The sequence below is a fragment of the Sciurus carolinensis genome, unplaced genomic scaffold (genome assembly GCF_902686445.1).
Source record: "Sciurus carolinensis unplaced genomic scaffold, mSciCar1.2, whole genome shotgun sequence".
Classification (NCBI taxonomy): Eukaryota; Metazoa; Chordata; class Mammalia; order Rodentia; family Sciuridae; genus Sciurus; species Sciurus carolinensis.
In genome coordinates, this window is record NW_025920127.1 from 1,905,262 (window position 1) to 1,977,350 (window position 72,089).

At 40.7% G+C, this 72,089-nt stretch overlaps 3 pseudogenes and 2 gene segments (V, D, J or C); all 5 read left to right on the top strand.

Moving 5' to 3' along the window:
• The first annotated feature begins 6,393 nt into the window (after window positions 1-6,393).
• Window positions 6,394-7,234, top strand: LOC124973983 (immunoglobulin lambda variable 3-9-like; annotated as a pseudogene).
• A 5,888-nt stretch (window positions 7,235-13,122) lies between these two features.
• Window positions 13,123-13,924, top strand: LOC124973984 (probable RNA polymerase II nuclear localization protein SLC7A6OS; annotated as a pseudogene).
• Window positions 13,925-21,627: 7,703 nt separating this feature from the next.
• On the top strand, window positions 21,628-22,270 carry LOC124973993 (immunoglobulin lambda variable 3-21-like). The segment is given in 2 exon segments: window positions 21,628-21,673; window positions 22,020-22,270. Coding segments are annotated over 2 exon segments (297 nt in total).
• A 6,368-nt stretch (window positions 22,271-28,638) lies between these two features.
• On the top strand, window positions 28,639-29,135 carry LOC124973985 (probable RNA polymerase II nuclear localization protein SLC7A6OS; annotated as a pseudogene).
• A 7,705-nt stretch (window positions 29,136-36,840) lies between these two features.
• Window positions 36,841-37,670, top strand: LOC124973986 (immunoglobulin lambda variable 3-9-like). The segment is given in 2 exon segments: window positions 36,841-36,886; window positions 37,234-37,670. Coding segments are annotated over 2 exon segments (483 nt in total).
• The last annotated feature ends 34,419 nt before the right edge of the window (window positions 37,671-72,089 follow it).

Below are 72,089 nucleotides of genomic sequence, written 5' to 3' on the forward strand. Positions count from 1 at the left end.
TTCTCCATAGATACCCCACATGGGAAATGCCATTAATAATGTTCATTTCAGAATTCTATTTCAGAGAGTTGTACAGATGTTCAGATGTTTATATTGTGATCACACAATTTGCTTCACACGAAAACAGCTGTACATCTCAAATTAGTTTACTTTAAGAATAAAGTTTCTTCTTGCTGTAATTGAGAAGGCCTGTAAGGACGGCTTTCTTTAGTTGGGCATGGTGGCACACACCTGCCATTCCATTGGCTCAGAAACCTGAGACAAGAGGATCAGGAGCTGAACTCTAGCCTCAGCCACTTAGGAATGCCATAAATTACTTAATGAGATCCTGTCATAAAACAAAATATAAAAGTGTGGAGGATGTTGCTCAGTGGTTAAACGCCCCTTCGGTTCCATCACTAGTATGAAAAAACTTACATCCTTTCAGATAAATTATACAGCGAGGAATGATGGTGGGCACCTCTAGTCCTAATTCTTGGCAGGCTGAATGCAGAAGATTTCTTGAGCCCAGAAGTTCAAGGTCAGCATGGGAAAACAAGACCCATGTCAAGTACACACATACACATGTGCACACACAAACACAATATGACTCCCAGCATAAATCTCTGCAATGTATGTTTTAGCTAAATGAACACACGAAGGACATGTATTTCAATTCCACCTTATTGTAGCCTCTGGTCAAGTCATCTTTGCTGTATCTATCCAACATATAGTCAATAAAATAGAGGAAGCACTAAACACATACTTACAGAGATGTTGCACAAGTTCACATCATTGTCTGAATTTGTTTTAGGATACCAATGAATGTGGTGTTTTTCAAGAACAATCCAACCACAGTATAAGAGAACTAGGCTCAAGATTCCATGAGACTGACAAAGACAGGCAGACAGTTTGAGAATTACACAGAGTACATTTTCTTGGGAACTTACTGATGGTGAGTTCATAGGTAAGAGCAAGTACCAGTGGATCTCCTCCTGCTATCCATCAGTACGTGGCAGTTACACCTGGATAGAAAATACTTCATAGTCAGGAATTGTGTGTGAGGAGTCGTGTCTGGATCCACCTTTAACCACAGCAGTGGAGTCCACTTGATAACACCTCAGCTCTGGTGGTTGCAAATAGGACCACAATTCCTGTGTTACCACACACTTCCAGTGCCACTTACAGGCCAAGCACCTTGATTCTTTTCTCCATTCATCCGTTGAAGGGAATCTAGGTCAGTTTCACCATCTAGCTATGGTGAATTGAGCTGCTATAAACATTGACGTGGATGCATTAATGTAGTGTGCTAATTTTAAGTCCTTTGAGTATAAACCCAGGAGTGATTTAACTGGGTCAAATGTGGGTCTATTCCAAGTTTTATGGTGATTCTCCACACTGCTTTCCAGAGTGGCTGCACCAATTCTCAACTCCACCAGCAATGTATGAGTGTGCCTTTTTCTTTACATCCATGCCAACATCTATTATTGTTTGTGTTCTGATAATAGCCATTCTACTTGAAGTAAGATGAAATCTTAGAGTTTTTAATGTGCATTTCTCTAATTTGTAGAGATGTTGAACACTTTTTCATATATTTATTAATTTCCTGTATATCTTCTCTAAATTGTCCAGTTCTTAGTTTCATTTATTAATTGTTTTTTTTTTTTTTTTGTATTTTTGGTGTAGTTTTTTATGTTCTTTATAAATTTTGGAGATTGGTGACATTTTTAAAAAGAAAAAAAAATATCTTCTAAGTACGCCTTCCAGACTTGCATATAAACTGATGCCTAATTTGTGGAAGTGCTAGACCACACAGGAAAAAAAAAAACAAGCCCATATCATTTACTGCAAAAACTATAAGTGATAATTACATTTGCCTTTTATGTTAATTGGTCCTGAGCTATCAATAGATGACATTTGTGAACAAATCCATAGAGCCTAACTGATAATTCAAGGACAGATCTAGGTTAAATATCCATGAAATGACAGATGTAGTTGTTTCTAATCTGAAAATTTGGTCTTTGGGAATGGTACAGGGAGCTGGACACACTTCCAATAGTCTGCTATGTCCAAGTTAAGGGTAGCAATGCCCCTTTCAGGCAGCTGATTAGTCACAGGATGAAGCCTTGTGCTTCAGGACCCATAATTTTGCTTCAGGATTATTCCACCCCCTTTCCCAGCATAAAATAACACTTGGACATCTAGGGGAGGTATTTATTGGGAGTCTAAAACTTCTACTCTTCTCACCTTCTCCCAGGGTAAGCAGGCAATAGTCACTCCCTTTCTCAGCACAGTTTCTTTTCCTTCCTATGAAGTACACTGCCCATATTCTTTACCCCTATTTCAGAGAATCTGTAGCTTGTCAAGGAAAACATTGCTGTGTCACTCACCAGGCAGTAGAGGACACTCAACATCTGTCCCAGGACAGGAGGCACAGGCTGAAACTTAAGTTCCCACCCAGATGCATGGTAGGTACAGGATAGAGGAGAGGAACCAGCAACCACCCTCTGAATGTATCAAGTCTCAGGTAAGCAGGACAGTGACTGGAGGAACCCACTCTGCCTCATCTCCCTCTCCCTGTGCTTGAGGATCAAAATGCCATAGAACTGAGTTTATTACCTGGGAATTTGCTCATCAACTGCTCTGATTGTGCATTTGTGCTGCCATCAAAACCCTCCTTAAGAAATAATATTATGTTAAACAACAAAGATTCAGTCCTGGTCCTCTCACATTGCCACTTTCTTCTCCTCTCATCCCACATCCCACCCAAACTTTTCCCACACTTCCAGGACTCCATTGTCCACACATTTGTGCTGTGATTTGTTTCTCACCAGTCCTGATGGCAGCACCAGGGACACATCTGCAGGAAGATTACCAGCCCCATGTTATATCAAAGACTTCCTGTTGATTTCTATAATCACTGTATTAATTATCTGCCTATCAATGTCCCTGCATGGTACTTACTAACATTGTTTTAGCTAATTGATATATTTGTACTCATTATTTCCCAAGTGGTTCCCAGATTTTTTTTAATGCTAGAACACTTGCATGAAAACAGTTTCATGAGCACACGAAGGCTTATTTTGCTCTTCCAAGAAAACAAGTCTGAGCTATAACATTTCCTGTTTATCAGTACCCACCAATTCATTATGAGATCTGGGGTCATTTTCAGCTTCTGTTCCAAACTCCATCCCATCTTAACCCTACATTTTTTTTTCTGTTTTTCTTAAGTCCAAGGAGGACTTTTGCAGCTGTAGCCATGGCACCCATATTTAAGAGGAAAAACAATGCAAAATCAATGAATTTCTCTCCCTCACAAACATAGATTTGCACTGACAAGGAACTGTATTGAACTGAGTACTCCCTGCCATGGTTGTGCATTGCAGTGCATGGTCAATACTGGGTGCTTGGGATTTGGAAAAAGGTATTTGGATTTAGAATAAACAGGGGTACAACACACAGGCTCTGGTAGGTGGGACAGTTTATTAGACTGAAAACTAGGTGTTTTCACACCTAGACTCAATCAGAAGATGGAAACTCCTAGAATAAAGGGTGTATCATGTTCCTTCTGAATTCCCAGGATGAAACCTAATGGAAACTACATTGGGTCTGAATAAGCATTGGTGGAAAATGGTCTCCTGTCTGTTTCTGTGGTTCTGGAGCCATCACTCACTCAAGGTGACTCTGCACCTGCACCTGACCCTAGAAGGGGTCAATTCCTGAGTCTGGTGTCACCCAGCACCAGGCCCTGGAACCATTTCCATGATATTCACCACCCTTGAAAAATAGGAAGAGATAACTCAGGTGGTTTTTGAACCTCCTCTTCTGAATGCACCTGTCCATATTTTCCTGTGTAATCTGAGCCTATCTTTTCTGGTGAAGAGACTGATCACAATATTTCCTGGTCATGAGACTGATCACATTAACACGACAAAGATGAAATTCCTCCCCTGGCCAGAGTTCAAGAAATCCTGTGCCTGAGAGGTAGGTCCTGTCTGAATCTGCACCTGAAACAAGAATGCCCTGAACAGGCAACAGCCAGTGTCGACTGGCCACCAGGGGGCAGTGGAGAACCACCTAACACAACCACTTAGGCATGGGCTGGGCATGGACTTCAGGATTCTGAGTTGCTTCCCAGGGTGACTGCACCAATTTGAAACTCCACCAGCAAAGTAAAAGTGTGCCTTTTCCCCCACATCCATGCCAACATCTATTATAGTGTTCTTGATAATAGCCACTCTAATTGAAGTAAGATGAAATCTTAAGAGTTGTTTTAGTTTGCATTTCTCTAATTAACAGAGATGTTGAACACATTTTCATTTATTTATTAACGGCCTATATATCTTCTGTAAATTTTCTGTCCAGTTCCTTGTCTCATTTATTGATTGGGTTCTTTGTATGTCTGGGGTAAGTTTGGTAAGTTTTTTATAAATTTTGGAGATTAGTGTTCCATCTGAAGTGTGTGTTGAAAAGATTTTCTCCCACTCTGTAGACTCTCTTTTCACATTAGTGAGTGTATCGTTTGCTGAGAAAAAGCTTTTAGTTCGAATCCATTCCATTTATTGATTCTTGCTTTGATTTCTTGTGTTTTGGTAGACTTGTTAAGAATGTGTGACCCTAAGCCAACTTGGTGAGATTTGGGCCTACTTTGCTTCTGTTTGGTGCAGGGTTTCTGGGCCAATTCCTAATTCCTTGATCCATTTTGGTTGATTTTTGTGCAGAGTGCATTTGTGCATTACTGCATATGGATTTCCAGTTTTGTCAACACCATTTGTTGAACAGTCTCTCTTTTCTGACCCACCTTTTGACACTGTTATCCCACTACTCAAAGGATTTAAAACTGGCATACTACAGCAGTGCAGTCACATCAATATTTTTAGTGGCTCAATTCACAATAGTTAAATTATGGAACCAACCTAGATGCCCTTCAACAGATGAATGGATAAAGAAATGTGGTATATATACACAATGGGATATTATTCAGCCAAAAAAAAGAATAATATTAGGGCCTTTGTAGATAAATGGATGGAATTGGAAAATATCATGCAAATTCAAATAACTCAATCCCAAAAAACCTAAGGCTGAATGTCTTCCCTGATAACTGGATGATGATATATAATGGGGGTGGAGGATAGGGTGTGAGACAGGAATGGAGGACCTTTAGTTACATAGAGGGAAATGAGAGAGTGGAGGGGCAGGGGTATAAAAAATGGTAGAATGAGACAGACATCATTACACTATGTACATGTATGATTATATTAATAGTAGGAATCTACATCATGCACAGCTATAGAAATGAAAAGATGTACCCCATTTGTGTACAATAAATCAAAATACAGTTGGTAAAACTAAAAAAATCATAAAAAAGTAAGATTCAAACATGCAAACGTGTTCTGACCTCAACCTGAGATCTACAGGAAAAGGCGTCATTTTGCTACAAAACCATGTTTGAAACAAGTAAAAATTCAGGTCTCCATTTCTCTCACATCTTGCTCTTGAAAAATTTTTCTCTGTTAGGCATTTACACAGGAAATCTTCCTGCATTTCCTGAAACCTCCTTTTCCCACACCTACCTGATCTCATTGAGCCAATGTCTGAATCTGTTAAGTATTTCTCAAATACCAGATCTCAACCTGGCAGAGAGTTTTCACAAGCAGGAGGATTAGTGACCATTGAATGAGATATTGAGGAAACACTGAAGGATATTTCTCCAGTATTGTCATTAACATTAATGTACATATTCTTTCATGTCTGTGTCTCCCAGATCTGACCTTTGTAGAATGGCCCTGTTGATATGGCATAGGTCCAGGCATCCTCAGGCCACCGTTCCTTTTGAAACTCTCTAACCATCAGTAGAATTGCAGTGTAGGTGTTGAACCTGCCCAGAACTTGCTGGAGATACGAGACAGGCATCCAAGATCTGAATGAGGCATTCTCACCAGGGACAGAGAGATATAGCACCTCATTGGTCTTTAAGATACCAGGAATACTCAGAGGAATTTGGTTGACCCGCACAGCCTAGGAGATTTGTTTGGGACAGGATCCAATAGTTGGCAAAACCTCCTATATTCCACCATACAGTTGGTTAAGATTACAAACTCAGACTCATCTTTCTATAACAAGCACATTCCATATTCAAGGCTAGAAAACAGCTTGGGAGGGAGACATGGTCTAGCAGTCAGGACCAGCAAGTTAAGGAGCCTTCTGTGGGCTGAGGGTGTTTCTTCAGGACTGCTCCTCCCCTCTCAGTGTCCCTGGGGATGAGCACTCCTCTGAGCACCCCAGTGCTTCCTCCAGTAGTAACTCTGACCTGGGATGATTTGCATAATGGGCAGCTCTCCCCAACGAGAAAATAAGAGACTCCTGGGGGGAACACACACCAGCCTGGGACTCAAGAAGCAGCCAAAGGACACCATGACCTGGACGGCCCTTCTCCTCAGCCTCCTGGCTCATTGCACGGGTGCTGCCTGAATATACACCACAGTCCAAGGCTCCAGGTTAAAAACCTGTCCATAATTCTGAGCCCAGCAGGGCTTTATCAGTGGTGACAAGGATGCTCAGGAACCTACTGCACGTTGACTTTGCACTAAAATTCCAAAACTAGTCCATATTGTGTGAGCCTGAGCAGTGAAGGGGAGGGGTTTGGTCATGGATTCACATCTCCATGCCCCAGTCAGACTCAGAGTCACTGTGGTTGATTTTGATGCCAGGGCACGCCCTTGGGCCCACAGTTCCCTGAAGCTCTTCCAGGCCAGAGGTGGTTTCCCTCAGCATTATTCTCCCTCTCTTCTTTTATTTCCTTACAGAATCTGTAGCCTCATATGTGCTGACTCAGCCACCCTCAGTATCGGTGACCCCAGGACAGACAGCCAGAATCACCTGTGAAGGCAACAACATTGGAAGTAAAATTGCACACTGGTACCAGCAGAAGTCACAACAGGCCCCTGTGCTGGTCATCTACGGAGATAGCAACCGTCCCTCTGGGATCCCAGACTGATTCTCTGGCTCCAACTCTGGGAACACAGCCACCCTGAACGTCAGTGGGGCCCAGGCTGGAGATGAGGCTGACTATTACTGTCAGGTGTGGGATAGCAGTGCTGCTCACAGTGACACAGGCAGACAGGGAAGTGAGACAGAAACCTCCACCAGCCTGGTACCCATGGCCCCTCCCTGCCCTTGTCACCCTCACAGAAGAGAGCTTGACAAGTGGAATGGAGCAAGTCTCTACTCCCCATCACTGCCCGCTCTTTCCTGAGAGAAAATGGGAAGGAAGGTTCCTGTATCTCTCCAGGATCAGTGGATTCCTTTGGAATCTGAGCAAGTGATTTTATTGACTTGAACTGCCAACTCCCAAAGGTCATAGCAAGACTTCACTCATACAAAATTGAGTCTTAGTATTAAGGAGAATTTCACTGTGGCAGGATCTTATCTATGGTTAAGAAGGTAGAGGACAGGGATGGTTCTAGAGTTGGAGGATGTGTCCTGGGGAGGTCTAAGGTAGGTCCCTCAGGGAAGGATTTGATGAGTATTCATGTAACCAGCAGTTAGTAGGTAGGGGTGTCCACACTAGGAATGGGGTTCTTGTTGTGGAAGTTGATTAGCAAAATTTATTTGATAAGCTCACTGTTTACCCTGGTCATAAATATTTCTTCAGTTAACCCAGTTGTTTACCTAGAAAATCTGTTTTCAGGAATGTCCCGAAACAAAGATTACATTTACAACTCCTCCTCCTGAGCACAAGTGTCCTGGGTTTGAGAGTGAAGCTGACACTAGTAGATTCATCCTCAGCCCCAGGAAACACTCTCTGCATGATGACAGTGAACACTAGAGAGAGGAGCATGTGACATTCCCTGAGGAAAGCAGACACACAGTGTTGGAAGCCACTAATAAACTGTGGGCCTGTCAGCCATCTCTAAAAGGAAGTCTGTGCCTGGGAGAACTCTCTGTGTAATCTCAGGGATCTCTTTTTCCTCTATACAATGCATCCTTCCTCCAATCTTGCCTCCCTCCCACCCCCCATTATTTATCATCATCCGCTTATCAGAGAGATCATTCAGGTTTGGGTTTTGGGTATTGGACTATCTCCCTTAGCATGATGTTCTCCACCTGCATCCATTTACTTGTAAAGGTCATAATTTTATTCTTCTTTATGGCTGAGTAATATTCCATTGTGTATATATACCACATTTTCTTTATCCATTCATCTGTTGAAGGGCATCTATGTTGGATCCACAATCTAGCTTTTGTGATTTCAGCAACTGTGAACATTGATGTGGCTGCACCACTGTAGTATGCTGATTTTAAGTCCTTTGGGTATATAGGCCAAGCAGTGGGACAGCTGGGTCAAATGGTGGTTCCATTCCAAGTTTTTTAAGGAATCTCCACACTGTTTTCCAGAGTGGCTACACTAATTTGCAACCCCACTAGCAATGTATGAGTGTACTGTTTCCCTACCCTCACCAACACCTAATGTTGCTTGTATTCTTGATAATTGCCATTCTAATTGGGATGAGATGAAATCTTAGGGTAGTTTTTGATTTGCATTTCTCATATATCGTTGATTGCTTGTAGATCATCTGTGAAGTGTCTGCTCATTACCTAGCCCATTTGTTGATCAGGTTATTTGTAGTATTCGTGTAAAGTTTTTTGAGTTCTGTATAGATTCTGGAGATTAGTGCTCTTTTTGGGTTCTGTATAGATTCTGGAGATTAGTGCTCTATTGGAAGTATGTGTGGCAAAGATTTTCTCCCACTCTGTAGGCTCTCTCTTTACATTGCTGATAGTTTGCTGAGAAAAAAGCTTGTTAGTTTAAATCTATCCCAATTATTGATTCCTGCTTTTCTTTCCTGTGATTTGGGAGTCATTTAAGGAAGTCTGATCCTAAGCTGACATGTTCAACATTTGGACCTACTTTTTCTTCTTTAAGGTGCCAGGTCTCTGGTCTGATTCCAAGGTCCTTGATACATGTTGAGTTGAGTTTTGTGCAGGGTGAGAGATAGGGGTTTAGTTTCATTTTTCTCATATGGATTTCCAGTTTTCCCAGCACCATTTATTGAAGGGACTATCTTTTCTGCATTGTATATTTTTGGCACCTTTGCTAGTATGAGATAACTGTACTTATGTGGGTTTGTCTCTGTGTCCTCTATTCTGTACCATTGGTCTACCTGTCTATTTTGGTGTCAATATCATACTGTTTTTTTTTATTATTGCTCTATAGTATCGTTGAAGTTCTGGTATTGCAATGCACCCTGCTTCACTCTTGCCACTAAGGATTACTTTAGCTCTTCTGGGTCTCTTATTCTTCCTAGCGAATTTCATGATTGCTTGCTGTGTTTCTTTGAGGTACATCACTGGAATTTTAATTGGAATTGTCCTGAATTTGTATGGTATTTGTGGTATTATGGCCATTTTGACAATATTAATTCTGCCTAAAGAACATGGGAGATCTATCCATCTTCTAAGGTTTTCTTGAATTTCTTTCTTTAGTGTTCTGTAGTTTTCATTGTAGAGGTCTTTTACCTCTTTTGTTAGATTGATTCCCAAGTACTTTTTTTTAAGGTTATTGTGAATGGGGTAGTTTTCCAAAATTCTGTTTCAGAGAATTCACCACTTATCACAAATAAAAATGCATTAGCATTATGAGTGTTGATTTTATATCCTGTTAGTTTACTGAATTCATTCATGAGTTCCAGAAGTTTTCTGGTGGAATTTTTTTGGCCACCCTAAATATAGAATCATGTCATCAGCAAATAGGTGTAGTTTGAGTTCTTCTTTTCCTATTCATATTCCTTTAATTATTTTGGTTTGTCTAATTGCTCTGGCTAGAGTTTCAGGGATGCTGTTGAATAGAAGTGGTGAAAGAGGGCATCCCTGCCTTCTTCCAGTTTTAGGGGAATGTTTTCAGTTTTTCTCCATGTAGAATGATGTGGGCTATGGGCTTAGCATAGATGGCCTTTATGATGTTGAGGAATGTTCCCACTATCCCTATTTTTTCTAGTGTTTTGGGCATGAAGGGATGCTATATTTTATCAAATCCTTTTTCTGCATCTATTGAAATAATCATATTATTCTTAATTTTAAGTGTGTTAATGTGGTGAATTACATTTATAGATTTCCGGATGTTGAAACAACCTTACATACCTGGAATAAAACCCACTTGATGGTGGTGCACTATCTTTTTTATATGTTTTTAATGCAATTTGGTAAAATTTTGTTAAGAATTTTAACAACTGCATCTATGTACATTAAGGATATTGGTCTGAAATTTTCTTTCCTGGATGGGTCTCTGTCTGATTTTGGTATCAGGGTGACATTACCTTCATAGAATGAGTTTGGAAGGGCCCTGACCGCTTCTATTTCATGGAATAGTTTGTGGGGTATTGGAATGAGCTCTTCTTTGAAGGTCTTGTAGAACTCGGGTGAGAGTCCATCTCATTCCAGACTTTTCTTTGTTGGTAGTCTTTTGAGGACTTGTATTTCATTGCATAAAATTCATCTATTTAAGATGTGTATGTCCTCCTCTTTCAGTTTGGGTGGATCATATGTCTCTAGAAACCTGTTGATGTCTTAGAGATTTTCTATTTTGTTGGTGTATAGATTTTCAAAATAGCATCTCTTTTGTATTTCAATAGTGTCTTTCATGATATTTCCTTTCTCATCCCGAATTTTAGTAATTTGATTTTCCTCTCTCCTTCTCTCTGTTAGTGTGTCTAAGGGTTTATCAATTTTGTTTATTTTTTCAAAGAACCAACTTTTATTTTGGCAAATTTTTTCAATTGTTTCTTTGGTTTTAATTTCATGGATTTCAGCTCTGATTTTAATTATTCCCTGTCTTCCACTACTTTTGGTGTTGATCTGTTCTTCTTTTTCTAGGACTTTGAGCTGTAATGTTAGGTCACATATTTGTTGACTTTTTCTTCTTGTATTGAATGTGCTCCATTCAATGAATTTTCCTCTTAAGTACTTGTACTTGTACTATAAGTTTATAGTCATAGTGTACCCAGAGATTTTGATATGTTGTATCTTTTTACCTCTAAGAATTTTTTGATTCCCCCCCGATGTCTTCTGTTATCCATACATCATTCAATAGTGTATTATTTAATCTCCAGGTGTTGGAGTAATTTCTGTTTTTGATTTTGTCATTGATTTCTAATTTCATTCCATTATGATCTGATAGAACACAAGGTAGTATCTCTATCCTTTTGTATTTTCTAAGAGTAGCTTAGTGACATAACATATGATCTATTTGAGAGAAGGATCCGTGTGCTGCTGAGAAGAAATTGTATTTGATCATTGATGAATGGAATATTCTATATACATCTGTTAAGTCTATATTATCAATTGTGTTATTGAGACCTATGTTTTCTTTGTTCACTTTTGATTGGAACATCTGCCCAGTGGTGAGAGAGTTGTGTTGAAGACAACTAGTATTACTGTGTTGTGGTCTATGTGGTTCCTGGCATTGAGAAGGATTTTTTTGAAGTACATGGATGAGCCATTGTTTGGGGCATAGATATTTATGATTGTTATGTCTTGCTGATTTATGGTTCCCTTAAGAGTATGAAATATCCTTCTTTATCCCTTCTCACTAATTTTGATTTCAAGTCTGCTTTATCTCATATAGGGATGGATAACCCTGCTTTTTTCCTGAGTCCATGTGCATGGTATGTTTGTTCCCATCCTTTGACCTTTAGTCTATGGGTATCTTTTCCTATGAGATGAGTCTCTTGAAGAAGGCATATTGTTGGGTCTTTCTTTTTAATTCAATCTGCCAGTCTATGTCTTTAGATTGATGAGTTCAGGCCATTAACATTCAGGATTACTATTGAAATATGATTTGTATTCCAATCATTTTGCCTTATTTTTGGTCTTTAACGTGACTTGATTTTTCCTTTAGGCTATTCCTTGGTAGTTCCTCCCTACGCTGACTTACATCATTGTTTTTCATTTCTTCCTCATGGAATATTTTGATGAGAATGTTCTGTAGTATCAACTTTCTATTTGTAAATTCCTTTAGTTTTTCTTTATCATGGAAGGATTTTATTTTGTCTTTAAATGTGAATATAAGTTTTGTTATGTATAAGATTCTTGGTTGGCATCCATTTTCTTTCAGAGCTTAAACATGCTGTTCCAGGCCCTTCTAGCTTTTAGGGTCTGGACTGAGAAATCTGCTGATATCCGTATTGGTTTCCCCCTGAATGTAATTTGATTCTTTTCTCTCGCAGCCTTTAAAATTCTATCTTTATTTTGTATGTTAGGCATTTTCATTATAATGTGCCTTGTTGTGAGTCTGTTGCAATTGTGTATATTTGTTTTCCTGTAAGCCTCTTTTATTTGATTTTCCATTTCATTCATCAGAGGTGGGAAATTTTCTGATATTATTTCATTGAATAGGTGGTTCATTCCTTTGGTTTATATCTCTGTGCCTTCCTCAATCCCAATAATTCTTAAATTTGGTCTTTTCATGATATCCATAATTCTTGAGATTCTGTTCATGATTTCTTACCATCTTTTCTGTTTGGTGAACTTTGTTTCAAGATTAAATATTTTGTCTTCAATATCTGAGATTCTGTCTTCCAAATGTTTTGGCCTATTTTTTATGTTTTCTTTGCAGTATTCAATTTGGTTTATTGTTTTCTTCATTTCAAGAATTTCTGTTTGGTTTTACTTTCAGAATCTCTATCTCTTTATTGAAATGACCTTGGCTTCCTGCATCTGCTCTTTTAACTGTTGATTGGTGCAATCATTCAATGACTTCAGTTGCTGTCTTATCTCATCATTTGCTTCTGTGACCACTTCAATTATGTACATTCTGAACTCCCTTTCTGACATTTCTTCTGCCGTGCTGTCATTGAATTCTATTGATGTATCATCTAGGATTGTTTTGGACACTTTCTTCCCTTGTTTTCTTATATTGCTTATTTAAGTTGCCTTCTAGGAGTACAAATCTGAGGTATTACAGTTTTCCCCCTATAAACTTATACTGTCCCTGCAGATTTCCAGTAACTCACTTTGAAATGAGAGATCCATATTAGCAGACCACCACACAAACAATATGCATCTTTACCTCAAATAGTCCCTTTTTAAGATATTAACCCTATTGTCTTAATAAACACAGATTATAAGTGCTTCTCAACCTCCGCTATGGAGGCCGGCAGTACTGCAGTGCTCCCAGTAAAGTGGAAGTGCATGGCAGAGCCAGCCGCCGCCCTTGTGCTTCCTCCTAAGTGCCTCCAGAACAGCAAGGTCCAGTCGGCTGCTCAGAAGATGCTGGAGCAAGAATGGAGGAAGGAAGGACTGTATAGAGGGAAAAGAGGGGTGGGAGGGGTGGGGGGAAGGGAAAAAATGGCAGAATAAATCAAACAACATTACCCTATGATTACATAAATGGTGTGCATTTACTACATGTACAAACAGAGACACAACATATATCCCATTTCTTTAAAATAAAAAAAAAAGATGCTGGAGGGTCTGGAGAGAGCATTGGAGAATAACGTCTTCCAGTTGGTGGCCACCATAAACTCACAGGAGGACCCAGTCCAGCAGCTCTTGTGGCTGCTCTGTTCCCTTCCCAGGGCATATCCGCTGCGATCTCCGCACCTCAGCTTGCTAAGTCTGGAAAGAGGGTCACTACCGTGTGGTTTCCTGCCACCAAACCTCAGGGACCCCCCAGCAGTCCCAAGTCAGAGTACGTGCCAGAAACTCCAGAAGCTGCTGGGGATGCAGACTTTCAGGACCTAGTCCTGAGGAGGACGTAGTCCATGAGGAGGAAGACCCAGAGGTCACCAACACAGACTCCTGCAAAACATCTGACCCAGCTGTGATCCTCTGCAATTCTGTAGAGTTGATCTGTGAGTGGTTGACTACATCTGAGGATGGACTAGAAGTCGGGCAGCAAGAGGAGCAAATGTACGAAGACTATGTGGCTGTGGGAGGTTTTAATTAACAATCTCTCTCCTCCCTGCTTCAGACTTTGATAATGGTTGTAAAGATTGCTGTCATCATTTGGCACTGGTGCCAAGGAACAATACGTATGGATGTGATATTGTTTAATAAAGACTAACTTTTAACATGGAATAAAAGAGATTATGCGTATGATTATTATCTACAGCTTAGCCAACAGGTTTGGGATAAGGACCATGATTTCTAAATGTGGACAAAGAGGAAGATGAGGGGTGTAGGATACAATGTTAATGATATTAGAAGTGTGTCTATAGAGGTACTATGTCATAGGAGTAGTGAAAGTGGAATTAAAAGAAATTGGTTGTTAGCATGAGAAAAGTGACCAAGAAGACAGATCGAGGTATGTAGAGAGGATGAGGAAAATATTAATACAAGAAAAGAAAAGTAGAAACAAGAGTAGGTATAAAAGGAATAATTATAATATTACTGCTAGTAAAAAATCTACAATAAAACTATACAGTACTGTTCAAACCTCCTAGTCTTCAGTAACCTGATGGTTTGGAGTAAGATAATGCAGTGACCCAAAAATGATGCAGCCCCTCTAGAGGTGGTGGCCTCCAGGCGGGGCATAATCCCTGATAGTGGGTAGAGTCATCTCCAGGTGTTGGCAGATGGTTAACTGCAGCACAGGCACTAGATGCGGGATAGGGCCCTGTCAGTCTGGGCCTGGTTCTCTGGGGCTGCCTCCCCAGAGGGAGAGTCTTGCCAGGATGCTCTGGGCTGGGCCTGGTTCTCTAATTTTTGGTTTTTTTTTTTTTTTGGTGCTGGGAATCGAACCCACAGCAAGCACCTTACCAACTGAGCTATATCCCCAGCCCTAATTAGTTGGTTCTTAAATCAGAGTCTTGCCACTTCCATAAAGAGCCTTGCAGAAACCAGTACACAGATTCCTGGATGGAAAATGACTCCAGAGAGCCAGGTTAGACACCCACACTCTCTTTTCTCCATTTCAACATGGACTGTTGACCATGTAGGAATATAAGAAGGGGGACCTGTTTACTGATCTTCCTTTGAGAACTTGGTATTGAGAGAAGAAAAATGATTATGATCCCAAAAGCATGGAGTCCTCAGGGTATGAAGGGTTGATCTGCCCAGAAAAACCCTTGGTGTCTGATGACAAGCTCACTCAATAGCACATGTCTTTAAGCAATGCCCCCCTGGATCTCAGGTGTGATTATGGAAAATGTCCACTGCATTCCCATTACCAAGGACTTATGCTCATGAGCCTCCCTAGTCTAACCAAAGTTCAACCCTGTGCAGCACAAAAACACACATGTTGGTCTTTGAAGTGATAAATTCTGAGTGAAATGTGACTCAGTTAGCAGCACACTGTGGAAAAATGTCTGTGACTGCCAAAATTAGGCTTAGTTGAGCCATCAGATATGGAAATCTGGCTTTCAGATACTGGCAATCATGAGAGAGTGTTTCAGATGGCCTGAAGTATGTGGTTCCCATGCAGAGTGGCTCACCAAAGGAATTTGCATGTCCTGGATGTGTCACATGATCCACTAGAGCAAATGTCTTCCTTAACTCCACTCTATCCAGTTTATCACAAAAGAAGCTCCTTCTGGTCCCCTTTTTATCTGAACAACTATAAATAAAGGACAGGTGGGCTCTTTCAATTATTAGAGCCATATTAGCATTGCTCAATTTGTCATGCCCCTGATTCAAAAGAGATACTTGTCCTCTGTGATTTTTCCTATTAAATGAGTTCCTTAGGGATTAATTTAGGGTCAACATGTCCCTTACAAAGAGACCCTTTCCCTCACCCATGTGGGACATGGACAAAACTTGGGAGTGCATGGCCTCCTGGGTGGGAAAAATGTGACTTTTATGAAACAACAGTAATTGAGAGAGATCAGAAGCCAGAACAGGTGTATGACCATGGGATTTGCAAAGCCATATTGAGATTTGTCCTCTGTATTAAAATGTCTTCTGAAATTCCTAATAATATCTCGTCCAGGCTGGATTCTTTATCCAGTCTAACACAAATGGTATTAGAAAATTGATCTTCATGTCATTCAGTACGTGTAGCTATCCCATTATAGACATTTTAAAAATTTAATTGTTTATTTTCATTTACTTTTTAAAATTATTATTTTTTGTTTTTACAGGCTGCATTTTGATTCATTGTACACAAATAGGGTACGTTTTCGTGTCTATGGTTGTGCTCAATGTAGATTCAAACAATTCATGTAATCTTACATGTACATGGGATAATGATGTCGGTTTCATTCCATCATTTTTCATGCCCCTCCCTCTAATTTCCCTCTATGTAATATAAATTTCCTCTTCTTCTCTCACCACCCACTCCCATTATATATCATCATCCACTTCTCAGGGAAAACATTCAGCCTTTGGTTTTTTGGGATTGGCTTATTTCACTTAGCATGATATTCTCCAATTCCATCCATTTATCTGCAAATGCCATAATATTCTTCTTAATGGCTGAATAATATTCCATTGTGTATGTATACCAAATTTTCTTTTGCATCCATCTGTTGAAGGGCATCTAGGTTGGTTCCACCATCTACCTATTGTGAATCCAGCTGCTATAAACGTTGATGTGGCTGCATTAACGTACTGTGCCAATTTTGAGTCCTTTGACTATATCCAGGAGTTGGATAACTGGGTCAAAAGTTTTCTGATGATTCTCCACACTGCTTTCCAGAGTGGCTGCACCAATTTTCAACTCCACCAGCAAAGTATGAGTGTGCAGTTTTCTCCACATTCACGCCAATATCTATTATTGTTTGTGTTCTTCATAATAGCCGTTCAAATTGGAGTAAGATGAAATCTTAGAGTTTTTCATTTGCATTTCTCTAATTCGTAGAGATGTTGAACACTTTTTCATATATTTATTAATTGCCTATATATCTTCTTCTGTAAATTGTCCAGTTCTTTTGTCCATTTATTGATTGGGTTCTTTGTATTTTTGTTGTAAAGTTTTGTATGTTCTTTATAAATTTTGGAGATTAGTGACATTTTTAAAAAGAAAAAAAAAATATCTTCTAAGTACGTCTTCCAGACTTGCATATAAACTGATGCCTAATTTGTGGAAGTGCTAGACCACACAGGAAAAAAAAAAAACAAGCCCATATCATTTACTGCAAAAACTATAAGTGATAATTACATTTGCCTTTTATGTTAATTGGTCCTGAGCTATCAATAGATGACATTTGTGAACAAATCCATAGAGCCTAACTGATAATTCAAGGACAGGTCTGGGTTAAATATCCATGAAATGACAGTTGTAGTTGTTTCTAATCTGAAAGTTTGGTCTTTGGGAATGGTACAGGGAGCTGGTCACACTTCCAATAGTCTGCTATGTCCAAGTTAAGGGTAGCAATGCCCCTTTCAGGCAGCTGATTAGTCACAGGATGAAGTCCTGTGCTTCAGGACCCATAACTTTTGGTTGGGGATTATTCCACCCCCTTTCCCAGCATAAAATAACACTTGGACATCTAGGGGAGGTAATTATTAGGAGTCTAAAACTTCTGCTCTTCTCACCTTCTCCCAGGGTGAGCAGGCAATAGTCACTCCCTTTCTCAGCACAGTTTCTTTTCCTTCCTATGAAGTACATTGCCCATATTCTTTACCCCTATTTCAGAGAATCTGTAGCTTGTCAAGGAAAACATTGCTGTGTCACTCACCAGGCAGTAGAGGACATTCAACACCTGTCCCAGGACAGGAGGCACAGGCTGTAACCTGAGTTCCCACCCGGATGCATGGTAGGTACAGGATAGAGGAGAGGAACCAGCAACCACCCTCTGAGTGTACCAAGTCCCAGGTAAGCAGGGCAGTGAGTGGAGGAACCCACTGTGCCTCATCTCCCTCTCCCTGTGCTTGAGGATCAAAATGTGCTACTCAGATGCCATAGAACTGAATTTATTACCTGGGAATTTGCTCATCAACTGCTCTGATTGTGCATTTGTCCTGCCATCAAAACCCTCCTTAGGAAATAATATTATGTTGGACCACAACGATTCAGTCCTGGTCCTCTCACATTGCCACTTTCTTCTCCCCTCATCCCACATCCCAACCAAACTTTTCCCACACTTCCAGGACTCCATTGTCCACACATTTGTGCTGTGATTTGATTCTCACTAGTTCTGATGGCAGCACCAGGGACACATCTGCAGGAAGATTACCAGCCCCATGTTATATCAAAGCCTTCCTGTTCATTTCTATAATCACCATATTAATTATCTGCCTATCATTATCCCTGCATGGTACTTTCACTAACATTGTTTTAGTTAATTGATATATTTGTACTCATTATTTCCCTGGTGCCTGGTGGGTGCCGAATTTTTTTTTTTATGCACGAACACATGTATAAAAACAGTTTCATGAGCACATGAAGGCTTATTTTGCTCTTCCAAATAAACAAGTCTGAGGCATAATATTTCCTGTATTTCTGGACTCACCAATTCATTGTGGGATCTGGGATCATTTTCAGCTTCTGATCCACAATCCTTCCCATCTTAACCTTACAATTTTTCTGCTTAACATAAATCCCAGGATGACTTTATATGTTTCCAGTCATGACACCCATATTTAGGAGAACAAATAATTTCCCTCCCTCACAAACATAGATTTGCACTGACAAGGAACTGTATTGAACTGAGTATTCCCTGCCATGGTTGTGCATTGCAATGCATGGTCAATACTGGGTGCTTGGAATTTGGAAAAATGTGTCTGGTTTTAGAAGAAACAGTGGGACAACATGAAAGGCTCTGTACAGTTTATTAGACTAAAAACTAGTTATGTCCAAAGCACAGATCCAATCAGAAGATGGAAACTCATAGAAAAAGAGTATATCATGTGCCTTCTGAATTCCCAGGATGAAACCTGGTGGAGATCACAGTGGGTCTGAATAAGCATTGGTGGAAAATGGTCTCCTGTCTTTTTCTGTGGTTCTGAATCCATCACTCACCCAAGGTGACTCTGCACCTGCAGCTAACCCTAGAAGGAGTCAATTCCTGAGTCTCTTGTCACCCAGCACAGGCCTTGGAAACATTTCGATGATATTCACCACCCTAGAGAAATAGGAAGAGATAACTCAGGTGGTCTTTGAACCTCCTCTTCTGAATGCACCTGTCCATATTTTCCTGTGTAATCTGAGCCTATCTTTTCTGGTGAAGAGACTGATCACAATATTTCCTGGTCATGAGACTGATCACATTAACACAACAAAGATGAAATTCCTCCCCTGGCCAGAGTTCAAGAAATCCTGGGCCTGAGAGGTAGGTCCTGTCTGAATCTGCACCTGAAGCAAGAATGCCCTGAACAGGCAGCAGCCAGTGTGGACTGGCCACCAGGGGGGTAGTAGAAAACCACCTAACAGGACTACTTAGGCATGGGCTGGGCGTGGACTTCAGAATTCTAACATGCTTTCCAGAGTGACTGCCCCTATTTGAAACTCCACCAGCAAAGTAAAAGTGTGCCTTTTCCCCCACATCCACGCCAACATCTATTATAGTGTTCTTGATAATAGCCACTCTAATTGAAGTAAGATGAAATCTTAGAGTTGTTCTAGTTTGCATTTCTCTAATTACCAGAGATGTTGAACACATTTTCATTTATTTATTAACTGCCTATATATCTTCTTCTGTAAATTTTCTGTCCAGTTCCTTGTCTCATTTATTGATTGGGTTCTTTGTATGTCTGGTGTAAAGTTTGGTAAGTTCTTTATAAATTTTGGAGATTAGTGTTCCATCTGAAGTGCGTGTGGAAAAGATTTTCTCCCACTCTGTAGGCTCTCTTTTCACATTAGTGAGTGTATCGTTTGCTGAGAAAAAGCATTTTAGTTCGAATTCATTCCATTTATTGATTCTTGCTTTGGGGTCTTGTTAAGGATGTGTGATCCTAAGCTTACCTGATGAAGATATGGGCCTACTTTGTCTTCTATTTGGTGCAGGGTCTCTGGTCTAATTTCTAAGTCCTTGATCCATTTTGGGTTGAGTTTTGTGCAGGGTGAGAGATAGAGGTTTAATTTCATTTTACTGCATATGGATTTCCAATTTTCCCAGCACCGTTTGTTGAACAGGCTATATTTTCTGACCCACCTTTTGACACAGTTATCCCACTATTCAGGTTATACCCAAAGGACTTAAAATTAGCATACTATAGCAATGCAGTCACATCAATGTTTTTGTGCCTAAATTCACAATAGTTAAATTATGGATCCAAGCAGATGCCCTTCAACAGATGAATGATTAAAGAAAATGTGGAATATATACACAATGGAATATTATTCATCCATAAAGAAGAATACTACTAAAGCATTTGCAGATAAATGAATGCAATTGGAGAATATAATGCTATGTGAAATAAGTCAATCCCAAAAAGCCAAAGACTGAATATTTTCCCTGATAAATGGATGATGGTATATAATGGGGTTGGGGAATAGGGGGTGAGACAAGAATGGAGGAACTTTAATTACATAGAGGGAAATGAAATGAGAAGGGGCAAGGGTATGAAAAATGGTAGAATGAGACAGACATCATTACACTATGTACATGTATGATTATACTAATAGTATGAATCTACATCATGCACAGCTATAGAAATAAAAAGATGTGCCCCATTTGTGTACAATAAATCAAAATGCAGTTGGTAAAACTAAAAAAAATAAATAAAAAATGAGATTCAAACATGCAAACGTGTTTTGGCCTCAACCTGAGATCTACAGGAAAAGGCGTCATTTTGCTATGTGAAACAAGTACAAATTTAAGGTCTCCATTTCTCTCAAATCTTGCTCTTGAAGAATTTAACTCTGTGTTAGGTATTTACACAGGAAGTCTTCCTGCTTTTCCTGAAACCTCCTTTTCCCACACCTACCTGATCTCATTGAGCCAATGTCTGAATCTGTTAAGTATTTCTCAAATACCAGATCTCAACCTGGCAGAGAGTTTTCACAAGCAGGAGGATTAGTGACCATTGAATGAGATATTGAGGAAACACTGAAGGATATTTCTCCAGTATTGTCATTAACATTAATGTACATATTCTTTGATGTCTGTGTCTCCCAGATCTGACCTTTGTAGAAAGCCCCTGTTGATATGGCATAGGTCCAGGCATCCTCAGGCCACCATTCATTCTGAAACTCTCTAACCATCAGTAGAATTGCAGTGTAGGTATTGAACCTGCCCAGAACTTGCTGGAGATAGGAGACAGAGCATCCAAGATCTGAATGAGGCATTCTCACCAGGGACAGAGAGATATAGCACCTCATTGGCTCTTTAAGATACCAGGAATACTCAGAGGAATTTGGTTGACCCACACAGCCTAGGAGCTTTATTTGGGACAGGATCCAATAGTTGGCAAAACCTTCGACATTCAACCATATACTTGGTTCAGATTACAAAGACAGACTCATCTTTCTATAACCAGCACACACCATATTCAAGGCTAGAAAACAGCTTGGGAGGGAGACATGTTCTAGCTGTCAGGACCAGCGAGTTAAGGACCTTCTGTGGGCTGAGGGTGTTTCTTCAGGGCTGCTCCTCCCCTCTCAGTGTCCCTGGGGATGAGCCCTGCTCTGAGCACCCCAGTGCTTCCTCCAGTAGCAGCCCTGACCTGGGTTGATTTGCATAATGGGCAGCTCTCCCCAACGAGAAAATAAGAGACTCCTGGGGGGGAACACACACCAGCCTGGGACTCAAGAAGCAGCCAAAGGACACCATGACCTGGACGGCCCTTCTGCTCAGGATCCTGGCTCATTGCTCAGGTGCTCCCTGAATATACACCACAGCCCAAGGCTCCAGGTTTAAAACCTGTCCATAATTCTGAGTCCAGCAGGGCTTTATTGGTGGTGGCCAGGATGCTCAGGAACATGCTGCAGGATGACTTTGCACTAAAATTCCAAAACTAGTCCATATTGTGTGAGCCTGAGCAGTGAAGGGGATGGGATTGGTCATAGATTCACATCTACATTCCACAGTCAGACTCATGAGTCATGTGGTTGATTTTGATGCCAGGGCACGCCCTTGGGCCCACAGTTCCCGGAAGCTCTTCCAGGCCAGAGGAGGTTTCCCTCAGCATTATTCTCCCTCTCTTCTTTTATTTCCTTACAGGATCTGTAGCCTCTTACGTGCTGACTCAGCCACCGTCAGTATCCGTGACCCCAGGACAGACGGCCAGAATCACCTGTGAAGGCAACAACATTGGAAGTAAAATTGCACACTGGTACCAGCAGAAGCCACAACAGGCCCCTCTGCTGGTCATCTACGGAGATAGCAACCGTCCCTCTGGGATCCCAGACCAATTCTCTGGCTCCAACTCTGGGAACACAGCCACCCTTGACCATCAGTGGGGCCCAGGCTGACTATTACTGTCAGGTGTGGGACAGCAGTGCTGCTCACAGTGACACAGGCAGACAGGGAAGTGAGACAGAAACCTCCACCAGCCTGGTACCCATGGCCCCTCCCTGCCCTTGTCACCCTCACAGAAGAGAGCTTGACAAGTGGAATGGAGCAAGTCTCTACTCCCCATCACTGCCCGCTCTTTCCTGAGAGAAAATGGGAAGGAAGGTTCCTGTATCTCTCCAGGATCAGTGGATTCCTTTGGAATCTGAGCAAGTGATTTTATTGACTTGAACTGCCAACTCCCAAAGGTCATAGCAAGACTTCACTCATACAAAATTGAGTCTTAGTATTAAGGAGAATTTCACTGTGGCAGGATCTTATCTATGGTTAAGAAGGTAGAGGACAGGGATGGTTCTAGAGTTGGAGGATATGTACTGGGGAGGTCTAAGGTAGGTCCCTCAGGGAAGGATTTGATGAGTATTCATGTAACCAGCAGTTAGTAGGTAGGGGTGGTACACACTAGGAATGGGGTTCTTGCTGTGGGTGTTAGTTAGTAAACTTTTATTTTGTAATCTTGCCATTTACCCAGGCCATAACTATTTCTTCAGTTAACCCAGTTGTTTACCTGGAAAATCTGTTTTCAGGAATGTCCCGAAAGAAAGATTACATTTACAACTTCTCCTCCTGAACAGAAGTGTCCTGGGTCCGAGAGTGAAACTGACAGTAGTGGATTAAGTCCTCAGCCCCAGGAAACACTCTCTGCATGATGAGAGTGAACACTAGAGAGGGGAGCATGTGACATTCCCTGAGGAAAGCCGACACACACTGTTGGAAGACACTAATGATCTGTGGCTTATCTAAGCCATCTCTAAAAGGAAGTCTGTGCCTGGGAGAACTCTCTGTGTAATCTCAGGGAACTCTTTTTCCTCTATACAATGCATCCTTCCTCCAATCTTGCCTCACTCCTACCCCCCATTATTTATCATCATCCGCTTATCAGAGAGATCATTCAGCCTTTGGTTTTTGGGGATGGACTTATCTCACTTACCATAATGTTCTCACCTGCATCCATTTACTTGCAAAGGCCATAATTTTATTCTTCTTTATGGCTGAGTAATATTCCATTGTGTATATATACCACATTTTCTTTATCCATTCATCTGTTGAAAGGCATCTAGGTTGGATCCACAATCTAGCTATTGTGAATTCAGCAACTGTGAACATTGATGTGGCTCATCACTGTAGTATGCTGATTTTAAGTCCTTTGGGTATAGGCCAAGCATTAGGACAGCTGGGTCAAATGGTTCCATTCCAAGTTTTTTAAGGAATCTCCACACTGCTTTCCAGAGTGGCTACACTAATTTGCAACCCCACTAGCAATGTATGAGTGTACTATTTCCCCACCCTCACCAACACCTAATGTTGCTTGTATTCTTGATAATTGCCATTCTAATTGGGATGAGATGGAATCTTAGGGTAGTTTTTGATTTGCATTTCTCATATATCTGTTGATTGCTTGTAGATCATCTGTGAAGTGTCTGCTCATTACCTAGCCCATTTGTTGATCAGGTTATTTGTAATCTTCGTGTAAAGATTTTAGTTTCTTTATAGATTCTGGAGATTAGTGCTCTATTGGAAGTATGTGTGGCAAAGATTTTCTCCCACTCTGTAGGCTCTCTCTTCACATTGCTGATAGTTTGCTGAGAAAAAAAGCTTGTTAGTTTAAATCTATCCCAATTATTGATTCCTGCTTTTATTTCCTGTGATTTGGGAGTCATTTTAAGGAAGTCTGATCCTAAGCTGACATGTTGAAGATTTGGGCATATTTTTTCTTCTTTAAGGTGCCAGGTCTCTCATCTGATTCCAAGGTCCTTGAACCATTTTGAGTTGAGTTTTGTGCAGGGCGAGAGATAGGGGTTTAGTTTCATTTTTATCATATGGATTTCCAGTTTTCCCAGCACCATTTATTGAAGGGGCTATCTTTTCTGCATTGTATATTTCTGGTACCTTTGCTAGTATGAGATAACTGTACTTATGTGAGTTTGTCTCTGTGTCCTCTATTCTGTACCATTGGTCTACCTGCCTATTTTGGTGTCAATATCATACCATTTTTTTTATTATTGCTCTATAGTATCGTTGAAGTTCTGATATTGCAATGCACCCTGCTTCACTCTTGCCACTAAGGATTGCTTTAGCTATTCTGGGTCTCTTATTCTTCCTAGTGAATTTCATGATTGCTTGCTGTGTTTCTTTGAGGTACATCACTGGAATTTTAATTGGAATTGTCCTGAATTTGTATAGTATTTGTGGTATTATGGACATTTTGACAATATTAATTTTGCCTAACAAATATGGGAGATCTTTCCATCTTCTAAGGTTTTCTTGAATTTCTTTCTTTAATGTTCTGTAGTTCTCATTGTAGAGGTCTTTCACCTCTTTTGTTAGATTGATTCCCAAGTACTTTTTTTTGAGGTTATTGTGAATGGGGTAATTTTCCTAAATTCTGTTTCAGAGAATTCACCACATATCACAAATAAAAATGCATTAGCATTATGAGTGTTGATTTTATATCCTGATAGTCGACTGAATTCATTCATGAGTTCTAGAAGTTTTCTGGTGGAATTTTTTTGGCCCCCCTAAATATAGAATCATGTCATCAGCAAATAGGTGTAGTTTGAGTTCTTCTTTTCCTATTCATATTACTTAAATTATATTGGTTGTCTAATTGCTCTGGCAAGAGTTTCAGGGATGGTGTTGAATAGAAGTGGTGAAAAAGGGCATCTCTGCCTTCTTCCAGTTTTAGGGGGAATGTTTTCAGTTTTTCTCCATGTAGAATGATGTGGGCTATGGGCTTAGCATAGATGGCCTTTATGACGTTGAGGAATGATCCCACTATCCCTATTTTTTCTAGTGTTTTGGGCATGAAGGTATGCTGTATTTTATCGAATGCTTTTTCTGCATCTATTGAAATAATCATATTATTCTTAACTTTAAGTGTGTTACTGTGGTGAATTACATTTATAGATTTCCGGATGTTGAACCAACCTGGCATCCCTGGAATAAAAGCCACTTGATGGTGGTGCACTATCTTTTTTTATGTTTTTAATGCAATTTGGTAAAATTTTGTTAGGAATTTTTGCATCTATGTACATTAAGGATATTGGTCTGAAATTTTCTTTCCTGGATGGGTCTCTGTCTGATTTTGGTATCAGGGTGACATTACCTTCATAGAATGAGTTTGGAAGGGCCCTGTCCTCTTCTATTTCTTGGAATACTTCGTGGAGTATTGGAATGAGCTCTTCTTTGAAGGTCTTGTAGAACTCGGGTGAGAGTCCATCTCATTCCAGACTTTTCTTTGTTGGTAGTCTTTTGAGGACTTGTATTTCATTGCATGAAATTCATCTATTTAAGTTGTGTATGTCCTCCTCTTTCAGTTTGGGTGGATCATATGTCTCTAGAAACCTGTTGATGTCTTAGAGATTTTCTATTTTGTTGGTGTATAGATTTTCAAAATAGCATCTCTTTTGTATTTCAATAGTGTCTTTCGTGATATTTCCTTTCTCAACCCGAATTTTAGTAATTTGATTTTCCTCTCTCCTTCTCTCTGTTAGTGTGTCTAAGGGTTTATCAATTTTGTTTATTTTTTCAAAGTACCAACTTTTTATTTTGGCAAATTTTTTCAATTGTTTCTTTGGTTTTGATTTCATGGATTTCAGCTCTGATTTTAATTATTCCCTGTCTTCCACTACTTTTGGTGTTGATCTGTTCTTCTTTTTCTAGGACTTTGAGCTGTAATATTTGGTCACTTATTTGTTGACTTTTTCTTCTTGTATTGAATGTGCTCCATTCAATGAATTTTCCTCTTAAGTACTTGTACTTGTACTATAAGCTTATAGTCATAGTGTCCCAGAGATTTTGATATGTTGTATCTTTTTTTCATTTACCTCTAAGAATTTTTTGGTCCCGCCCCCTGATATCTTCTGTTATCCATACATCATTCAATAGTGTATTATTTAATCTCCAGGTGTTGGAGTAATTTCTGTTTTTGATTTTGTCATTGATTTCTAATTTCATTCCATTATGATCTGATAGAACACAAGGTAGTATCTCTATCCTTTTGTATTTTCTAAGAGTAGCTTAGTGACATAACATATGGTCTATTTAGAGAATGATCCATGCGCTGCTGAGAAGAAAGTGTATTTGATCATTGATGAATGGAATATTCTATGTACATCTGTTAAGTCTAAATTATCAATTGTGTTATTGATATCTATGTTTTCTTTGTTCACTTTTGATTGGAAGATCTGCCCAGTGGTGAGAGAGTTGTGTTGAAGTCACCTAGTATTACTGTGTTGTGGTCTATGTGGTTCCTGGCATTGAGAAGGATTTTTTTGAAGTACATGGATGAGCCATTGTTTGGGGCATAAATATTTACGATTGTTATGTCTTGCTGATTTATGGTTCCCTTAAGAGTAGGAAATATCCTACTTTATCCCTTCTAACTAATTTTGACGTGAAGTCTGCTTTATCTGATATAAGGATGGATAACCCTGCTTTTTTACTGAGTCCATGTGCGTGGTATGTTTGTTCCCATCCTTTGACCTTTAGTCTTTGGGTATCTTTTTCTATGAGATGAGTCTCTTGAAGGCAGCATATTATTGGGTCTTTCTTTTTAATTCAATCTGCCAGTATATGTCTTTAGATTGATGAGTTCAGGCCATTAACATTCAGGATTACTATTGAAATATGATTTGTATTCCAATCATTTTGGCTTTTTTTTGGTTTTTAACTTGACTTGATTTTTCCTTTATTTGGCTATTCCTTTAGGATATTTCCTCCCTTACGGTGACTTATGTCATTGTTTTTCATTTCTTCCTCATGGAATATTTTGATGAGAATGTTCTGTAGTGCCAACTTTCTATTTGTAAATTCCTTTAGTTTTTCTTTATCATGGAAGGATTTTATTTTGTCTTCAAATGTGAATATAAGTTTTGTTATGTATAAGATTCTTGGTTGGCATCCATTTTCTTTCAGAGCTTGAAAAATTCTGTTCCAAGCCCTTCTAGCTTCTTTTAGGGTCTGGATTAAAAAATCTGCAGATATCCGTATTGGTTTCCCCCTGAATGTAATTTGATTCTTTTCTCTCGCAGTCTTTAAAATTCTATCCTTATTTTGTATGTTAGTAATTTTCATTATAATGTGCCTTGGTTTGAGTCTGTTGTGATAGTGTATATTTGTTTTTTTGTAAGTCTCTTTTATTTGATTTTCTATTTCATTCTTCAGATGTGGGAAATTTTCTGATATTATTTCATTGAATAGGTGGTTCATTCCTTTGGTTTATATCTCTGTGCCTTCCTCAATCCCAATAATTCTTAAATTTGGTCTTTTCATGATATCCCATAATTCTTGTAGATTCTGTTCATGATTTCTTACCATCTTCTCTGTTTGGTCAATTTTGTATTCAAGATTAAATGTTTTGTCTTCCATATCTGAGATTCTGTCTTCCAAATATTTTAGCCTATTTTTTGTTTTCTATGCAGTTTTCAATTTGGTTTATTGTTTTCTTCATTTCAAGAATTTCTGTTTGGTTTTACTTTCAGAATCTCTATCTCTTTATTGAAATGACCCTTGGCTTCCTGCATCTGCTCTTTTAACTGTTGATTGGTGTAATCATTCAATGCCTTCAGTTGCTGTCTTATGTCATCATTTGCTTCTGTTATCACTTCAATTATGTACATTCTGAACTCCCTTTCTGACATTTCTTCTGCCATGCTGTCATTGGATTCTATTGATGTAGCATCTAGGATTGTTTTGGATACTTTCTTCCCTTGTTTTCTCATATTGCTTATTTAAGTTGCCTTCTAGGAGTACAAATCTGAGGTATTACAGTTTTCCCCCTATAAACTTATAGTGTCCCTGCAGATTTCCAATAACTAGCCTTGAAATGAGAGATCCATATTAGCAGACCACCACACAAACAATATGTAGCCTTAACTCAAATAGTCCCTTTTTAAGATATTAACCATATTGTCTTAATTAACAGAGATTATGAGTGCTTCACGACCTCTGATGTGGAGGCCGGCAGGACCACAGTGCTCCTGGTAAAGCGTAAGTGGATGGCAGAGCCAGCCAAGGCCCTTGTGCTTCCTCCTAAGTGCCTACAGAACAGTGAGGTCCAGTCGGCTGCTCAGAAGATGCTGGAGCAAGAAATGGAGGAAGGAAGGATTGTATAGAGGGAAAAGAGGAGTGGGAGGGGTTGGGGGAAGGGAAAAAATGCAGAATGAATAAAACAACATTACCCTATGATTACACAAATGGTATGCCTTTACTCCATGTACAAACAGAGACACAACATATATCCCATTTCTTTTCAATTAAAAAAAAGAAGATGCTGGAGGGTCTGGAGAGAGTGTCGGAAAATAATGTCTTCCAGTTGTTGGCCACCATACACTCACAGGAGGACCCAGTCCAGCAGCTCTTGTGGCTGCTCTGTTCCCTTCCCAGGACAGCCAGCAGCATATCCGCTGCGATCTCCGCACCTCAGCTTGCTAAGTCTGGAAAGAGGGTCACTACCGTGTGGTTTCCTGCCACCAAACCTCAGGGACCCCCCAGCAGTCCCAAGTCAGAGTACGTGCCAGAAACTCCAGAAGCTGCTGGGGATGCAGACTTTCAGGACCTAGTCCTGAGGAGGACGTAGTCCATGAGGAGGAAGACCCAGAGGTCGCCAACACAGACTCCTGCAAAACATCTGACCCAGCTGTGATCCTCTGCAATTCTGTAGAGTTGATCTGTGAGTGGTTGACTACATCTGAGGATGGACTAGAAGTCGGGCAGCAAGAGGAACAAAAGCACGATGACTATGTGGCTGTGGGAGGTTTTAATTAACAATCTCTCTCCTCCCTGCTTCAGACTTTGATAATGGTTGTAAAGATTGCTGTCATCATTTGGCACTGGTGCCAAGGAACAATATGTATGGATGTGATATTGTTTAATAAAGACTAACTTTTAACATGGAATAAAAGAGATTATGCGTATGATTATTATCTACAGCTTAGCCAACAGGTTTGGGATAAGGACCATGATTTCTAAATGTGGACAAAGAGGACGATGAGGGGTGTAGGATACAATGTTAATGATATTAGAAGTGTGTCTATAGAGGTACTATGTCATAGGAGTAGTGAAAGTGGAATTAAAAGAAATTGGTTGTTAGCATGAGAAAAGTGACCAAGGAGACAGATCGAGGAATGTAGAGAGGATGAGGAAAATATTAATACAAGAAAAGAAAAGTAGGAACAAGAGTAGGTAAAATAGGAATAATTATAATATTACTGCTAATAAAAAATCTACAATAAAACTATACAGTACTGTTCAAACCTCCTAGTCTTCAGTAACCTGATGGTTTGGAGTAAGATAATGCAGTGACCCAAAAATGATGCAGCCCCTCTAGAGATGGTGGCCTCCAGGTGGGGCATAATCCCTGCTAGTGGGTAGAGTCATCTCCAGGTGTTGAAAGATGGTCAACTGCAGCACAGGCATAGATGCGGGATAGGGCCCTATCAGTCTGGGCCTGGTTCTCCGGGGCTGCCTCCCCGGAGGGAGAGTCTTGCCAGGATGCTCTGGTCTGGGCCTGGTTCTCTAATTAGTTGGTTCTTTTTTTTTTTTTTTTTTGGTGCTGGGAATCGAACCCATGGCCTTGTGCTTGCAAAGCAAGCACCTTATCAACTGAGTTATATCCCCAGCCCTAATTAGTTGGTTCTTAAATCAGAGTCTTGCCACTTCCATAAAGAGCCTTGCAGAAACCAGTACACAGATTCCTGGATGGAAAATGACTCCAGAGAGCCAGGTTAGACACCCACACTCTCTTTTCTCCATTTCAACATGGACTGTTGACCATGTAGGAATATAAGAAGGGGGACCTGTTTACTGATCTTCCTTTGAGAACTTGGTATTGAGAGAAGAAAAATGATTATGATCCCAAAAGCATGGAGTCCTCAGGGTATGAAGGGTTGATCTGCCCAGAAAAACCCTTGGTGTCTGATGACAAGCTCACTCAATAGCACATGTCTTCAAGCAATGCCCCCCTGGATCTCAGGTGTGATTACGGCAAATGTCCACTGCATTCCCATTACCAAGGACTTATGCTCATGAGCCTCCCTAGTCCAACCAAAGTTCAACCCTGTGCAGCACAAAAACACACACGTTGGGTATTGAAGTGATAAATTCTGGGTGGAAATGTGACTCAGCAGCACACTTGGAAAAATGTCTATGACTCCCAAAATTAGGCTTAGTTGAGCCATCAGATATGGAAATCTGGCTTTCAGATACTGGCAATCATGAGAGAGTGTTTCAGATGGCCTGAAGTATGTGGTTCCCATGCAGAGTGGCTCACCAAAGGAATTTGCATGTCCTGGATGTGTCACATGGCCCACTAGAGCAAATGTCCTCCTTAACTCCACCCCATCCAGTTTATCACAAAGGAAGCTCCTTCTGGTCCCCTTTTTATCTGAACAACTATAAATAAAGGACAGTGGGTCTCTTCCTATTATTAGAGCCATATTAGCATTGCTCAATTTGTCATGCCCCTGATTCAAAAGAGATACTTGTCCTCTGTGATTTTTCCTATTAAATGAGTTCCTTAGGGATTAATTTAGGGTCAACATGTCCCTTACAAAGAGACCCTTTCCCTCACCCATGTGGGACATGGACAAAACTTGGGAGTGCATGGCCTCCTGGGTGGGAAAAATGTGACTTTTATGAAACAACAGTCCTTGAAAAAGATCAGAAGTCAGAACAGGTGTATGACCATGGGATTTGCAAAGCCATATTGAGATTTGTCCTCTGTACTAAAATGTCTTCTGAAATTCCTAATAATATCTCGTCCAGGCTGGATTCTTTATCCAGTCTAACACAAATGGTATTAGAAAAGTGACTTTCAGGTCATTCAGTTCGTGAAGCTATCCCATTACAGACATTTTTAAAATTTATTTATTTTTTTCATTAACTTTTTAAATTTTTTTTTATTTTTACAGACTGCATTTTGATTCCTTGTACACAAATAGGTTATATTTTTTGTTTCTATGTTTGTACACATTGTAGATTCAAACAATTCATGTAATCTTACATGTACATAGGATAATGATGTCTGTCTCATTCCACCATTTTTCATGCCCCCTCCCTCTCATTTCCCTCTATGTAATATAAATTTCCTCCATTCTTCTCTCACCACCCACCCCCATTATATCATCATCCACTTATCAGGGAAAATATTTGGCCTTTGGTTTTTGGGATTGGAAAATTTAACTTAGCATGATATTCTCCAGTTCCATCCATTTATCTGCAAATGCCATATTATTCTTCTTTATGGCTCAATAATATTCCATTGTGTATACCTACCAATTTTTCTTTTACATTCATCCATTGAAGGGCATCTAGGTTGGTTCCCCTATCTAGGTATAGTGAATCAAGCTGCTGTAAATGCTGATTTGGCTGCATTAATGTAGTGTGCTAATTTTAAGTCCTTTGGCTATAAACCAAAGGAGTGGGATAACTCGGAAAAAGGTGGGTCTATTCCAAGATTTCTGATGATTCTCCGCACTGCTTTCCAGAGTGGTGCACCAATTTTCAACTCCACCAGCAATGTATGAGTGTGCCTTTTTCTTCATATTCACGCCAATATCTATTATTGTTTGTGTTCTTCATAATAGTCATTCTAATTGGAGTAAGATGCAATCTTAGAGTTTTTAATTTGCATTTCTCTAATTCGTAGAGATGTTGAACACTTCTTCATATATTTATTAATTGCCTTTATGTCTTCTTCTGTAAATTATCCAGTTCTTTGGTCCATTTATTGATTGGTTCTTTGTATTTTAGGTGTAAAATTTTGTACTTTCTTTATAAATTTTGGAGATTTGTGACACTTTAAAAAGCAAAAAACAATCTTCTAAGTATGTCTTCCAGAGTTGCATATAAACTGATGCCTAATTTTTGGAAGTGCTAGACCACACAGGAAAAAAATCAACCCCATATCATTTACTGCCAAAATTATCAGTGATAATTACATTTGCCTTTTATGTTAATTGGTCCTGAGGTATCAATAGATGACATTTGTGAACAAATCCATAGAGCCTAACTGATAATTTAAGGACAGGTCTGGGTTAAATATCCATGAAATGACAGCTATAGTTGTTTCTACTCTGAAAATTTGGTCTTTGGGAATGGTACAGGGAGCTGGACCCACTTCCAAAAGTCTGCTATGTCCAAGTTAAGAGTAGCAATGCCCCTTACAGGCAGCTGATTAGTCACAGGAAGAAGCCTTGTGCTTCAGGACCCATAACTTTTGGTTGGGGATCATTCCACCCCCTTTCCCAGCATAAAATAACACTTGGACATCTAGGGGAGGTATTTATTGGGAGTCTAAAACTTCTGCTCTTCTCACCTTCTCCCAGGTGAGCAGGCAATAGTCACTCCCTTTCTCAGCACAGTTTCTTTTCCTTCCTATGAAGTACATTGCCCATATTCTTTACCCCTATTTCAGAGAATCTGTAGCTTGTCAAGGAAAACATGACTGTGTCACTCACCAGGCAGTAGAGGACATTCAACACCTGTCCCAGGACAGGAGGCACAGGCTGAAACTTAAGTTCCCACCCAGATGCATGGTAGGTACAGGGTAGAGGAGAGGAACCAGCAACCACCCTCTGAGTGTACCAAGTCCCAGGTAAGCAGGGCAGTGAGTGGAGGAACCCACTGTGCCTCATCTCCCTCTCCCTGTGCTTGAGGATCAAAATATGCTACCCAGGTGCCATAGAACTGAATTTATTACCTGGGAATTTGTTCATCAACTGCTCTGATTGTGCATTTGTCCTGCCATCAAAACCCTCCTTAGGAAATAATATAATGTTGGACCACAAAAGTACAGTCCTGGTCCCCTCATATTTCCACTATCTTCTCCCCTCATCCTACATCCCAACCAAACTTTTCCCACACTTCTAGGACTCCATTGTCCACACATTTGTGCTGTGATTTGTTTCTCACCAGACCTGATGGCAGCACCAGGGACACATTTGCAGGAAGATTACCAGCCCCATGTTATATCAAAGCCTTCCTGTTCATTTCTATAATCACCATATTAATTATCTGCCTATCATTGTCCCTGCATGGTACTTTCACTAACATTGTTTTAGTTAATTGATATATTTGTGCTCATTATTTTCCAGGTGGGTCCCGGATTTTTTCTTTTTAATGCAAGAACATATGCATGAAAACAGTTTCATGAGCATATGAAGAATTATTTTGCTCTTCCAAATAAACAAGTCTGAGGCATAGTGTTTCCTGTTTTACAGTACTCAAAAACTCACTGTGGGATCTGGGGTCATTATAAGCTTCTGTTCCCAAACTCCTTCCCATCTTAACCTTACAATCTTTCTAGCTAACTTAAGCTCCAGGATGAATTTATGTGGTTCCATCCATCACACCGATATTTAGGAGGAAAAATAATTTCCCTCCCTCACAAGCATAGATTCGCACTGATGAGGAAGTGTATTGAACTGAGTACTCTCTGCCATGGTTGTGCATTGCAGTACATGGTCAATACTGGGTGCTTGGTATTTGGAAAAAAGTGTGTGGATTTAAAAGAAACAGAGGGGACAACACACAAGGCTCTGGTAAATGGGACAGTTTATTAGACTGAAAACTAGGTGGTCCAATGCACAGACCCAATCAGAAGATGGAAACTCCTAGAACAAGAGTATATAATGTTCCTTCTGAATTCCCAGGATGAAACCTGGTGGAGATCACAGTGGGTCTGAATAATCATTGGTGGAAAATGGTCTCCTGTCTGTTTCTGTGGTTCTGGAGCCATCACTCACCCAAGGTGACTCTCCACCTACACCTGATCCTAGGAAGAGTTGACTCCTGAGTCTGGTTTCACCCAGCACCAGGTTCTGGAACCATTTCCATGATATTCACCACCCTGGAGAAATAGGAAGAGATAACTCAGGTGGTCTTTGAACCTCCTCTTCTGAATGCATCTGTCCATATTTTCCTGTGTAATCTGAGCCTATCTTCTCTGGTCATGAGACTGATCACAATACTTCCTGGTCATGAGAGTGATCACATTCACAGGAAGAAGATGAAAGTCATCCCCTGGCCAGAGTTCAAGAAATCCTGGGCCTGAGAGGTAGGTCCTGTCTGAATCTGCACCTGAAGCAAGAATGCCCTGAACAGGCAGCAGCCAGTGTGGACTGGCCACCAGGGGGCAGTAGAAAACCACCTAACAGGACCACTTAGGCATGGGCTGGGTGTGGACTTCAGGATTCTAACATGCTTTCCAGAGTGACTGCACCAATTTGAAATTCCACCAGCAAAGTAAAAGTGTGCCTTTTCCCCCACATCCACACCAACATCTATTATAGTTTGTGTTCTTGATAATGGCCACTCTAATTGAAGTAAGATAAAATCTTAGAGTTGTTTTAATTTCCATATCTCTAGTTAGTATAGATGTTGAACACTTTTTCATATATTTATTAATGGCCTATATACCTTCTTCTGTAAATTGTCTGTACAGTATATTGGCTCGTTATTTATTTGATTCTTTGTATTTTTGGTGTAAAGTTTGGTAAGTTCTTTATATATTTTGGAGATTAATGCTCCATATGAAGTGCATGTGGAAAAGATTTTCTCCCACTCTCTACACTCTCTTTTAACATTAGTGATTGTATCCTTTGCTGAGTAAAAGCTTCTTAGTTCGAATCCTTTCCATTTATTGATTCTTGCTTTCCTTTCTTCTGCTTTGGGAGTCCTGTTAAGGATGTGTGATCCTAAGTCAACATGATGAAGATTTGGGCCCACTTTGTCTTCTATTTGGTGCAGGGTCTCTGGTCTAATTCCTAAGTCCTTGATCCATTTTGGTTTCAGTTTTGTGCATGGTGAGAGATAGAGGTTTATTTCATTTTACTGCATATGGATTTCCAATTTTCCCAGCACAGGCTATATTTTCTGCCCCACCTTTTGAGAGAGTTATCCCACTACTCAGTTTATACCCAAAGGACTTAAAATTAGCATACTATAGCAATGCAGTCACGTTAGTGTTTTTGTGGCTCAATTCACAATAATTAAATTATGGATCCAACCTAGATGCCCTTCAGCAGATGAATGATTAAAGAAAATGTGGTATATATACACAATGGAATATTATTCATCCATAAAGAAGAATAATACTACAGCATTTGCAGATAAATGGATGGAATTGGAGAATATCATGCTAAGTGAAATAAGTCAATCCCAAAGAACCAAAGGCTGAATATTTTCCCTGATAACTGTATGATGGTATATAATGGGAGTGAGACAAGAATGGAGGAAATTTAATTAAATAGAGGGAAATGAGATGAGGAGGTGCAGGGGTATGAAAAATGGTAGAATGAGACAGAAATCATTACACTATGTACATGTATGATCACACTAATGTATGAATCTACATCATGCACGGCTATAGAAATGAAAAGATGTACCCCATTTGTATACAATGAATCAAAATGCAGTTGGTAACACTAAAAAAATAATAAATATGTAAGATTCAAACATGCAGATGTTTTCTGACCTCAACCTGAGATCTAGAGGAAAAGGTGTCATTTTGCTACAAAATCATGTTTGAAACAAGTACAAATTTAAGGTTCCATTTCTCTCACATCTTGCTCTTGAAGAATTTTCCTCTGTGTTAGGCATTTACACAGGAAGTCTTCTTTCTTTTCCTGAAACCTCCTTTTCCCACACCCACCTAATCTCATTGAGCCAATCTCTGAATAGCAGATCTCAACCTGGCAGTTTTCACATGCAGGAGGATTAGTGACCATGGAATGAGACCTGGAGAAAACACTGAAGTATTTTTCTCCAGTATTGTCATTAACATTAATGTACATATTCTTTGATGTCTGTGTCTCCCAGATCTGACCTTTGTAGAATGGCCCTGTTGATATGGCATAGGTCCAGGCATCCTCAGGCCACCATTCATTCTGAAACTCTCTAACCATCAGTAGAATTGCAGCATAGGTGTTGAACCTGCCCAGAACTTGCTGGAGATAGGAGACAGAGCATCCAAGATCTGAATGAGGCATTCTCACCAGGAACAGAGAGATATAGCACCTCATTGGCTCTTTAAGATACCAGGAATACTCAGAGGAATTTGGTTGACCCACACAGCCTAGGAGCTTTATTTGGGACAGGATCCAATAGTTGGCAAAACCTCCTATATTCCACCATACAGTTGGTTAAGATTACAAACTCAGACTCATCTTTCTATAACAAGCACATTCCATATTCAAGGCTAGAAAACAGCTTGGGAGGGAGACATGGTCTAGCAGTCAGGACCAGCAAGTTAAGGAGCCTTCTGTGGGCTGAGGGTGTTTCTTCAGGACTGCTCCTCCCCTCTCAGTGTCCCTGGGGATGAGCACTCCTCTGAGCACCCCAGTGCTTCCTCCAGTAGTAGCTCTGACCTGGGTTGATTTGCATAATGGGCAGCTCTCCCCAACGAGAAAATAAGAGACTCCTGGGGGGAACACATACCAGCCTGGGACTCAAGAAGCAGCCAAAGGACACCATGACCTGGACGGCCCTTCTGCTCAGGATCCTGGCTCATTGCATGGGTGCTGCCTGATTATACACCATAGCCCAAGGCTCCAGATTAAAAACCTGGCCATAATTCTGAGCCCAGCAGGGCTTTATCAGTGGTGACCAGGATGCTCAGGAACATGCTGCAGGATGACTTTGCACTAAAATTCCAAAATTGTGCTCTCTCTTGTGTGAGCCTGAGCAGTGAAGGGGAGGAGTTTGTCATGGATTCACATCTCCATTCCACAGTCAGACTCATGAGTCATGTGGTTGATTTTGATGCCAGGGCACGCCCTTGGGCCCACAGTTCCCTGAAGCTCTTCCAGGCCAGAGGAGGTTTCCCTCAGCATTATTCCCCCTGTTTTGTTTTATTTCCTTACAGGATCTGTAGCCTCATATGTGCTGACTCAGTCACCCTCAGTATCCGTGACCCCAGGACAGACAGCCAGAATCACCTGTGAAGGCAACAACATTGAAAGTAAAATTGCACACTGGTACCACCAGAAGCCACAACAGGCCCCTGTGCTGGTCATGTACTATAATAACAACCATCCCTCTGGGATCCCTGACCGATACTCTGGCTCCAACTCTGGGATCACAGCCACCCTGACCATCAGTGGGGCCCAGGCTGACTATTACTGTCAGGTGTGGGACAGCAGTGCTGCTCACAGTGACACAGGCAGACAGGGAAGTGAGACAAAAACCTCCACCAGCCTGGTACCCATGGCCCCTCCCTGCCCTTGTCACCCTCACAGAAGAGAGCTTGACAAGTGGAATGGTGCAAGTCTCTACTCCCCATCACTGCCCGCTCTTTCCTGAGAGAAAATGGGAAGGTTCCTGTATCTCTCCAGGATCAGTGGATTCCTTTGGAATCTGAGCAAGTGATTTTATTGACTTGAACTGCCAACTCCCAAAGGTCACAGCAAGACTTCACTCATACAAAATTGAGTCTTAGTATTAAGGAGAATTTCACTGTGGCAGGGTCTTATCTATGGTTAAGAAGGTAGAGGACAGGGATGGTTCTAGAGTTGGAGGATGTGTCCTGGGGAGGTCTAAGGTAGGTCCCTCAGGGAAGGATTTGATGAGTATTCATGTAACCAGCAGTGTACTAGGTAGGAGTGATACACACTAGGAATGGGGTTCTTGCTGTGGGTGTTAATTAGTAAACTTTTATTTTGTAATCTCGCCATTTACCCAGGTCATAACTATTTCTTCAGTTAACCCAGTTGTTTACCTGGGAAATCTGTTTTCAGGAATGTCCCAAAAGCAAAGATTACATTTACAACTTCTCCTCCTGAGCACAAGTGTCCTGGGTCCAACAGTGAAATTGACACTAATGGTTTCAGTTTTCAGCCCCCAAGAAACACTCCCTGAAGAATGACAGTGAACACTAGGGAGGGGAGCATGTGACATTCCCAGAGGAAAGCAGACACACACTGTTGGAATCCACTAATGAACTGTGGGCCTGTCTAAGCCATCTCTAAAATGAAGTCTGCCCCTGGGAGAACTCTCTGTGTAATCTGAGGGATCTTAGATGGCTTTGTTGCCTTGAGAATTGTCCTGCTCAAAGACAATCGTGTGATACTGCAGATTTCATTGGCTCAGACAGCCCTAGATGAAAAGGAACTTCATGGAGGTAGGTAGAGTTACCAGTGCCCCAACTGGTCTTATGGTTCCAGCTGCCTTGAAGGAAGAATTACTGTGCAAGTGAAAAGTCCCCAATCAGGCCTAATTCACAGACTTCAATTTTGTGTGTGTGTGTGTGTGTGTGTGTGTGTGTGTGTGTATGTGTGTCTGTTTTAATTTTTTAATGAAAATAATTAAATTTTATTTTGGAGTAATTTTCAGGTTTACAAAGAGGCACAAAGATATCACAGTGTTTCTATATTTGACCCATTTCACCCCTTTAACATCTTACATAATTTTAGTACGTTTGTCAAACTTAAGTTACTAGACATTAAATTACTTTGGTGTGCTTCACTATAATTAAAGCATTCATGGGCTTTCTACCTTTTATAGGAAAAGACCCATCAGGTCTTCTCCACCCATCAAACCCCAATTTTAAAAAATATATTTTCTGTGTATTTGCTTTATTTCTTAATATTAATTTTCAGAATTCTTTTTGTAGTCATTCCAAACCTCCAAGAGTTTCTTATTCCTTCCCTGCACAGGCCATGAATGAGAACATATGTCCACATACAGGGTACATAGGTCAAACATCCCTGTCCTATAGGACTCCTCTTCACTGGGATAGAAATGAACATGCAAGATTCCCCCGTGGTTCTAAAGCCAGAACTGGGGACAGACAGTTAGTGTAGAAATAGGGGATCAGGTCAGATGTAGGAAATGAAGGCCAAGAAAGCCATCTGCCTCTGGAAGTTGGAGACTGCCTTGGGAGAATGGAATGTTAAGGATCTCTGGAGCCTATTGATTACCAAGTTTACCTGCCCTTATCAAGGACTGCAGGCAAGGAGGTGCTAATTAATGTCCCATGGGCCCTTGCCTGGCTGAATCACTTGGCCCTCCCCCTGCCCATCACTTTATGCATCTCACCTGCAAAACCAGGTTTAGTCACATAGGCAGGAAGGAGAGATGGGGAGAGAACTGGAGAACAAAAGAGACCTTAACCTATAAAAGATGTAGGGTGCGGTCACTTCTTGGGATTCTAGGACTTCAGCCATGGCCCCCTTCTCCCCTTTGGAGAAGTCTGTATTATTACTACTTTAAATAAAACCTGCTTAATATGCTTGCCTTGGTGTGCTTCTCTAGTGTTCAGACTTCAATATTAGAGGAAGCAGAACTCCTCACTGGTAAACAGCAGTATCAGTGTCCTTGGCAGGGTTCCAGTTGGAGGGAGTGTCCTTGACTGTCCAAGCCACCCTGAGGTCTAGCAGGGAGGGAAACCTGGCCAGCCCTGCCGCAGTTTCTTCCCAGAAGTGTCTTCCAACTCCTTTATCCCTCTGCAGCACCCCCTCTGGTCATGCTTCCCTTTCATCCATGATCTCCCCTCACGACTCCAAGGCTTCCCCTCTGTAAGCCTAGGGTTGTCCCTGTGATCCGTGTCAGGCCCTTCCTAGGCCAGAACCAGGAACATAGCTAGAAGCTTCTGCCCCCATCAGCTTCAGGGAAGCCATTTGACATGATAGCAAACACCCCTGGGGAAGTCGGCCTCCTCCACCTATTAGTTAAATAGGTGCCAGGGAACTAACCCAAGTTCCCTGAGACCAACAAACTGGCTCCAGAAACAGCCTAACAACACTTCCAGGAAGCCACAACTCCATTCCAGCATCTGATGGCACATGAGACCATCGTGGATGCCCTCTGCTGATCACACTTCCCTCCACCCACACCACCTACAAGATGTAAGGTCCTTCATCATCTATTGGGAGTTGAACCCTGACTGCTCCCCATTACTCATGTAAACTTGATAATTGAGTGTATTGAAGAAAAAGTACAACACCCATTTCTATATCAAAAATGAGTTTATGCAGACAGAGTCGACAGATTGGGAGAAAATCTTTCCTACATGCAAGTCTGATAAAGCATTAATCTCTAGGATATACAAAGAACACTAAACACTTAACACCAAAAAACCAAATAACCCAATCAATAAATGGGAGAAGGAATTGAACAGACATTTCATGGAAGGTACATAATAGATCAACAGATATCTGAAAAAAATTTCAACATCTCTAGCAATCAGAGAAATACAAATCAAAAGTACTCTAAGATTTCATCTCATAGCAATCAGAATGGAAATTATGAAAAGTATAAGCAAAAACAAGTGTTGGTGAGGATGTGGGGAAAAAAGATACACTTATACATTGCTGGTAGGAATGCAAATTGGTGCAACCATTATGGAAAGCAGTATGGAGATTTCTCAGAAAACTAGGAATGGGACCACCATTTGATGCAGTTATCCCACTCCTCGGTTTATACCCGAAGGACTTAAAATCAACATACTACAGTAACACAGTCACATTAATGTTTATAGCAACTTGATTCACAATAGCTAAAATACAGAACCAATCTAGATGTCCTTCAACAAATGAATGGATTGTAAGAAACCCACGAAAAACCACGCCGGACATGGGAGATCACATAAGGGAGTATATTAAGCAAACAAAGTATCTCGCTGCAGGGTAAGAGAGAAATTGAGAGGAAAAGAGAAAGGGTGCACGCTAGAGAGAGTGGCAAGCAAGGACGAGAGAGAGAGAAAGTAAGTAGGAGAGAGAAAGCAAGAGAAAAGATGGCGGGGGTGCTATCCCTAAGCAGTTGAATTCCACTGGGCTAACAGGGGACCTATAATGGAAAAGGATACTTGCAAGCTGACTGATGAACCAATAGCTAGCTAGGATGTTCACAGACTGACAAGTAGTTGGGAGGCAGGGAAATAGCTGCAGCAGAAAGGGCGGGGAGAGCAGCTTTCAGACTGACAAGATATGTTGTGATGCAACATAAATTGTGGGGGAGCAGCTTTGCATTACATTACATGGATGAAGAAAATGTGATACACACACACATATAAATATATGATAGAAACTTATTATTCAATTTTAAAGAATGAAATTCTGGCCTTTGCTGATAAATGGAGGGAGTTAGAGAATATCATGCTGAGTGAAATAAGCCAAACCTCAAAAACCAAAAGCTGAATGTTTCCTCTGATATGCGAAAGCTAATTCACAATGAGGCTGGTAGGATAGGGAATAAGAGAGTTACTTTACATTTGGTAAAGTGGAGTGAAGGGAGGTGAAGGGGTATGGGAGAAGGAATAATAGTAAAGTGAAACAGACATAATTACCTTATGTGCATGTATGACAGCATGACCTATGTGATCTTGCAGTATGTATGATCAGGAAGGTGGGAGGTTGCACTCCAATTATGTATGATCTATCAAAATGTGTAAATGCATTCTACTGTCATGTACAACTAATTGGAAGAAATAAAATTTAAAAATTAAAAAATGAGTTTATTCCTACACTCACATAATTCATCTATGCCTGTATAAAGAGTCTAAATTTCACAAGAACAGAAACAATAATTGAAAATGCATGGATTATTTCAATTGAAGAATCCAATATTTGAGGTTGCCTTCCTCAGTATTCCACAGAGAAACACCCTTCCTCTTACTGTCTTCCTCAAAGGTCAGGTCCTCTGCAGAGCAGTGTAGCCCTATAGACTAAAGTGTACCTCAGTACCTCTCTGATTTGGTGCTAGAGTCATGGGCTCCTTATGGACAAGCTATGAAGCTGCAGTGAGTAGGGTAAAGGCCTCCTCCTCCCAGTGAGGGGAAACAGTGTTACTGGAAATAGGGCCTGAAAGAGCTTCCCACTCCAACCCCTTTCCCACTAGGTTGTCCCCTCTAAATTACTCTGGAACCATCAAGAGCTGCACCAACTTCAGTACCCTGGAACAGAGGCAAGGTGTGAAGACCAGTCTGGGAGGCACAGCTTGCATGCCCCTTCAGTTCCAATTTCTGTTTTGAGAACCATAGCTCTGCCCAGCTATGGGTCAGGAGGAAGAGCACTAAGGCATCTCCAGCATGCCCTAGAATCCTCTGCTGCTCCCTCTACACAGGTGACTAGCCAAGGCCCTATACCCAGACTCATTCCCACAGGACTCTGGGTCTGGGCCTGACTCTGATCTCAAAGCAGGGGAGACTGTGGAGGTGGCATGTAAAAGTCACACTTCATTCTCCTGAAACTACTTGTTCTGTGTTCTTATAAGAATCAGGTTCCCCCTGTAGAGGTGACCATGAGAAACCTTCAACCCCCTATTCAGGAAAGAAGGGAGCAGGCAAGAGTACATAGAGATTCAGTCAGAGTCAGACCAGCTCTGCACAGTGGCCTGCTCACTCTCCATGTTTGACAGCTCTAATCTGGGCACAACCCCATGGATACCATTACCTGCAAGCTAAATTGGGCCCCTGGTGATGGTCAGGCCATGGAAGAGTGGGCACTAAGCTGTGTGGGTCCCAAGCTGTGACTCTGAGCCAGGTCTTCATGCCCTCTGTTTCCCCAGGTGACCTGGACAAACTACTACAAAGAGATAAAGACCTAAATTCAGGATACCTGGGTCATTTCCTTAATATCACAACACTGTTCTCTGTTGTCCTGGCATTTGAGTCTTCCTGGGCCTCAACTACCTCTACCATGAAAAGGGAAGACTTGTATGGATCTTTAATTTTTTTCAAATTAAATGATACAAATACAGAAAGTGTCTCATTAATTGAAAAGAAACTCAGACTGGATTTCACTGAAAAGACCATCGGTGGGGTCCAGTTCTTCCTCTGGGGAAATTTGGAAAATGCTATCAACAAACAGGTGGTTTTCTGGGTGGAGGGAGCAGGCTTCCCCCATAGAGAATAGAAGGAAGTTCCCAGTTTGAAAGAAAGGGCTCACTGGGTTGATATGGAAGTCCTCCACCATGCACTGCAAATGTTGGTGATGAAGTAAAATAGCAGTAACAGAGGTGATAATGAGGAGGAGGAGGAGGAAGAAGATGGTGATGGTGATGTAAACTGGGTTGGACTGTGGTGCCTGAGCAGCAGGTATTCCAATTACATTGCCAATACTGCTATTGGAGCAGCCTTGATTCCTGTGTATATGTTAAGGCAGTAAATGTTCCTGAAAGGTGCCACAAAATCTCTCTGGACCTCTAGACTTTATAGCCCATCTACAGTTTATTCTTCAAGCTCCATTTTCCTATCAAAACCATGGCCCAGATACAGCTTTTCATGCTGAAACTCAGTTACAGGGACTACAACAGTCTGCTTCCCTGCACAGCCCAAATGCTCTCTCTCTCTCTGTGCTGTGCTTCACAGGGTGCAGCTCACACAGAGGGAGGCAGCACTTCTATGCACATTATTGCAGGTGACAGGCTTTTGGTGTCACCTACAGTTAAGAATGTGTTCCTGGTCTTCTCCACCTACAGATGACAGTTAAGGTACTGCCAGGTCAGAGGCTAGAGCAACCCAGGAGAAACAAAGAAGGAGGGGTTTCAGGACAGGTGATTTAGGGTCAGGCATTGAACTGGGTGTCAGGACAGTCTAGCCTATGCCCTGGGCTACTGTAATGATGGTCTTGGGATCAGACTCTTTGTGTCTCTCCAGGACGTTTAAAGAAGCTGAGGACACAGTGCAGGACTCACCTAAAAAAGTTAGTGGAGGAAGCCCAGGTATCAGCCTGAGTAGGTCGTGTAGAGCTGGACCAAGCTGAGGTCCAGGTACCCCAGAAGGAAGCTCAGTGTGAGAATGTGGGGCTTCCAGGGCTTGTGTCCTCCCTCTAGTATGACTGCATGGGGTTCCTGCCTCCTCTTAGAGCACTGTTGATCACTGTCCATAAGTTCTCCCAGGTATTACCCCTCCATCCTGGGAACTTGCAGAGATGCCTTCCTACTCATCCCTGGTCTCTTCTCCCATGTCCACTCCCGTCATCCCTGAATTCCTCGTTCTGGGTCAACATGACATCATTTCTCTGTCTTCTCCTGAACTTGGTGTGCTGTGAAGTGGAGAAGTTTATACTACTCTTCAGGGGGGAAAAAAAACCTACAGATACCAAGAACAACAAAAAAAATCTTATTAATTGAATAGACATCCCAGGTGTTACTAAGTGGCATCTTCATTGAAGCTCTGTCCTTTCCCTGAGGTTATCAGAAAAATGGACTCAGCATCCTGTATATTTTGTGAAATGGACCTGGACTTCCCCGGGAGAGATTAGAAAGATTTGCAGATGTCCTCCACTAAGAACTAGTATTTCATCACATAATTGTCACAAATTTTATGCAAACTTTTTTTTTTTGTAGAAGAGTGGGATGTGAACATTGTGAGAAGATTTTTTAAAATTGTGCTGGAATTTATTAAAAACATTTATTATTTAATCATCCTTAATGTAAGATTATGATACACACAGTACTCATGAGTATACACTAATGGGTGGTGAACATTTTGTGGTGAAATACAAAGAATATGTGTGTTATGAAGTACAATAATTGTAATGGAAAAGATTATGATGATAAGGAGGAGGAGCAGGAGGGGAGGAGAAGGAAGTAGAAGAGGAGAAGCAGGACAGGAATGTTGGTGATGGAATAAGCAAACAAATGATCTGTGGTGCCAAACATATCCACTGTTCCATGAGCATGCTGTGCTGGGAGAAGGATTAGCATCAGTTTTTATTCCTATTTGTATGCATCATAACAAAACTTCCTTTAGGACTTTCATATAGGTTTCTACGAACCATGACCCTTTGTAGTAGGACTCTAGATTATTCTGCACTTTCCACTCCTCTATCAAAACACAGGGACCAGAGATAGATTTTATATTTGCATACTCAATTACATGAGATGTACATGGCCCAACTCAGAGAAAACTGCAGAGGCCACCTCTCTACACTGTACTGAGTAGGACAGGGTGGGTGGGGCTGCCACAGAGTGAGGCTGTACTCCCTACCCACACCCTCTCAGGTGACAGGTTTTTATGGGTCATCTGGAAGAGAAAAGTTTCTGCAAAGGCAGGGGACAGCATAACTTCTTCAAGGAGCAATCAAAACAGAAGTTCCAGAAGTCCAAGGAAGCCCAAGGGGGAGGCCAACCTTGGAGGTCAAGAGGTGATCATGGAATAGTCCTCAGATTGTAAATCAGTAGAGTTCATCCTATGGCGTTTTGCTATAGTGACCAAAGATTATGAGGGTGAGATGTACGTTGTGTCAAACCAGAATCACAGCAGAAGCCTGCTCATAGAAGGAAATACACTGGAAAAAATGGTCCCACATATCAGGCTGAGCAGATGCTACAGGGCTACATCTTGCTATGGGGACTACATGATATCCAGGTGTTCTACCAGCAAGCTCATTATGAGAGGATGGACATCCCAGGCTCTGGATTCCACATCCACATCACCTGGTTGGGTCTGCTACTCACTTACTGGGCACAACACCTTTCTGCCCAGCAGTGGTCCTAGCCCTGATCCCTTTGTCATAAATATTTGCAGAGACACATCGCCCTCCACACTTATCTCTACTTCCACCTCCAAGTACATCAACTCTCCCGATGGCACCTACTATGGTCTGGTGCAATCTAAAGTTGTGGGGAGAGTCCAGGAACTTTTCCCAAGAAAGATCATTTACCTTCCTTAGGACACACACTCTGTTGGGTTTACAACTCTGACAATGGGACTATCATTGGTTCCGTGAGAGGATTATCCTTACAAGCAGAACCTCTGACCACCCACTTTCAAAAGCTCAGCTCTGTGTACCTGTGACCATGAGGAAATCCAGATGACTGTTCCCCAGTGCACTTCTCAGCCAGATCTGGTATCTGGCCTTTTTAACATGAAACACTGATAAAAAAAATTGAAAAGATAGTATTGTCATTCTCATTCCTAATGTACTCCCAAACTAGTAATGTCATAGAAGGGAGAAAATACCTGAAGTGAAATGAAATAAACAGCTGTGATGAATCAAATAAATAGGTGCTTATTTCCCAAGAAAAATATCATATGTGAAAAGATTTACCAAAAAGGCTTACATTGCAGAACCAAACAAAATGAAACAGCAAGAGTGGGACAGAAGTGCCACTGAAGGAGGAGGAGGAAGGTGAGTGTCCAGGATTCAACTTCAGCTGAATGGGGTGTTATCAGTGGTCTCTCATCAGGCTCCATCTCAGCCCATATCTAGGTTTTTGGAAGGTGAACAACTCTGCTGAGATGGGCCCAGGACACATCAAAACCCAGGAGGTCTGGCACAGTGGTCATAGTATCAATTCCTAGAAGGAGATTCTATTCTGGGACCTTGGAGTTCAAGGCTGATTTTCTGCCCAGAGAATCATCTAGAGAGATTTGGGGCCCCCACCCCTAATTCTCAATGTCTTCTTCTTTACCCACAGCTGATAAAAAGGTTCCCCACTTGCCCTCAATGAAGAGCCCAAGGGGAAGAACAAGTTAACATCACCACCAAATACTCACTGCCTCAAAGGAGCTGAGAGGGAATCACAGAGGCCTGAGAGGAGCTCAGCTGTGCTGTTGGTCTCAGATGACAGGCTTTTGGACATTTCCACCATGTCTTGGACTCTTCTCCTGCTCACATTCCTCTCTGTCTGCACAGGTGATCTGATAGCCCATCCCCAGCTCAACTCCCACAGAACCCTGAACTGGGTTTACTTCAAACTGTAAGCTCAGCTGAACATAGTCACTGGGTGTGTCCCTCCTAATGGGCTGCTCATCCTCACTCCCCGTCTCCTCTCCTCTCTTGCAGACACCATCAGTTCCTATGTACTGACAAATTCATCTTCAGGGTCAGTGTCTTCAGATCAGAGGTTCACAATCACCTACTCTGGAGACAAATGCTTAGGTGCCCATGTTCACTTGTACCAGTAAAAGCCATTTGTGTCCTTGTATTGGTAATTTTATGAGGACAGCAACTATCTCTTAGGGAACGCTGACCAATCCTCTTGCTTCAGCTCAGGGAACACAGCCACCCTTACCATCCTCAGGGCCCAGGTTGGAGATGAGGCAGATTATTATTTTTAAGGGTGGCACAGCAATGTAGAAGCACACAGTGACTCAGCAGATGGAGAAGTAAGACAGAAACCACTTTTTTGTTTAACTTCATATAGCACCCAGGAAAATAGGAGATTAAGTTGTAAGCTGATCTTGCCCAGATCACCCAGAACTGAGGCCCTAGGATGACCTTTCCTTCCAGCCCTCCTAGTAGGCACCAAAGAGGGTTTATCAGGAGTAGATTTACAGGTGGTATAACCAGACTATCCTGGTGTCTTTTGTTTTGTTTTTGGGTTTTGGATTTTTTAGTTAAATGTGTTTAGGGGATAGAAGACCAAAGTGGAAGGTGTCATCTGACCTCTGTTCTTGATCCCTGAATTTATATTTAGTGTCGAATGGGACACATTAGGTTACATGTCCTGGATTAGTCCCAGGAATGTCCAGATCTTGATAAGCTCCTGAAGTCCCACATTCCTAAGAAGTTTGTGATTTTAACAGAGCAAACCAGTCCTGTGTTATTGCTCCAGGTACCTGCTGCAAGACTGACTACCCATTTCCACACTGAGGATGATTCAGGTCTGATGATTGCCTGAAGTCAAGGTACTGGCTCTGCCTCTCTGTGTTTCCAAATTCACCTAAATGCAGTCATCATAGTTCCAACTGCCGTTGTAGCCACCAGTTGACCATTGTGTACATTTCAAACCCCATAGGATAAACAGTCATTAATACAGTCATCCATTTGTTCCATACCATACCTGGATAATTTCTGAATTGATATTTTGCTTGTTAATAACTCATGGAAATGCCTTGGTAATGCTGAATCTCACAAAAGCAGTTTTTTTTTTTCACCAAAGGTAAACAGAAATAAACAATAAAGGAAATTCTGAAAACTATTTCAAAATATAAAGCACATAGTCCACCCACTGGTAATTGGAACTCACACAATTTATATTCCACAAAATCTCCAAAGAAAGATGATATCAAAATTCATGCTCCCATGAAACTATCCTTGGTAAAACCATAAATATACTCAACTTTTCATCCTAAAATTATGCAAAATCTTTTCTGACCACTAGGTAACATGATTCTTCTCAAATCTGATCCACATTCAATTTTCAAACACTTTATCTCAAAGAGAAATAAAGTTAATTACTGTTAGCATGTCCTATGTTGAAAGATAAAGGATGAAAGGGGATGAGAAATAAGAATGTTTGAATAAACTATAACTATATGTTAATTTTAAATACTTCTGTTTCCCTGAGACCAGTCCCAGGTCATAGCTGATACACATTATGACTCTTCCTGATGAATTCTACATCACCTAGACCTTCAGGAAACACTCCCCACAGTGGTGGGAGGACCCAAGTTCATTCCTAAAGTCTTTGGTCCCTGATCAGCCTTGCCTTAATGGGGATGTGGCGACTTTCTGTTTTTAATCAGAGAATTAGAATGCTGCCTGCATTTGATATATATTCCTTATGCTAATGCTTTAATGTTTCCACCAAAACTGAGGTTGAAATTTAGTCCCCATGGTGAGATAGTTAGAGGGTAGAAGTGTGATCTATGTATGTAGAGGTGGAATCTTTGAAAGTTAATAAAGTTAAATGAAGGAGTATTGGAGAACCTTAATCCAATGGGATTATAGATTTCAAAGAAGAAGAGAAACATAAGCAAGATTTCTGTCTTGCCATATGATGCCTTCAGCCACCTCAGGTTTCTGCGGTGTTTGGCAGCAGAAATGCCCTCAATAGAGATCAAATATAAGCTGATGCCACGTTCTTGGACATGGAGAACCATGAGCTAAATAAACCTTTTTACCTCCCAATCAACCAGTCTGTAATCAGTGATAACAACAGGAAAAGGACTAAGTCAGAAAATTAGAACCTGGCAATAAGGCCTTTGTCAGTAACTGATGCATGAAAAGTTAGAAACAGAGACTGGAGGACTTTAGAGGAAAAGGCCAGAAAAAAGATCTAAATGCTGGAAATGAAATGCAAAGGTAATCTGGTGGACATCCAGAAGACGAAGACTAGGAAATGTTATCTTTTTAGAGACCGGCTTTGTGGCAATGACCAGAATGCTGATATATCTGTGGACAGATGATGACATACTGCTGATGAGGACTTGAATGGAAAGGAGCAACAGCTTGTTTAAAAACAAGCCAAGATGATCTTTATTGAGAGGGAGGAAAGAATCAAGCTGAACTGTGCCTCTTCCTCAGGGCTTGATGGTAAGACTGAGGAATAATTGGTGAAAGAAATTTCTAGGCACAAAAATCCTTGAGGTTGTTGCCTGGGAACTTTTACCCAATTACAATAATATAAGAGAGTAAAGGAATTATGTGAAGATAGAATTTATTAGTGAAAAAGAAACAATGTAAAAAATATACAAAAGTCATATTCAAACACTGAGGTACAATACATGTTTAGAAGGAAATTCCAAGCATGTTGCAAAGGTAACACTACCTAAGGACATAGGCAGAAATAAATGGCATACAAATGCCAAATTTCAAGAGAATGGGGAAGAAGTCCATCCAAACAGGGATCAAAAGGCTAGGAATAGAGAATGAATCTGGGAAACCAGCTCAGTGTGCTCTCCAAGGACTTTTGTTTGGACTGTCTTGGCACTTTACTCTCTGTACAACAGTACACTGCTCAGCTACCTCAGCATTCATTCAAATCAGCCCAGTCCTGGCTCATTTTGCCAATCCAGAGAGCATAGATGTAAGCCTTGGCAGTGACTACATCCACTTTTTCCTGATAATGCAGTCCAGCAGGATGTTCTGCCTCTGGGATCATGGATGCATTCACCAAGATTTCAAAAGTTATATTGATCTGCATGGGAACCCAAAGAGAAATCAGTCAGAGGGACAGAGGCATCACAGAGTCCCCACAGGGATAATACCTACTGGAGTTAAAGGAGTGGGATGCTTTTCAGATTCCAGAAGTGTAGAGCCATTGGCAACGTACCCACCTAGAAATGCTGTAGGTACTGGATTTAAACCCATGAGAGCAACCATATGGACTAACCTCAGGAAATTCTTGGGGACTGAGCTGACTGAGGCCTTGGGGTACAACTCTCACCTTAAGGTACAGAGAATGGCAGACCTGTGTAGATTTTTAAATTGATGTCTTCCCTGTTGGGTTACAGACATCCTTTGGTTCAGTTTTGTTTTCTACTTGCCTATTCCTTCTTTTTGAAATAGGAATGTCTGCTTTGTGCCTGTTGCACCATTGTAGGAAGTAGAAAAATCCTATAATATTACAGACTCAGGGCTGAAGATGTGAACCTTCAAACAATATGGTATTATCAAAGTGATATTAGAATGAGTTAAGAGTTGAGGCTCTTTGGAAAAAATGAATGCATTTTTATATATGAAAAGAACATGAGTTTGGGCGACCAGGTGTTTAAGGTCCACAACAAAACTCATGTTGAATTTTACCCTAATTATCAGATATTAAGATGGAAACTTAATGTGCCTATGATAATTGGAGTGAGAGTTTTGGAAAAACATTAAGTTTAAATGAGACAGTGATGGTAGAGCACTCTTCAAAGAGACTATGGATTTTTAAGACAAACAGGAGAAACCTCACCAAGGATATGGTGTCTCTATCACTGTGTAATGCCTTGAGTCATCTTGAGACTCTGTAGATGGGTCTCATCCAAGACTGTCGTGTCCCTCACCCGCAAGAAAGCACGACACAGGAATCTTCCTTCAGCAGTTTAATCAGGACCTTAATATTATAAAACCATGGTTTTTCTTCTTCTTTTCTCTTGAGCCGAATTTATACACTTTTATACTCTTGCAATAGCCAATCTACTCCTGCCACTTGGCCTATGTTCATAGGTGCTCCCATTTGCAACAGTTAGCTCAACCAAATATGGGCTTGTTTACCTAGAAAGCACTTCAGGAAACCAGCGCCATCTTATCATGGTGGCGAGGCGGCTCACCACAGCTCCCCCTTCTTTATTTTATGAACACAGGTGAAGGTAGAGGCCCTATCCTACTGTGCAAAAGTGGCAGTGAACGTCAATCCCAGAGTGGCGCCTTCTCCGGGCCTGACATCACCTAAGCCAATGCCTTTTTTCGTAGGGTGGGACATGGACATCAAACCCACATGTAATAGGGCATGCCTTCCTTGAGGTTCAAAAATAAAACTCTCAAGTGCAGTGCTTTGCCTCGCATCCTGCGTCCATGAAGACACAGCGGTATGGAAAACCATACTTGGGGGAGCTTATCTAGCTTACGCAACTGTAAAGGCCTGAGGTAGGAAAACACATTACCCTTCTTGCCAATGTTGCACAACACAGGGGCACCATAATGAACACAAGGCATACAGTAACAGTTCTCTCTTTCAACATTATTGTTATAGCTCAAGATCAAAGGTGGAAGTTACAAGACAATTGAAGCCTTAATTAGTACAAGAAATCCCCAGAATGCAAATTCACAGTCCTCAAAGGAAAGTACATAGTAATTACAGCAGTACCCTGCAGATACCTAGCGTAAATGATAATTCTAACTCTAACAGAGATATACTAAAAATGCCACTTATTTTTGTGCCAGATTAGCCAACCACACAGAAGGTGACACCCCTTGTTTAATGGCTAACACAGCCTGGATTAACGCCGCCTTTTCACGTGCTTGACGCACTCTTAGCTTGCAAATAAACCAAAGGCAAAGGCAAATACCTGCAAGACAAATACATCCAAAGATCCCCACACCAACCCATTCTTTAAAATAACTAAAGGCAGAGGTGAGCCAGTTAGAGAACTGACTCAAAGTAACAGACTCAACACGGGTGTCATTTAAAATCGCAATCTGCAATAATTGTTGATTCATCATCTTCTCAGCTTCTAGGGACCAGTTGCCTGCAAGAAAGGCGGAAATCAAGTGGCTTTGATTCTTTGCTTCTTCATATCTTACTGGAGTTATACACATGTGTTTATGATTCCCAATGCATCCAACTTGTGCAATGTTGAAAAGTTCATCCAACTGTACTTGTAGTAAATCGATCCTTTGATTCGCCGCCAAAATCCCAGATAAGATATGTCTGTTGACGCGGTCCTGGGATTCTAACACCTGTGCAGTTTGCTGTATGACTTGATTAATGGTTTGTGCTGTTTGAACTTGATTGGTCATGGCTAGAGCAGCGGTAGTGGCTGCAGCAGAGACAGCAATAGCAGTTATTATGGCTGCGGTAATGCCAAAGTCTCTCTTTTCTCTGAAGAGGTTCACCAACGGAAAATTATCTGGATTGACCTCCACTGGGACAGGTACAAAGGTGGGTACCTTTACAATCACAGCAACAGATTCACTACCGTTCCAACACTCTTGGGGGTTGTAAGGTAAGCCATGAGTCAGTTGCACTCCCATAGTGGAGCAGAAAGAGGTGAATTGTTGACCAGTGTACGCCGGCCCATTATCTGTCTTCAAGGAGCATGAAAGGCCCCAGGCGGCCCAAGCCTCTAGGCAATGGGAGATGACATGATGGCCTTTTTCTCCTGCCAAAGCAGAGGCATGCATAATTCCAGAGAAAGTATCTACTGAGACATGAACATATTTTAGGGAACCAAACTCTGCAATATGAGTTACATCCATTTGCCAAATCGTCAGAGGTCGCAAGCTTCGGGGGTTAACACCAAAAGAAGGGAGATGATGAAATGGAACACAATGAGAACAATCTAAGACAATCTGTCTCGCTTCTGCTCGAGGAATAGAGAAGCGCTTACGAAGTGTTTGGGAGTTAACATGAAACTTATTATGAAAGTCTCGAGCACTGTCAAGAGAAGAAAGAAAACAAATTGTGCGGGTAGCGGCATCTGCCCTTGTGTTTCCTTCAACAATAGGTCCAGGAAGAGCTGTATGAGCTCTTATATGTACAGGAAAAAAGAGTGCAGAACGGCCCAAAATCAAATTTTGTAACCGAGTAAATAAAGATGAAACTTTGTTGTTAGGATTGATGGCACCTGCAGTTTCCAACACCTTAAGTGCTCCTTAGAGAAGTCCTCTTATTCCCTGGGTTCAGGCTGACTGAGGGCAAAAGATCCAAATACTGGTGTATCTTGCCTTTTGTACTCCAATCTCTAAGTTTGATCTTAATCATCCAGCAAGCCAGTCTTACCAGTCATAAAGTAAGAGTACTGGGCTTTAACTTTAATGTCCATAACTTTACAGTTATTTACCCTTTTATCTAACTGGAGTCTGCATTAGTTCTGGAAGTTACCACTATTTCTTTTGGTATCTATTATCACTATTTGTTAGGTGATGGCTTATTATCACAAGTTACCTAGGTTGCGTGTTCTTGAAGCAGCTACTTCTGCAAAACATTAATAGGTAACAGTTTTATAAAATGAAATAAGTAAGAGTAAAAATATATTCTGCTTGTATAATAGCTATTTTGAATTTTGACTGAGAACCACATTATATTTCCTATTTGAGATCATAGTAATTTTACAACAAAAAAAAACAATCTTTTGATTATAACTTTAAATAAGCTGAAGTCTGACTTATTTTGGAGTCACTTTAACATGCAGTAAGGTGGGAGGCAGAGCCTTATCTCAGGTAAGGCGTGGCTCCTTACAAATCTTAAGTGTTCTAATTTTGATGTTGATCTTTGTTTTGTCCTTAAATATCATTAAGTAGTCTACATATACTGTTTCCTGAGTCTATATAAACTTTATAATTAACACAATTTAACATTGTATCTAAAACATGAATTAAAGAAAGGCTGAGAGAGTTTTTAACTCTCCTTTTGTGTGATAAAGTGGCAAAATACCTTCATATTTCACAAAATTAACCTTTAAACAAGTCAGGCTCTAACTTTTATAAATACATTTATATTTGAAGTTCTTTATCTCAATGTAAAAAGTAACAAATTTTACACGTACCCCATTGATAGCAGGTCCTATAATAGAACATTAAATGATAGAAAAAAATCCCTAATTAAAATTTACTCTTTATAAGTTTAAGATTACCATTACAGACAAGTTTAATCTGGAGAATAGCAGAGCTTAATAAATTCCTTGCTTTAAAACTTGTGTACCTGAAAAATATGAACACATTTCATATACAACTAGAAACCATTTCACAATTACCTTGACACTTTTTTCTTACCAAATTTAGTAATTTAGTTTGAGAAAAATGTAGACTCTGTAACACAGTACAATACTTTAACAGTTGTTTAACCATAATTGTATACACCCCAATTTTTAAGACTAATTGTTCTAAAGAATAAAACTTAATAGACACAAAATTAAGAGTAAATTAGTGTTTTTAAGAAATCCTTGCCATTTTACCATGTCATTTTACCATGTAGATTAAACTTTGGTTTATATCAGAACATTAGTATTTCACCTTAGGAAAAACCTTTAATAGCTTTAGCTGTCTCACATACACACAACCAACTTAGTTACACACAGACTTGTTGAGACTTGCCCTTCACTTACACACAGACTTTTTTAGCATTTACTTAGACCCTTATGTATTTTATTATATAACACTTTCTTATCCAGAAAGATTTTGTTCTTTACTAAATATAGTTGTATTTTTAGAACCTTTTATTTTTTCTTATTTATGTATTGACCCCCTTTTGTTTACATTCTGAAACAACTCTTATGAAATTTCTGAATTTAGATAAATTACACCATTTTAACAAGATAAAATACTTTGTTGTTTATAGTACTCTAACTGAAACACAGTTGAAACCTTTAGAACCCTTTGTATATAGAATTGTACTTGTTAAGACATAACTTTTAGTAACCTTGTTTTTAGTTTAGTGATGACACAAAGCAAGTTTAAACCCTTTTTATTTACCAACCTATGAAAACACCAATAATGTTTAAGTATGATACTCCATGGAATTTAAGGAGTTAAGAGTACTTGATGTTAGTTAACAATTAGTATTTTAACTTTGTAAATTAATCAGATGTCTCTACAAACACATTTGAGTAATCCCATATATGTTAACTCTAATTTACTTATTTTGTAAAAACCAAGAAAGCAGGCAGGTGTCCTGAACAGTATTTGCTGTCTCTTTCCTGTTGAAGAAAAGTCCTAGAAACAATTGATATTAGACATTGTTTAACATCAACATTCCATTAGTTTGACCACCTAGAGACTTGCAAGTTATTTTTAAAGACATTTCACTTTTATTAGTTTACTCAATTTAAATTGAACCCTTTTAAATCACGTGAATAAAAGTATTTGGATCCATTTTTAAATTTTAATTTTAGGAGCGCTCAGTTTTGATACAGACAAAACATGACACCAGACAGCACGACATAGAAATAACACAAAATCAAAGGCCTTGTAACTTTATAGGTGAATCTCCATTGCAATGTAACAGATGTTCAAAAACTTTAGTTGAATAAAAAATAGAACTGATCAAAAAGAAAAAAATCATTAACCTAGGTATGCAAGATCAAAATTATGAGCTCAAAAATACAGCATTAAAGAAAAACAAAACAAAACAAGAATCCTGGAAAATGAGTTAATTCTGTGTAGCAGTCCAGAAGTTTAAAACAGACACCCTTTTGTTTTCTTTTTCTTATCTTCAGGTTACCCCCCTTTCCCGCTGAGACTGTTGCAGTTCACATTCCAATGCAGGCTTCAGCAAGACCAGGCAGGGGGGAGGGAGGATCACCCAGGACTTTTTTAACCCTTTTTCTTCCTGGTTGAGAAATCAGGTTAGGTTTGAATGCAGAAAATCACAAAACATTATTTCTTACTACTTTTGAGGAATGGAGCTGCTGAGATCTCTGCCTAGGGGGAGGACTATTTTAAGGACATGGGTGTTCCCTCCCTAGGTGGCCATGGAACTGCGTGGAAGGGATCAGGAGGGGGGCCTTTTTCTATCTCTTGTGATAGTTTCTCTTGATCCAACAAGCCCTTATCTAAAAACCAAGGGGCTTTGTCTTCTACAGTTTTTAAAAACTTCCTAGCTGAGGAAACCTCTAAAGGTGCTCCATTAGCCTTTAATAAAGCCTTTAATAGTCCTTCCATGCAAAGGAAGGCAGCGGCTAAGCCTGCATTTGTTAATGGGCCACCTATTTCTCTACAAGCTTTCATCCATGCCTCTATGTCTTTGCTTTTAAATGGATTAATAGCATTTCTGCATTCTCTTGTACATTGTTCATATACTAATTGTTTAATTAAAGGCATAGCTACATTAGCATCCCCGAAGATCTTCCCTGCTGCATCTACCATTCTAGCCATGAAATCTGAAAAAGCTTCTGTGGGGCCTTGGACAATTTTTGTTAAGTTACCTCGCACCTCTCCTTTATTAGGGAGTGCTTTCCAGGCAGCAATGTAGATCTTATTAATTTGTTCATAAACCTCTAATGGAAAGCCTGTTTGCTGATTGGCAAATCTACCCTGCCCCAGAAGTATATCCACATCCCAGGCAGGTTTGCCCATAGCTTGGTTGCGTGCAGCCTGTTCATTGGCCCCCTCTAACACGAAGGCTCTCCAGTCTAAATATTTACCTGGGGAAACACAATCTTTCACTAAACTGGCCCAGTCCGAGGGGGTCATGCAGAATCTATTGAGCCCCTCTATTTGGGCGATAGTAAAAGCAGCATCCACACCATAAGTGCGGACAGATTCTGCTATATTCTTTATCATTTTAAATTCTATGGGTTTTTGATATTTTCCCCCATTATTGTCATGGAATACAGGACAGGCAAACCCCAACTCTACATGGGCAGCCCTCCAAGCTGCAGAGTTAAAAGTTCTACCCGTGCCTGGAACCCCTCCCACATATGGGGGAGGATCATAGGCTAGAGCTGGCTTCTGTTCTTCCTCATAGTCCTTTTGTCTAAAATCTTTTTGTCTTTTAGTTCCCCCTTCTTTTATCTTCACCTTTCGTAAGTGCTGCGTTAGCTCCTTACTTCCTCATCACCGTCTGATTCTGACTCCCCTGTTTCTTCTGGTGTTCTAAGGGCTTTTAAATCTGGGTATAGTCTCCTCTTTGGAATAGCTCCATAAACCTGCTCTCCTGCACTATGTTTACTGGAAGTATTCATAGAATCCTCGGACTTCTCCTCATGTAGTTGTTCAAGAACTTCCTGTCCTTTATGAATAGCTTCCTGACATCTACCATCAAGAATACATCCTTTTATTAATTTCCATAGCGGTATCACTCCTTTCTCCAATTGTCCCTGCTCCTGAAGAAAATCCAAATCTCTTCCCAACTTATCCCAGCTAGCAGGAGTCAAGCTTCCGGAGACAGCAAACCATGGGGCTGCTTTATCAATTCTTACAAGGAATGTTTCTAAAGTACTGCGTTTAAACTTGAGCTCTTTAGAGCGCAACAAAAAATCTAAAGGCTGTACTAATGAACTAGATGGAGAATTGCCCATAATGAAAGCAGCGTTCAGAGCAAGCAGAATGAAAGCGAAAACAAAATATCTTTCTTTGTTGACCGACTATGCAAAGTCGGTTGTATTTATCTTTGCTGACTGACTACACAAAGTCGGTTGAATTTATCTTTGCTGACCGACTACACAAAGTCGGTTGAATTTATCTTTGCTGACCGACTACACAAAGTCGGTTGAATTTATCTTTGCTGACCGACTACACAAAGTCGGTTGAATTTATCTTTGCTGACTGACTACACAAAGTCGGTTGAATTTATCTTTGCTGACCAACTACGCAAAGTCGGTTACCGCACTCTCTTATCTATAGAGGAGCGCCACACTTACCTGTGGTATTCACTGGTGCACCCCCTGACCACTGAAAGTTCTGACTCCCGGGTTTCGGCACCACTTGTCGTGTCCCTCGCCCGCAAGAAAGCATGACACAGGAATCTTCCTTCAGCAGTTTAATCAGGACCTTAATATTATAAAACCATGGTTTTTCTTCTTCTTTTCTCTTGAGCCGAATTCATACACTTTTATACTCTTGCAATAGCCAATCTACTCCTGCCACTTGGCCTATGTTCATAGGTGCTCCCATTTGCAACAGTTAGCTCAACCAAATATGGGCTTGTTTACCTAGAAAGCACTTCAGGAAACCAGCGCCATCTTATCATGGTGGCGAGGCGGCTCACCACACAAGACTGCCAAATAAGACCTTGAACATCCTAGACTTCAAATCTCCTAGATGTTAGAATGTGTATCCACCCACAGGACTTAAGTCTGAACCCAGGGAGAGGCATGGGATATGGTACACCTGCCCAGTGTGTCACTGAGCCTCAGTTCGGCTCCTTCTCCAACCTAGACACAAGAACTACGTCACACAGTGATCACTACTGGATCTGTCAGATGTGTGACTGCTGATTCATGCACTTTTGTGTGTGTGATCCCTTGAAGTCCCATGTGGACCTGCTTCTGCCAAAACTTGGTATTTCAGGAACTATTTTTCAAAAGATGCATAATTCCTATTAGAGATGACTGGACTTATTCCAGACCTCCATGTTCAACACTTGGATTCTCCTAGAGGGGATTGACCTAAATACAAGGATTTTGCTCTCATGCCAATTTCAACACTATCACAGAGAATACAGAATACAATTGCCCACACAAAAGGGCAACTGACACCCTTGTGTGACACACAGAGACCCTTCCTAGTCTGGAATCTACAACCACTCATCAGCCTCTCTTAATATTAGAATTGGAGAAATATCCCCAATTTTGAGTAATGTCACTTGCTGAAATTTTACTAGTTTTTGAGGGTTCTGCTCCCATTGGTGGGAAGCATACCATCAAATAATTTTTTCATTATTTTGTGGAAGATTTCTGTCCATTATTTTGGCTCAGGATGCTTGAAACAACTAAAATCTAAATATTTGAGATAATATGGAAGAACAAAACTTATTATGATATCTCTCACTCTCTGGAATGCAAATGTCTCTCCAATCCTTTCAATACTCTTGCCAATTTACATCCATCCAATACAGTTACAATGAAATGATATAGTGCCAGGATGCTCTTCTTGTCACCTTGGTCCATGTACACATGGAGAGTGAATGAACTACAAAGGTAAAATGTATATATGTACTGTTGTGCATTTCCTGTGAATGCACACCATTTCTGATCCTGCTTTCTTAGAGGAAGAGAGCGGAACTCAGCTCCCCCATCAACGGTGCATTCCATACACATCCAGACATGTATTCTGGTCTAGTGCATTCCGCAGCTCATTCAGAAATGGAAAGTAAGATGACTTTCTGTGTGGACATGCAGAAATTTACTTCTACATTCCAGGATTCATTCAAATATTATTACAGGCAAGCCATAAATTAAATCAATACAAAAACCCACCATAATCATCATTCCCTTAGATCTTTAAGATGGCACTAGCTTATGCCACTCCCCATTCAAAGATATGTTATTTTTAACTTGCTAATTTGGATGGGGTAGAAATAGGGGAAGATTCATAGTGTAGCATGAGAATAACAATCCAGGCATGAAATGGTTTAGTGTTTCCCAGTCAAATATTCTGTATTAAAAATACTGGATCTGCCCTGGTAGTGAGACAGCACCAATGAGAAACTTAAAGAAGCTGTCACAGCAATGCCCATTAAACTTCAGAAACACAGGCGGCAGCTATATTTTGCTCATCCTGACATGTAAAGTGTCCTGTTATGCTGGAGATGTTCTTTGGGGACACTTTTTGTAGTGCATTCTTCCTGAGGAAACTTCCTCACGTCTAGAATTGGAGATTAAAATGGGTAATAGAATAGCTATTTAAATCTTCCTTCATTAATTATGAGAGTTTAGCATCAACAGGAAGTGCCAGCTATCTACTACACCAAAAGATGCTGAACCATCCCTGATTTTCTCTACAGATCAGATCTGTGGACAGTCTCTTGGAATTGTTCTTTATAGTTGTACCCACCTTTCTTCTGATGGTTATGCATATTCGTGTGACCAGTTATAACTGAGTACTATTATCACTATTTCAATCAATAGTCCATTTCTATAAGTATCTGCTGCCATCTGCACTGGGCATAGAGCCCCTCAGTGATGCAGGTGTCCTCACACCTTCATGGGCTCTTCATTTGCTGAAAGGAATGACCTCCAGTCCCTTCTGAGCACAGAGTCATCTTTAAGGACACAGTCTGGAGTGGAAATATTGCCCAGATAGTGCAAGTGTAACTCCTGGACTGAGGTTGAATCTTCAGGACCAGACCTCTCCTCTCTGTGTTCCTGGGACTGAGCCCTGCTCTGGAAAACACAGAGCTCCTCCATTCTAGATGATTTGCATAACACACAAGGATTCCCCAGTAAAGGGATGAGGCAATCTTAGGAAGAAACCAGGTCAGTCTGAGTTCCAGGAAGTAACATTAGGGAGGATTCCACTATGGCCTGGACACTCTTCTCTTAGACAGTCTTACTCACTTCACAGGTGTTCTCCCAGGGTTCCTGCACACCCACCCACCCAGGTGAGGTGTCTGTCAGTCTATTTCTGATTCTGAACTATGTGGGCCATGTGTGTGGTGGGCAGGCTGTTTAGTATCCTGATGCAGGAGAGTGAACTAAATGACTGAAGTACCCACATTGTGATCACTGGCTTGTGTGAGGCTGAGGGGCTGCAACTTGTCAGGAAGAAGGACAGACTTCCTCATGAATTCAGAGGCACCTTTCTCCTACCAGACTCGATGGCCACTTGAAGTAAGATTGAAGTGACTTTAATCATCATCAGTGACCCCAGGTAGACCGTCAGAGCCATATGCTCTGAAGAAATTGGGGAATAAAGATGCATATTGTTACCAAACAAACAAACAAAAAAAAAAACAAAAAAAAACAGGCAGGCCCATGTGTTGGTCATTAATGATGAAAGCAAATGACCCACACACAACTCTAACCAATTCTTTGGTTCCAATTTGGGAAAAATGGCCACTGGGAACATCATCGTTTCCAGGCTGGGGACAAGACTAACAATTTCTGTGCCATGGTGCATGGCACTGAATGCAACTCAAGCTGTCTCACAACAACACAAACAAATGTACACATGGGACAAGCCTTTCCACAACCCAGCCCGAGTCTTACTTATCCTTTGAACAATGACCATGCCTTTGGTCTCCACTCACACAGCTAGTTACTAAGTATACACAAGTAACAGGAGAATGTAGATGTCTATAGGAAATGTGGTATTCCCAAATAATTAGTTTATTCTTAAATCCCCAGTCTTGTCACTTTCTTAAAGAGCCTTGCAGAGACTAGGACACAGATTCCATGATGCAAAATGACTCCAGAGTCTGGTTAGACACTTACACTCTCTTTCCTCCATTTCTACATGGAGTGTGTCAGCAGGGGCACTTGTTTTCTGATCTTCCTCTAATAACTTGGTATTGAGAGAAGGCAAACAATTGTGAGCCCAACACTATGGAGTCCTCAGGATGGAAGGGCTGACGTGCCCAGAAAAACTCTTGGTGTTTGATAATAAGATCACAACATAGCCCATGACATTAAGCAGTGCACAGTTGACTCTCAGGTATGACCAAGGACAAAATATCCCTCATTCCCACAACCAAGGAGATATGCTCATGAGCCTCCCAAGTCAGAACATAATTAAACCATGTGCAGCACCAAACATACAGGTGTTTGTCATTAAAGAGTAAATTCTGGGTTGGATTGTCACTTTTGTGCAAATACAAGTCCTTGAAAGATATCAAAAACCAAGGCAGGTGTGTTATCTTTGGATTGGCAAAGTCATACTGATATTTGTCCTCTATACTGAAATGTCTTCTGAAATCCCTAATAATATTATATCCAGACGGGATTCTTCATACAGTCCTAAGACAAAGCGTTTTAGAAAGTTTACCCTTAGGTCATTCAGATCATGTAGATATGCCATTACAGACATGCTGTGACCTACATGGCCATTAATTCAGATGCTGGTAAGGGGTAATGGGGGATTAAGAAAGAAATACAACCATTAAGAGAGAAAGCTGCAATCAGGTGGGAAGCTGATCTCTAGTTAAGAGAACAGTGACCACTTATTAATATAGAGCACGCATTAATATACTGCACACTTATTATATAGGGCCTCAAAATCAAGAAGTCAAATACTATGGAGACATTGTTCTTTGTGCACTAGAAAGTTGCAGGACTAGAAACATTTGTATAGCTATTCCACAGCTGCAATGCTAGGAGCTACCTGTGATATCCAGGAAGCACATACAAAGTTTTTATTAAGCAGGAAGGCTTGGAGGGTAGAGCACTGTTGAAACATTGTGGTTATCTTGCTATGCTCAGAATCCTCTATTCCTGGGAGTTGGTGTCTGAGATCAAGGCCAAAATCACACAGCTTACATGTTTTGCAGAGAAACTTAGTGGACAGGGCATCACCATAGCAACTGGGCAATCTTTTTGTTTTTTTTACATTTACACTTAAAATTTTTATCTCAGTGTAAAATGTAACAAATTTTATATATACCCTATTGATAACAGGTCCTATAATAGAACATTAAATGACAGAAATAAATCCCCAATAAAATTTATTCTTTATAAGTTTAAAATTACCATTACAGACAAGTTTAATTTGGAGAAGATCCCTGCTTTAAAAACTTGTATACCTGGAAAGTATGAACACATTTAATATACAAAGAGTGACCATTTTACAATTACCTTGACACTTTTATATTACCAAATTTAGTTTTTAAAGAAAAATTTATACTCTAGCTGTGATGGGCTGACAGATCTGACTCCATGAGAATGTTATAGGTCAGACTCTAAGGGAAATGACTAAACAGACTCCATTTTGCTCTGAGATTCCATGTTATGTAGGAAATAAGCTTCTCCCATGGGAACACCCCACCTCTGTACCTATCATCAATTACTTGGTGTGACAGGTTTTATAATATACAATGGCAACTCCTATGTAGTAAAGAATTGCTCTCTTTGATTCCTATTGCTCCTAAACAATGTACCATGTAAATAGTGATTGTGTGGATGTTAGTGACCATTCTTTAGTTTGTACCTAGGTAAGGGTCATTTTGACCCACTTCCCCCTCTGTTGATGATATCATGATGTTAATGTGTAATTTCGAATCATAGCAACAGACACTTATGATTAATGTGATTTTTGGTATAAAAACCCCTACAACCCTGTAGTCGGGGATGTTCTTCCAATAGTCATTTTTTGGGGTATTGTGTGAGATAGTCAGCTGGCCAGCTTAATAAAGACTCTCAAATTTGGACTTCTCAGTGGTGATCGGTCTGTTCTTAAGTTGCGCCCCATAACATAATGTAGTACAATACTCTAACAGTTGTTTAACCATAATTGTATAAACCCCAATTTTTAAGACTAATTGTTCTAAAGAATAAAACTTAATAGACACAAAATTAAGAGCTAATTAGTTTTTTTTTAAGAACTCCTTGTCATTTTATCATATAGACTAAACTTTAGTTTGTATCAGAACATTAGTATTTCACCTTAGGAAAAAGCTTAAATAGCTTTAACTGTGTCACATACATACAACAAACTTAGTTACAGGCAAACTTGTTGAGACTTGCCCTTTACAGACTTTCTTAGCACTTTTAGACCCTCATGTATTTTATCACATAAGCACTTTCTTACCCAGAAACATTTTGTTCTTCACTAAATATATTTCCCTATATAGGACCTTTTATTTTTTCTTTCCTATGTGTTGACTGTTTTGTTCACATTCTGAAACAACTCTTAAGAAATTTCTTAATTTATATAAATTACTCCATTTTAATAAGATTAAATATTTTATTATTTATAGTACTTATTTTTTTAAATATTTATTATTTATAGTAGTGATACAAAGCAATTTTCTCTACAAACACATTTGAGTAATCCCATACATGTTAACTCTAATTCACTTATTTTCTTAAAAAAAAAAACAGGATATTAGACAAGTGTCCTGAACAGTATTTGCCATCTTTTTCTTGTTGAAGGAAAGTCCTAGAAACAACTGATATTAGACATTTTATTAACATCAACATTTTATTAGTTTGACCACCTAGAGACTTGCAAGCTATTTTTGAAGACATTTTACTTTTATTACTTTGCCCAATTTAAATTGAACCTTTTTTAATCACGTGCATTAAAAGAATCTGGATCCATTTTTAAATTTTAATTTTAGGAGCTCTCAATTTTGATACAGATAAAACATGACATCAGACAGCATGACATATGAATAACACAAAATCAAAGGCCTTATATCTTTATAGGTGAATCTCCATTGCAATGTAACAGATGTTCAAAAACTCTAGTTGAATAAAAAAAATAGAACTGATCAAAAAGTCATGAGCTCCAAAAATATGTAGAATTAAAAAAAAAAAAAATACAAGAGTCCTGGAAAAATGATATAGCTGTTAGTTACTTTAGTAAAGCACCATAAAATTTACTTTTGCTGGAGTTCAGGTAAGACTCTTTTTGCGCTTTTTTTTTCCTTGGTTTTGAGGCCAGTCTCCTACTGAGCCTTCAGGCTTTCTCTATTTACATTTCAATGTAAGCCCTGACTGAGATCTGGAAGGAGCCCACGGGTTTTAGCAGAAACTGTGTGCCTAGGGTATTTTAGCCATTTTTTCCTCATTAGTAATCAATTCAGGTTTGGATGCAAAAAATTGTTAAACATTATCTCCCACTACTTGTGGGGAATGGGGCTGCTATATCATACTCCTTACTGGGACATGCCACTGATGGTTGGGCTGGTCACTCCCTCCACACCAGCTTATGCAGGACCTCCAGGCAGGAGGACTAGGTGGGCTGGGCCGGGGAATGGAAGCAGAAACAGAACGGGGTAAAGGAGATGGAGAAGCAGGGGAAGACAGGGAAACAGGGGCCAGAGGCGCCTGAGCCTGCAGGAAGAGTCAAGAAACAAGAAAGAAGAGACTTGAAGATAAGGAATCCCTTTCCATCTGCCTGCTTGCTCACGGAAGCTGTGTGCCAATATCTTTGGTAGCCACAATCCACCTTCCCATGGAGCGATCTTTCATAGCTGCACAGGCCAATTTGTGATGGGTAGTCATTCCTTCCCAAAGTAACATTTTAGCATTTACCCGGAAGGCCATACAGGGAGGGGGGAGGTTAGAGTCAGTGAGTTCTCTCCCAGTATCATCTTTAGGTGGCGTCTCTTTGGGGAGAAACTTGGAGCCCCCTTTGGGAGGTCCTGGAGAGAAGAAGGCCTTAAGGGCAGATAATGTAGGGTAGACTCCCAATGGGGGACCCTCCCCTAAATTGATTTCCCTCTTCCTAGCAAGGTCTCATGCCTCCTGAATGCAAAGTGGGGGTAACTATTATTATTATTATTATTAATTATCATTCAACAAGGAGCAGATGCCCAGGATATCAGACCTGGATTGAGCTAGGCAGAGCACAGGGCAGGGCTCCAAGAAACTAAAAGTTTTTGATAGCACCAATGGCTTTGATGTGAAACTCTGTATTTGATCTGTGAAACCATGTATGCTTTAGTACAATCAAATCTAACAGCCAAGTAGTATACTAGTATCAAAGATCTTTTCGGGCATTCATTCATGTATTAATATAAGAAAAATAGTTGAATATTATGTAGCATACTAACTGTGAAGTGAAAGGTTTGCATTGAGATGTCTATAGACAAGTGAAGGTGAATCAAGAGTATGTTACTTTAAGTTTTCAATAGATGTTCCTCACCGGAGTATGTTATGCAGTTGACCATTCCTAACAAAAAAACCTGAAATACTCATAAATCTGCCATTTCTTGAGTGCCAATATCACATAAGGGGAAATTCCACATGCACCCTCATGTGATGGGTCACAGTCTAAAGAAGGTGTGCACAGTGTGGTGGCACACTGTAGTAGGGATAGCTACCACCTGAGACTTTAAGATGGTATTCAGTGGTGGAAATGTGGGAGAGGCAGTACTGAGTGTATGAACAGCTTGAGACAAGCTCCAGAGGGGAATAAACAGGGTCTTTGGTGAAATCTAGTGCACCAAGAGGGAAAAGGTATATGAAAGACCGAGATGAGAAGAAGCTAGGAAGAGCTGCAGGACCGCATAGGGGAGAGTTCCCACGAGGCCTGGTGGGAGAGCAAACTTTGCCAGCCCTTCTTGAGGAGGCAAAAGAGAAACTGTAGGAGCCAAAGAAGGTGGATCTGACCACTTGGTTTCCCTGAACAGCTTTCTTTTTTCCCTCACACCTTGGTCACCAACTTCTTGAGGGCATGCCTGCCCAATATTCACTGGGCTCACAGCCGCACTACCCATATCTAGAAATATATATCTAGATATGGCTTCCTAACAAGCCACAACATAAATAGAAGCCCATGAGTGTGGGAGGCCCCGAATCTGGGGGCTATTTTGACGTCACCGTAAGGACTTAGGAACAGACAATTGTGGGGAGGACCACGATTTGATGGAAGAGAACTATGCTCATGAGATGCCACAATGGGGTCTGCCGTCAACTCAGAGCCACTCCACAAGCACCAGCCCTGGAATGCCCAGTGCTCAGAACCCGGTGAAATCATCTTTAGGCAACAATGGGGCTTGGGCCTTCCAAAGTCTCCCATTGGTGGACAGATTCTTGGGACAGTTGATTCCTTGCTGAGCCATGGGCCTGGTAACAAGTCTCAATGGTATCGATACTCAAATGGCAAACCTGGGCCTTGCTGGCAGTAAGTATCCCTTCAGCCTTTGATTGTTGGGACAAAATTTCAGGGAAGATGCTTTGTATTGATGGGGTGGTCGCTGCCTGTGTGGAGTGCTGAGAGTTAAGAAACAGACACCTCTAGAATACTAAGGAGGTTTAGAAGGCAGAAACCATGTTGTGCCCAACCAGAAAAGATACACTGGTGCCCATGTCAAGTGGTTCCTTGAGGGCCTCAGTCTTAAGTTCAGTTTATGATTCTCAGGGATTGGTTGGGTTTTCGAATGGGAGCCAGATTGCCTGACTGAGTCTCAGCAGGTCATATTTCCTCTAAACCTAGTCTCCCTTATCTCTGAAAGATTAACATGGACTATTAGGCACCCTGCAGACCTAGCTTTAACTAATAATAAAATGATGAGGTAGGTTTGTAAGGAGGGAGGGTGGGAATGGATGGATGAATGAGCCAAATCAAGGAGAGGAATGAGAAACAGTTCTGGAACCAGCCAGAGCTGTCAGTCAGCTGCCTCTTTTCTTTCTTTTACTGCCTCAGTCTCACTATTCCTTGGACTCATGGGACTGTGTTGAGTAGTAACCGGTGGCTGCACTATATTTATTCACTGGAGGAAGAAGCTGCGGCAGGAGAGGCGTGCCCACCAGTGGGTGGAAGTGATGAACGCTTCCACCTTCAATTACAGTCCACTCTTGTACTGGATCAATATGCTGAAAAGCCATGGTATCAATGCAACTATTCAAATAGGCCCTCCCACAGCTGTTACCATCAGTGAGATGAAAGACCAAATTCCAGACTGTCTGCGGGAGTCACACACCCCTGAAGCCAGGGGTTATGGCCACAGAGGCAGCATGCGCAGGGCAGAGACCCCTGGAGCTATGAAAGCTGCATTGGTGGTCTCAGGGCAGCCCGTTTCTAATCAGATGCCACAGTGCCACACCACATCCCCATTCCCGATTCCCATCTTTCAGGAGATACCCTTTGCCCCACCCCTCCACAAAATGCCTCCCATGGTGGAACACACTGTCTCCTACCCGTTGGACATCTATCCTGAAAGGAATGTCCACTACCATTCCCTTACCACACTGGCCCTGGAATGAACAGTTTCAATGCCAAGTTTTGGCTTCATACCTGTAGCCTCCACTCACTGAAGGTGGAAGCTTTATGTACCAAGGGTGTGATTAGAAGCTGGAGCTAACATCACGGCAGTCATGTTGACGCAGAGAGCCCACTTGGATGTTACGGTATTAAAGATTTTTGGAAAAGTCTGTCACTTGTGCCTCATTTGCCAGTAGGAGGGCAATGTTCTTCTCCTGTTTGATGGTGGCACAATTCTAACCAATACAATGAGAACTGGAGGTTGGCATTCAAGGGACACATTGTATCAATACTTGTGGATGAGCTCAGGTCCCTCCTTCCAGGATTTAAGCTCAAACGTGTGCAAGACCCAGGGCTAGGTCCACAAAGCAGGACTATTCTGCAGGATGGTAAGTTCAATTGCCACAAGAATGACAGTTGCTGAGGGCACACAGAATGACAGTCCACAGTGGTTATGCCACCAGTCAAACAAGTCATCATGAGGCCCATGAACCACACCACACAATGGGCTGAATGGTGGAAATCTATGCTGTATTGAATCCTTGGTGGTCGTCTCTGAATTGTTTCTTACTCAAGAACACTGCAACATGGCTATCATGAGTCTTCTCTTACTGATGAAGAGAAAGGATCCAAGGGCATATGCCATTATCGTATATTTTGTTGTTGTTGTGTCGTTCCTCAGCCACTTCTCCAAGATGCATCTGCCTGACATTAGAATTCCTGATCTTTCCACCATACCACAGGGTATCCTTTCCCTAATCATGTCTAGTTCAAATATATGTGCTGGATGCTTTAGCGTGTGCAGAATCATCTGCTTGGTCTATAGTTTTGCTTAGAGTAAGGGCTGGTGAGTACCTCTTATCCATGGCTGCGCAGAAGGGAAGAGTCCCCTGCAACTCAGATACATGGGAATATCTTGAATACTTTCTGGAAATGGTTCTTAAAGTAGAGACAAATAAGTTTATGAAGTATTTGGCTACATTTTATATTTTATTTATTTATTTTTATTTTTTATTTTTTTTGCGTTGCTGGGGATTGAACCCAAGGCCTTGTGCTTATGAGGCAAGCACTCTACCCACTGAACTATAGCCCCAGTTGGCTACATTTTAAATAAGAGAAAGCCTGGATCATGCAAAAATCTTTAACCCATGGCCTTGGAAATGAGAAACCCACTCACCATAGTTGCTCTAAACGTTAAATGTAGATTTCTCTGAGAGGAAAAGGTCAAATTTTGATGATTTTGTGGTGGTGATGGTATCTCTGCATGCATGTGCATGTGTGTGTGTGTTCTGTGTGTGTGTGTGTGTGATTGAGAAAGAGAGAGAGAGATGGAGAGAGAGAGAGGTTGTGAGAGATTGTGATTCTTGGCTCTTACTAAACGTAGGTAATTTATTTTTATTTTTTCCTGTGTGGGTGGAAGGGATTAGGTCCAGCAACTGAAAATAAAATCCTAGCCCTATCTATGTGACCTGTCTCTAGCAATGACTTGTAAACCTTTTTTATTTTGGGAAGGTAAGAGGAACCATTTTTCCCCTTCTGTAAATATGATCATATATTGTAAATCAAAATATAAAATGGGACTAAGTGGATGTTCCTTGATAGAACAGAGGCAGAGGTTCACTCCTTCCTCATGTTGTCATTTCTTATCATTGGTGCTTTTAGCCATGCAGATGCCTAATTCTGAGACTTCACTACAACACTGCTTTAAGCCCACCATCTCTTGGCCCTTGCTTTCCAAGGAAGATGGAATCCATAAATGGACAGATCAATGCAGATTTTTCCCTTATGAAACAGGGGAGTCGGGGGAGGCTGATTTTAAATTTATTTTACTATTTGCACAGTATCATGTTTGCTTTTCTGCCCTCTCCATTATACTATAATGTCTCTGAGGAAAGAAAGTGAGGCTGCATCTTACATGGTATCCTCACTGCTTACTATGTGGTCTAATGAGGCACTTAGTGAATGAAAGAAGCTCACAAGAAAAATTGATGGAGAAACCAGATGGTATACTGATTAAGAATGCCAGCTTTGCAGTCATAGTGTGCCAGCTTGAATTCTGCCTTAACCAATTATTTGATGGTCAGACTTAGCAATTTTCCACATCAGTAAAATGGGAATTGCACAAGAAGACTTATGTTCACAGGATAGTCCTCAACATTATGCCATGATACCTACCAACTGTCCATAAGAAGTCCTCAATAAATGTTGGAGGAATTTTTTGGTAAGTAAAAAAAATACAACAGTTATTTAAAACAATCCCACAATCATCCCAAAGTGTACATTGTACCTTCAATTCCACAAATTCTCGGTAGGGAGATAGTCCATAGTTGGGGAGCTTTTGCAATTCGGTCTCCAAGAAACTGAAACTTCTGACAGTGCCGATGGCTTTGATGTGAAACTCTGTATTTGATCTGTGAAACCATGTATGCTTTAGTACAATCAAATCTAACAGCCAAGTATACTAGTATCAAAGATTTTTTGGGCATTCATTCATGTATTAATATTAGAGAAATAGTTGAACATTATGTAGAATACTAACTGTGAAGTTAAAGGTTTGCATTGAGATGTCTATAGACAAATGAAGGTGAATCAAGAGTATGTTACTTTAAGTTTTCAATAGATGTTCCTCACCGGAGTATGTTATGCAGTTTGACCATTCCTAACAAAAAAACCTGAAGTACTCATAAATCTGCCATTTCTTGAGTGCCAATATCACATAAAGGGAAAATTCCACATGCACCCTCATGTGATGGGTCACAGTCAAAAGAAGGTGTGCACAGTGTGGTGGCACATGCCTGTAATCTCAGCAGCTCAGCAGGCCGAGGCAGGAGAATTGGGAGTTAAAGGCCAGCCAATTGAGTGAGGCCCTAAGCAACTTAGCAGAACCCTGTCTCAAAATAGAATATAAAAAGTTAAAGGAGCTGGGGATGTGACCCAGTAGTTAAGTGCCCCTCGGTTCCATCCCCAGTAGCAGAAAAAAGGTGTATACAAATACTGCATAAGATTTCATCAGAGGCTGGGGATGTAACTCAGTTGCAGAGTGCTTGCCTAGCATGTGCAAGGTCCTCAGTTCAAAACTCACAACTGCAGAAAACACAACAGTGAAGGAAGAAAAACAATGCATCCCATCCTAAATATCAAGCTACATGTATAAGAAATATAAATGTTTCATGTTGTGAAGTGACTATCCATAAGCAAGCTCTCTCTTTGTATATATGCAAATATTTGGAAATCTCAAATACTTCTAGTCCCAAACATTTTGCTTAAGGGGTACACAGCCTAGAGTACAAGTTAGCATTATACATCATTCAGATGGAAAGAGTTGAAGCAGTCATGTTACAACAGCATAAAAAGCTGGATATGAAAGACCTTTAAGCATCCTGGGACTTGTGCAATAATCCTGGTCTGGGACTACATGCTACCAAGTAAGTCGCTGCTAAAAGCCTGGTTCCATAAGATTATGTAGCACCGAATGTTAGGATAAAGCCTCCCACTGTAATTCATTCTCGCAATGAAAAGAAATCAAGGGAGGCTATATTGATTTTCCAAAGTGTATAAGACTTACTGGAGAAGGGCTCAAAGACAACACTAGTGCCTTTGTTATAATAATGGAGGTAACATATCAGCCAATATTAACTACTTATGTCCCTACCAAACCAAAGTCAAGTGCTTATCTAATCCTATGATCCTACCATTATATGTTAATGGTTATCAGAAGGACAAAATTCTATTTTAAGTAAATTTTAGACAGAAATGAAGAGTCTCAATTATACCTCAATTACAGACAAATGCATAAATTGTACCCCTAAGTGTGTTTCATCAAGACAATGGTCAGAGCTGCATTAGGGATAAAAGCATGTGGACTGCACACCCATGTGTAATTGCTCTGTAGACCTGATTTGGTAGCACACCCTTCTGCAAAAGTACTTTACTTTTACTTTTCTGGGCTACTTCTGAGCGCAAGTCTGATTCCTCATGACACCTTGCATGTCAAACATTCTCAGATCTGAAAAGTTGGGTGTTATAATTCATGTCATTCTTTTTCTGATGACTGTGAACACAAAACCACATCTCCTAAGCTTTGATGATCTGAATGTTG